Source organism: Mugil cephalus, chromosome 14 (genome assembly GCF_022458985.1).
Source record: "Mugil cephalus isolate CIBA_MC_2020 chromosome 14, CIBA_Mcephalus_1.1, whole genome shotgun sequence".
Classification (NCBI taxonomy): domain Eukaryota; kingdom Metazoa; phylum Chordata; class Actinopteri; order Mugiliformes; family Mugilidae; genus Mugil; species Mugil cephalus.
In genome coordinates, this window is record NC_061783.1 from 4883334 (window position 1) to 4944906 (window position 61573).

A 61573-nucleotide genomic window follows, 5' to 3' on the forward strand; every position below is an offset into this window, starting at 1 on the left:
AATCACATGGCTGCAGTTCAATGTATTTAGGCATGTAGAGGTGATCAAGACAACTTGCTGAAGTTCAAACTGAGCATCAGAATGGAGAAGAAAGGGGATTTAAGTGACTTTGAACGTGGTATGGTTGTTGGTGTCAGACGGGCTGGTCTAAGTGTTTCAGAAACCGCTGATCTACTGGGATTTTCATGCACAACCATCTCTAGGGTTTACAGAGAATGGTCTGAAAAAGAGAAAATATCCAGGTCATAGGAGAATGGGCAGACTGGTTGGAGATGATAGAAAGGCAACAGTAACTCAAATAATCACTCGTTACAACCAAGGAATGCAGAATACCATCTCTGAACGCACAACATGTCCAACCTTGAAAAAGATGGGCTACAGCAGCAGAAGACCACATAGGGTGCCACTCCTGTCTGCTAAGAACAGGAAACTGAGAAAACAGTTGGCACAGACTCACCAACACTGGACAATAGAAGATTGGAAAAACATTGCCTGGTCTGACGAGTCTTGAATTCAGCTGCGTCATTCGGATGGCAGGGTCACAATTTGGTGTAAACAACATGAAAGCATGGATCCATCCTGCCTTGTATCAACGGTTCAGGCTGGTGGTGGTGGTGTAATGGTGTGGGGGATATTTTCTTGGAACACTTTGGGCCCCTTAGGACAAACTAAGCATGGTTTAAATGTTACAGCCTACGTGAGTGTTGTTGTTGACCATGTCCATCCCTTTATGACCACAATGTACCCAAAGCTCATGACAATGAGTTCACTGTACTCCAATGGCCTCCACAAACACCAGATCTCAGTCCAATAGAGCACCTTTGGGATGTAATGGAATAGGAGATTGGCATCATAGATGTGCAACCGACAAATCTGCAACAACTGCGTGATGCTATCATGTCAATATGAACCAAAATGAGGAATGTTTCCAACACCTTGTTGAAAGTATGCCACAAAGAATTAAGGCAGTTCTGAAGGCAAAAGGGGGTCCAACCTTTAACTAGCAAGGTGCAGCCGGTGAGTGCATATCGTATTTATGTACTTCTGTCTCTATTTCTTGGACATTTGTTCAAATTTTGTAAATTCCCCAACTCTATCAAGGTGTTATGCAAAAAAACACACTGGGCAGGAGACCAGGCAAACCTTAAAAAAAACAAGGTTATAACATTAAATGAGTACAAAAACAAAACAAAGCAATGCGTCTAGTGTTATGACAACTGAGCGATTAAGGTTGCAATCTCAATCCCCCATCCAGCCCATATCAGTTCCCTGAGCAAACAGCAAGCAGGCTCCTGTTTTTCCTTTGTTTCTTTTCCTCTCCCCGGCGGCTCTCTACCGTGTTAAAGGAATTCGGGAGGAATGCCGAAAAAGCATCCTGTTTTCGTTCCGCAGTCTTAGTCAGCTATTCACACTCTGCGGTGCACGCGGGGCGGTCTGTGAGTTCTTAGTGACGTCAGAGTAAATAACTCGATGAACTAATGGAGACACGGGTGCAGGTGATGACTGTGTGACCCAATTTGTTTTTCAGCTTACAGTCCTTCCGATCCAGGAACTTCAGCATCAGTGTTGCTTCACTACACGAAACAAGCAGAACAACATCACAGTAACCTTATCTTTTTGATCATTACTTACTGCTATTATTTGTCATGCCTTAAACATTTGACCTATAACCCAGGATGTCCTGTAGATTATAAGCAGCCAAAAGCATCCACCACAATAAACAATTTCTGAGCTCATGTCCCTCTCGGAGTACAACCTATCTAGTGTAAACATCAGTTTAAGAAGCGACAATGGGACAGACTCCCCACTATGAAGAGATAACAACCGCACGTTGCACTACAGACAAAGAAAGCAATGCAAGAGGCTGCGGAGCATAAAGGGCAGGACGGCCGGACTGAGGAACGTAAGACTGCTAAAATCTGGTGGAGCTGTGTAAATTTTGCACGCAATAATTTTATTCTTTTTATTTAGTGTCCATACACTATAGTTACCTATGGGAAATAATCCAGGGCCTGAGTGCATAATTTCATTCAGTCTCATGCTTCTGTGTGGTTGCGAAGTAACCACATGCTTCATTGTGCCCAATGTATAGTTAAATGTAAAGCACAGCTTTAAAGCAGACACACCTGCTTTTGAGCTGTCGTCCCGCAGTATAAAGGGTTTAAGGATTGAAGTACTTCATAGAGTGTAACATGCAGGAAGCAGACATGCCCAATCCTTTAATTTTAGGCTTATATTCAAACCTATTCTGGTCGTTTTCAGAGCTAATGTGAATTCAGCCAATTATAAGGACAAGTTTGTCCAATCAAAAAGTGAAGAAAAAGGAAACGAGTGACAGTATTTCAGATTGGCTCAATATGTTTAGAGTCAGTGTACAAATAGAGTGCCATTCTTTTATTAATTCTTTCACCTGGACTTTGTACTGTTTCCTGAAAAGCAGAGTAGTGGAAAACATGGCAGCACCCTTGGGTGTTGTCAACAGGTGAACAATCAGTTCCTTGTTCATAGTTTGATTCGTTTGGTCCGAAATTCTGGTGTAGTTTCACTGCCCAATAAACAAATCAAGAGCAGAGGTGATGCATTAACTGTTCATCTTGACTGGGACATGCACGCGCAATGGTTGCCAAACAATTTGCATACATTTATATATTGCCTAGTCCAATGCACATTGCTTTCTGAACAAATTTAATAGTAGTAACCCGTGCCAAAGAAATGCTGTCAGCTCATATTCTGGTGTTCTGTGCCTGAGTTTAACTGACAGATTTCACATCAACCCAAATGAAGTGCACAAAACTGGCCTAGATCACAAATACAAATAGGAGGAGGACAGTGGGAGGTGCATGCTTCAGACTGTTCTGTAGCAATTACTGTTAGTTACTAGTTTCTAATGGAGAACGAAACGAGCCATTATAAAAAATACTGGGTGACGCCACATTTTGTTATATCACCTATATATTTTGTTATATCACCTATATAACAAAATGTGGCGTCACCCAGTATTTTTTATAATGGCTCGTTTCGTTCTCCATTAGCAACTAGTAACTAACAGTAATTGCTACTGAACAGTCTGAAGCATGCACCTCCCACTGTCCTCCTCCTATGAAGAATTTGGTTTAGCACACATTTAGCAGAAATGCATTAGATTAGATTAGATAGAGACACGTGACATTCTGAGACGTGTAGATTTGCTTTCTTTTAATTTAGCAATATATGTCCTCCACATACAGATCTGGAACCAGCCGTCATCTAGCTCGTAGCCTAGCCCAAACACTGAGACATAATCTGGCCGCCCACATCTTTACCAAACATTGGTTAAGTGTTCATGCCCGTGTTCTCTTTATCCAGACATAAAAAAACACGTTTTCATGTCATGCTGGGTCACATGCAGTACAACTTCATGGCAGGCACCGACTCTGGTAAGCTAGGCTAATCAGCCGTTAGCCATACCATCGTATTACTCAACAGGAATGTCAACGCTAATCTCAGCTAACTTTTGTTGCCGGGTTTATGAGTCATATGGATGCTTACATCATATGCATATTTGCAGTGTAACATAAAAAGAAAATGAAAGAAATAGTCAAATAAAAAATACAACAACTGTAACCTGGCTCTTTCTTTGTTGAGCTTACTATAAATTTTATGTGAATACCATAAATGCATTTTAATCATACAGTTTTGCGTCATTCATCCAGGTCTTTTATAAAGGAGGTTATGCCTATTAACTAACTATGATAAGTTGCATATGAACTGTAGTGGTATGTTGAGTATACAGTCAGTGCCTAGTTTTGCTGAAGTTAGTATTTCTCTTGTGACCCTGAACCAACATCGAACCCCCTAGTGTCATCAAAAAGTGCTTCCGTGCTTGTGTGTGAGAGTGCAAACTGTCTTATCACGACAGAATAATTATAAATAACAGTGTTTGCCAGAGCATGCGATTCGTAGTTGAAGGTCAGGAGCAAGGATATCAGACGTCACAAAAAACTTTCGGAAATGAAATACTTTTATGCATCTTTATTTTCTCATTCAGCTCACCAGTCATAGAAATATAAAAATACATCTGAATAAGTTAGAATATAAATAAATTATCCTTTTTACAATTGTTGCTATCATTCCATCAATAGTAAACTTAAAGCTGGTAAACCATCCATCATATACAGCATTGAGATATCTGAGAAGGAATGTTTCCTTAGAAAGGCCTCCATGTGTCCAGTGGTTCCTGTTGACTTCAGTTTAACAGATAAAGCGTGTGACAGGCTTTAGTGCACAGACACACACAAAAAAAATGCAGGCAACAGATTAATTGCTTTTGAAGTGCATAGCCTAAGTCAGGAGTCATAATTGCCCAATGGCTAGTTACAAAGGTTACAAAGTGAACATTTGTCATAAGGGAAAACAATTTGTTGGCAAGCTGCACATCATTGCAGTCCTGAGGCTTATCCTTAATCAAAACATTAAACAGGAGCTATGCAGTAAACATTTGAGCCAACACAATAGACCTGCTGTACTACCGTTGTTATCCTAACTGAAAATATATTGTGTGTGTGTGTGTGTGTAGGAGCTGACAATAGACCTTGCATAAAGCTAATTGTTTGTGGGATAAATTCCCAAGAGATGCCCTTCATTTCACTGCGGCAATATGTGCCAAGAGTGAACAAGCTGCCGTTTTCAAGTACTGGCTGATAATTAAAAAGCTATTTGCTACTGCACCCTAAACATTAGGGAGTTCGCCAGATTCCAGCTCTGATACAGAGGAATATAAAACCAGAGAGCAGTTTCCAGAATATGTGAATAAACATGGACAAACAGTTTCCTACTACATCGAAAGTCACTATGACTCTGAAATATGGGACCATCCAACAATCATCCATACAGAAGAGTCCATTAAAACCAAATATTGTCCACTAACTCCAACGCAAACGCAATGTCCACGTCCTTGGGTTTGTAGGATCCTTCTACGACAAGTTGATTGTTATTAAGCTCATTACAGTTGAAGACTTCATCCCCACCCATCCTAATGCTGGAAGGCTTCTTTTCTTGAGGAACTGCCAGTCTTCCAATGCTGCACTTCATCGATCAAACACTTGAACCACTGCCTCCCATGTTTCCACTTATGCATCTCCAGAGTTCATTTATGAACTCCTCTCTGAAACTGAGCTTGATCCAAAGATATCCACACATCCAGAGTCCATGGTGGTTGGACTGCTTCTGGTTTTCGTGAGGTCCTCTATCTCCTTGTTCTGCTCTTTAACTTGTTGGCTCTAGAAGGATTCTTCTTTGACGACAGAAAGTTTATGGCGATTGCTGTGTTGGACCTGACCAGAGATCTATAGGAAAAAGAAAAGAATCCAGGTCAGAGGTGTGCCTTGTGTTTAAGACAAACGCAAACAGTTCATTGCGAATTTAAAGACTGATCCTTAAATTACCTGAAAGATGTCAGCAATTTGTTTGTGCTTGCAGATTCTGTTAATGAGCCAGTGGCGTCGGTCCTGGAATCCTTTGAGCTGTGGACAGACATAATATCACCATTAAAACGAATGTTCAGTGTCTCAGGACCTTTACAAGCTGGACATTTTTTATTTAAATCCAAAGCAATTTCTTTGGGATTTCAAACTAATATTTCTAGATTCCTTATGAGTGATAATACAGGGCACGCCTTAGATACCATTTAGAGACAATGACTAATTCATACTGGCTGTTTCGTGACCACAAAAACTCTTAAGACGCCGCAAGCATTTCCTTGGTCAAAAGCAAAAATGTAAACTTGTAACCAAATATAGCAGCACTGCTAATAAACCTTTATGATTTCATCCAAGTCCTACTCAGAAATGCGGGCTTTTCTTTCCACTATGACTGCTACCCTCATAATGTGGCACGGTTATCACATACTAAATCTGGTTGCCTCCTCTACGTCAACAAAGTTAAGGCTCATCACTGACACTGGTAGGAGACACAGAAGCACCTCTGATACTATCTATCACCCAAAGGTAAGAATGTGAGGGGAAGGACTGGCTTTGCAGTAGGTCTGGGTAGACGGAGGAAGACGCCGTAGGCTGGGAAGAACCCTCACCTTTCAAAGCAGAAGCTGCTGCAGGTTTTATCAGCTGGGTTGAGACATTTGCACCGTTTGGCTGATCGGCGCCGGCGAGACAGGGGACTTCCCAAACCATAAGGAAGGAGTTTGCTGTAAATGAAAAATGAAACTCATTATTTGGTGAAAGTTACTTGGGCTAGTCATAAAATGACACCAAAAGAGAGATAGTAGTTGTGATTAGGGTTAAGGTTGCCCTCTAAATTCGAAGTATTCAGCAGCCTTACCTTGGCGTGTTGACCCAGATAATATCCAGGTGGCAGAAATAGATGCATTCTCTATCATCCCAGCTGCTACAGGAGCAGCGTTTAGTCCTGACATGGTGCGGATTCTGTGTCTGAGGTGGCTGCTCTGATAAGGGGAGTCCACAACCTGGGAAAACACAAAGGATCCAGAGATTAAAAAGTGACAACTAAGCCTCTGCGGCGTGACTATGCAGTTAGTGATTGTCAGCACAAACAAACCCACTCGGCGGGCTAACACCTAGCGGTGCGGTCAAACAAATGTGGCTTTGATTAATAGCGGAACATGTTTGTCGCATTGTAAAGGGATGGAGCTTCAGTCCAAGTCAAACAACCTTGTAATGTGGCCAGAGGTGCTTGAATCAATAACAGTGTGGTAACAATGTGGTTGCTCTCCAATAAAAAGGCGTGTTACTTATTAAAGGAAAATATTCTCTGGAAGGCTGAGCCCAACTCTTGTTTTGTATTTGCACTAAATGTGAAAACTGGCAGAAAGTCAAAGGGTGCCGAATAAACTCATGCAACCTGCAAAAATACCAACAACTTGACTCTTCTGCTGAATGAATCTGATTAAATTTAAACACTTTTGTTACCTTAACTCTAATATTCAGTCTATAACCTTCAACCCCTTATTTAAACCAGGCTAAGGCACCAAAGATCATAGTATTTATTGCATAAATAAACAAACTAAATATATTCTAAAAGCAAACTGTTGCTTCATCACCCCCCCCAAAAAAAATCTGAGAAAAGTTACTCACCCTCGTGCAGAGTAGCGCAGATGAGGAACAAAGTGAGCATGTTGCACATGGAGGAAGCCATCATCATCCTTTGTGAATTGAGTTTTGATAAGTTAAAGTCTCTGAAAGATGTCCGTGAGTCCACAGAGATCCTGTGTGTGTTCAGGCTGGAGAGCAGCAACAGGTGCTTTGTGTTCTCATCCCCGCCAGAAGCGTCTTCTTATACACTGATCACGGTGGCTCCTCCCACCTGTGTGTGCACTCATCTTTCCATGTGAAGCATTGTTGTTACACAACCTGCCCCCCTCCCTCCCTCACACACAAACACACATTCCAACCGTGACCTTAATAACACCATCAGCGCCCCAACAGGACAAGCAGGGCAAAAATGCAGGGCAGGTTTGAGTAATGCATTTTTTTTCCCCCGTCATTGTTTTGTGACGCAGGACACCAAAGCTGCTTGGATTAGAACACAATTCTCAACACCGAAAGTGTTCTGCTTGACAGTGCAGTGGATTTAAACAGCATTCAGAATATTATGGAGTGATTATCCCTGATGTGCCAACTAAACAAACAATGACCTAAAGAAGGCAAACCTTAAGCCACTGCCACCAATAACTGTAGTTATTTCTACAGTACATGAGATAAATGTGAATAATTCTGTTAATCTACACAGGCTGTATGAGGGTGGGCAGACAAACAAAGGGCAATATGAAAAGAAGGGAAATAAAACAATACATTGAATTGCAAAAGGTCAGAAATATATTTAAATAGAAAAAAGATTTTCTTTTAATTCGTTCTTGACTCCTTTGTTTTATTGTTCAGTATTTAATAAAATGAGATTACACAATGCTTCGTTGTGATTTTTAAAAGCAAGTGTGTATTCACTACCTCAAAAGCGGAAATTGTGGATAAGTGTCATGTAACCGGTTAGCAAACTTGTTGCTGCATATCATAGCTACACGCCACCGTTGAATGAAACACAAATGCAGGCTGGTATCGGTATCGATACTGAGCCAATACCGGTACACCCTAATGCGTCTGTTAAACATAAAGAAAATAGTGTATTTCAAATCATAGCTAAGAAGAGATGTTAACACAAGACATCAGAGTCATTTACATATTTATTGTAAACTGAAGGATGTTGAGATAGTGGCCTCATTTATTGAGGTGTTTCACAAGGTTTGTTGTGTTGGGACATCCCAATAGTTTAGCTACTTTCCAGTGTTCCTGTTAATGATATACATTACCTCGAACGACTGAAGTATCGAAAATATCGATATTTTGATTTAAGAATCGATTTTAGAGCATAAAGACCTGGTATTAGAAGCATCGATATTTCTGCATCGATCCGCACATCACTAATTGGAGGCGTAGTAGTAGATGCAGTTGGCAAAGGAGACCTGTGATGAAGCCCTTTGAGATGACCATGGACGGGGTAGAAAGAGGGTTGCACAGAGATGAGACAGAGACAAGAGAGGTCCTTAATGAACTTTTACCTAAGTTTCATCTGATGCAGCAGTGTACATTTTGTTAAGGACTTTTAACTAATATTTAAATCCCCAAATTTGAACATATTGATACAAACTGAACCAAGATATAAACTCGATTTAACTTCAGTCCCTCTATTCATAAAAAGTACATAATTAAAGCAATAACAGATGTTACTCCATTCTTATCTGTTACTCCATTCTTATCTGTTACCATTTATTACATACATCTGTCAACAACATTTTTACGATTATGGCAGAGCTGTATTCATATGCAGCGAAAAACATGTGAACGGATCCCTACAGCGCGTAAAAAATAATTCACATATTCAACTAACCTGATGGGTGTGAAAGTCAGACCTTGACTCTGGAGAGCGAATTCATCTAAAATTCATACGTCCTTCCAATAAATTCCTAAAGGTCAGGTACGCAGAAAACATGACGATCTTTCACAGCTATAGCACCTGACAACCATATAAGACAACACCCTCACTGGTTAACTATCACACAGTTTATTTTTCTTTCTTTGTTGACTTGTCATACCCTCAATTTACTAAAGAAACACTTCATGACTAATACAATCACTGTTAAAAAAATAAATAAATGAATGCTGATAGAAAGCAGGTCAAATAAGGCCGTGAAAGTCCCCATGTTTGCTGTTCCTTTTGTTTTTTTTGTTTTTTCCCAGAAGCGTTGGGCACGCGGATGAGGCTGGAGGCGGCAGGAGGAAGAGATGAACAGCGTCAGAGTTGTTTGCACGTTCCACGGGGCTGATATGGTGTAGATGGGGGGGATCCACGGAGAAGTCAAAGACAAAACCGCCCCCAGAGGGAAGGTGAGGTCATGGCACCACTGACCCACACAAACACTGTGGTGGTGGAAGGCACTTTGACCTTCTCCGAGAGATACGTACCAGCTTGTCACAGCAGCTTCCTGAAACCCACACGCTGCCGTGCATGTAATACAGCACCCAGTCCACTCACACACACAAAGGCTGTCTCTTACTAGTGAAATACAGATAATAGACACATGGGTTTGACCACACACCATGAACAGTGACAGTATCTCATGTAAACCCACCCTGGGTATTCCTTCTTCTTATCATGCAGGAAGGATTAACCTATTCAAATGCACTGGGGATGTACCAGTATAGGAAATATTACACTATGTACATCTGATAACGGAATGGCACTGGGAGGAATGGAAGGATTACAGTAAACCTGGAACAAGATAGGGATGTTCGGCGAGGCTGATGATGGAATTAACTCTACTGACACGTAACTGGTCAAACTGACACGTTTTAGATTTGAAGCTTCTTCTCCTTAATTAGTGTAATCAACATATAAAATAAAATGAAAACTACAGTAATGCCACTAACCATTACTGTATTTTTCGTATCACTGCAAAACAGCCTGACCAATAATGTAATAAAATGTCCCGACTGATACTGTAATGCCTGTAGGATCCAATAATGTAATTTCAAAAATGTGACAGTGTTATAGTTTGTGTTTTAAGAATTTAATGTAACATTTGATTTGAAATGAAACGTTGTGAGGAAAATGATTACATCACTGGGTGATAGGGTGAAGATTCTGAGGATTTCTTTTGTAAAATGTATTCTTGCTTTGGGTATGGTAATACGTCTTATGAACATGACAAATGTTGCCTTAGCCACATTTAAAACTAAATCTAAAGAGTGTACTATAAAATGTGTGAATATAGTGTCTTACATCAGGCATCCTGATGATGTTGGAGGAATCATCTGAAAGGTAGTGCGGGAGACCAAGTAGGGCAGCTGTTCTTTGGTTTTGGTTTGTGTCCTAAAAAAAACACACACACACACACACACACACACAAAAAAAGTTAATAGTAGGTGAATGCAATACACAAGCTAGAATCCTAATCTCAGAATTAAATAGAATATACATCTACACATCTGTATATAGTATATACAGTGAGTATGAACATGAATATGAACAGTACTATGTACAAAATGTAATGGGAGTTGTATTTGGCTTGAAGGGAGGAAGGGAACTCAAGTGAAAAACCCAGCGGCACATGAAACAACCAACGAATATTACGGCCACATTTAAACACTACACCAGTTAGTTATAGATTTAACTTATTACACATTTTAACCAAAGGGGGCCGTTTCAATTTGTAAATAATTGTAAATAGTCTCGTTCCGCTGGTGAAAATAGTCCTTTCTTGTTCACTGCAAAATGTGTATATTTGGGATGGAATGCGATGTGTGACCTAGCTATAGTGTTTAAATGATTATTCCCATGCCTCAACCTTGCCTTGGTTTAAGGAAGAAATAGATTTTTCTGTGTCACTTCTGCTTTTTTCCTCTCCTTTTTATCCCCATTTGAGGACTTACGAACCCAAGTTCAATCAACACATACAAATCAGTCAAAATTATTACAGTCAACATAATGAGTTTTACTTTCCTGCCCTTTTCCTCATCTTTTTTAATACAGATCATACAGAAACTGTTTTGGAGTTTCACACATACCATAAATGGTTTGATGTCTGACTGAAGTGGAAGTCAGACCACAAATCAGCAGGGAAAAAACTATTAGGAGTTCCTCCGTTTAGGTCAGGAAGGATGGAAAATCCCGCAAATACTGAGGAATTTCAAATCAGGGCTCCAGCAGAAACCTGGAAGATAGATGGCGTTAACTGAAACAATGACACTGCTGCAAGTATACATTCTAGATTTGTTTATGAGAGCGAAGAAGAAGAGGAAATGCCAAGAAGATGTCACAATGCAGAAAAATTGGCATTTAACCAACTATTTGTTATAGTGACGAAAAAAATGTGTCATCAAGAGGAAATATTTGTCTGCAGACTGGAGGAATGGGCTTGCTCTAAAGGTTCCCCCCTGCCCCTCATTTCCTCTTCCCTCTGTCCCTTTCCCTTGCCGCTCTGTCCAGACCATCGCAATGTAAAAGAAAATAAAAAGTACCCTTATCTGTTCCTCACTTCCGGCTGCTGCCAGGGGCGACGGAGGAATGCGAGGTGATGTGGTGGCAAACAAATAGTGGAGCCTTGATTGTGGAATCTTTCAAAATTCCCCTGAGATGAGGTGACAATGTACAGACTGTGACACAATGACACACAAGTTGCCACACTCGGAACTAACCTAACCTAACTAACTAACCTAATCTACCTAGAAAATGCTTAATTTATCCATCTACAATCATTCAGTCTTTCAATCTCCTGCCTCAAGTTGGTGCAATAGCCGAACTCAGTGACCAGAGGTGTCCTACTTGGACATACACTTGCTTGCCACTTTATTAGGTACACCTGTTCAATTGCCTATTAACACAAATAGCTCATGAGTCAATCACATGGCTGCAGTTCAAAGCATTTAAGCATGTAGAGGTGATCAAGACAACTTGCTGAAGTTCAAACCGAGCATCAGAATGGAGAAGAAAGGAGATTTAAGTGACTTTGAACATGGTATGGTTGTTGGTGTCAGAGTTGTTGCGTGAGTATTTCAGAAACCGCTGATCTGCTGGGATTTTCACACACAACCATCTCTAGGGTTTACAGAGAATGGTCTGAAAAAGAGAAAATATCCAGTGAGCGGCAGAGAATGGGCAGACTGGTTGGAGATGATAGAAAGACAACAGTAACTCAAATAACCACTGGTTACAACCAAGGAATGTAGAACTCCATCTCTGAACACAACACGTCCAACCGTGAAGAAGATGGGCTACAGCAGCAGAAGACCACACTGGGTGCCACTCCTGTCAGCTAAGAACAGGAAACTGAGACTACGGTTCAGACAGAGTCACCAAAATTGGACAATAGACAATTGGAAAAACATTGCCTGGTCTGACGAGTCTTGATTTCAGCTGCGTCATTCAGATGGCAGGGTCACAATTTGGCGTAAACAACATGAAAGCATTGATCCATCCTGCCTTGTATCAATGGTTCAGGCTGCTGGTGGTGGTGTAATGGTGTGGGGGATATTTTCTTGGAACACTTTGGGGCCCTTAGTACAAACTTAACCAGATCTCAATCCAATATTTCACCTTTGGGATGTGGTGGAACGGGAGATTATCATCATAGATGTGCAACCGTAAAATCTGCAGCAACTGTGTGATGCTATCATGTCAATATGGACCAAAATCTCTGAGGAATGTTTCCAACACCTTGTTGAAAGTATGCCACCAAGAATTATGGTAGTTCTGAAGGCAAAAGGGGGGTCCAACCTTTTACTAGCAAGGTGTACCTAATAAAGTGGCCGGTGAGTGTATGTCTTTACCTTATTTAGTTTTCATTGCTATTGTTATTATATGAATTACATCTTCAGCAACCTAGCCCAGAAAAAATTTAGGATTGAGGAAACAGGAAGTTATGCATTTTTGCACAGCCATGACCTGCCTTGACTTGATGGCCCACACAGTCTCTCTGCCATTTTACGGCATCTTTTGCTGCGATTAAACAGCCCCCGTGTGGCTGACATTGTGCAACGAAAGCCGACTGTGACGTCACCTCACGTCCTTTGTGATTGGATGAAAAATGACTACAGCCAAATGCCTGCTGGAACATACAGTATGTTCTGAATCTGCCTGAAATGACATAACTTTCCAGCTGTTGACAATAGTACAATAGTAAGAGATATTAATAGCTGGGAAGTGTTACAAAACATCATACAGAGGTGGCTTCACATTAATCTGGCTGATCACTTGGTTTACATTTCATTCATTCCAGATAATCATGTCACTGTGAAAATATTCACGTATATAAAAGCATCGTAAACGAGACCAGAAAAGCAGCCAACTATTTGCCAATGGTCCAGGACACATTGCAAAATCTTGGGTCAGAGATGGCCCTCCATCCGTCTCCTTGGTGTATCCCGGCCATAACGCGCTAGCACCAAGTCATTTGACTCACTTCTTTGGTTTCTGACAAATTATTACACCACCGGGACTGTGACGCGACATCAATCGCAAAAATGTGAACACGTCACCCTTCTTATTGGTACTTATTGATAAAGATTAAGGAAAGGAGACAGTAAGTAAATGTGGGAATGACTAATAGAGAATGACTTATGAGAAGATGGAGCAGTGACTCACACACAGACTCGACCCTGATATGGGGGAGGAAGAAGGGACTATCACCTGCATGAGTAGGTGGAAGCTTTGATGGCTGCATCACTGCCAGCATCTTAAATACACTGAACACTAACCTCACTGAGACACCACCAGTCTGGGTATTCGTCATGAGGGAGGCTGTCTGCCACGCCTCTCTGCAACTGCCGTTCCTTTTGGCTGGAGTTCTGTTGTTTTGAATGCATAGAAATATTGCTATATAAACACAAGACACAAGGTTGAATTTCTTTACAACAGATTAGCCAATAAATTTAGCCAATAAAAACAATAAAGGTGTAGGCAAAGCAAGTAGAGCTCCCCCTGGTGACTAGCTTCAGTGTAGGTCATAATCACTTCATGTCAGTGGATATGTCTTGGGCCAAGCTAAAACACTAACGCACACATCAAATATATTTTCAAAGGTGATTTCTCTCAGTTTAGGTAGTTCATATAATGCTGATGTACGTTCAAGAGTCCATTTTTATGAGAAGTATAATTTCAGCTAGTTATTTCATTCATTGACTGACAAGATAGCATCACCCCTGTCTGGGGTGAAAGTGGAGATACATTGTCCATTTTTTCTATAGTCTTCCAGCACATCACCATCAGTGTCATTATGCGCACAGTAATAATTATAATAATATTATTGAATAATAAATTCCTAAGAGGTGCTTTCCCTCGGTGTGTAATGATATTGTTCTGTTATCATCTTCTTGTGAATCTTATCACAGCCCTCTGGCCTTGGACATATGTCATAACATGTGCATAATAATTCTCTTTAAAGACCTTTTGATTAGACATTAACCCTCGTCATTATATTTGTACCACTGCATTTGGATTTGTACAAAAGATATTTCCATATCTTATCCAACTACTCAAGATTTGTTGTTCATTGCCTAACCACGCCCTATTATTCATAACTTTAAGCTTCACAGACATAAGCTATTCAAGATTTGGCTACCTATTCCAACCTTTCATCGGTTCCTCTTACTTTTGGTTAATTATCTATTTCAGCTAATGACTTTGGCAATTTATTATTCCCTTGACTAAAAAATATTTTCAGTATTTTCACCTAACTTTTATTTTTAGCCACCTATTCCATCCATTATTTGAACTAATTATTCATTACCTTTTTCATTACTTTTAGCTTTTTAATTATACATTGGCAGTGATTATTTTTCATTTATTCATTTTGGCTTCTGTGGAGAGCTATTATAATGGTGTCATTCAATCCATTACTTTGGGTAACAATATTTTACTTTTACTGACCTCTACTTTTTTTCTCTCTCTTTAAAAAAAAAAAAAAAAAAAATTATCTATGGATTTATTTTTTTGGAAACTAGTTTTTGTGCACTTTCAACCTGCAGTTAAACATTGTGTGACTTGTGACTTGTTGTCATTGCAAAGAAGGAAATTTGTATCTTTAATTAATTCAAGGTTCAATATGTTAATTGTTATACAAATCATATATATGTATATACTTAATAATGGTTCAAAGAAAGACATTTGATCTCAAGTGGGCTGGACCAGTAACATAACAGCATAATAACCTAAAAGTAACTCCAGAATTCTCTCCATTTATTTTAGTTGAAAAAGAGTAAATTAGGAGAATATTTAAATTTTAGTAATCTATCCCTTAAAAAAGAACAAAAAAATTAAATCTCTCAAGAAAAATAAGTGGGATTTGGACACATCTCTGCCTGCTGTTTAGTCCTGGTCTCAGTGTTGTGTTCTGTCCACTTGTCTGACTTCTTCTTCCGGACAAATTAGGAATAGCAGTTCATTTCTTTGAAAATTTGCAGTCTGCTATGCAATTTTTGCACAGCAAATTCATGATGCGGGCCAGATTAGATCGGGCGTTCTGGCTGACACTTGTGGTTTATGGCTACTGCCCGTCTCTGAAAATTCTTTTCATGAGTAAAAAGGCCCGATCCGGTGCTGCCCCATGTGGCCAAAAGCGGTAATGGCAAAGATGTAGACGTGCTTGTCTCATCTTGTAAGGATCCTTGGTGGCACCATAGCTGGGGGAAAAAAAGAAGAAGATAATGTGTTTAACATCCAAGAATGCGGGTCAAGTCTGTAACTGAACTCATTCTTTCACTCACTCTCCATTGGTTTACCTGAGGTCACTGACTTCCTCCATGCTGTAGCGCTGACATGGTGGGTGAGAGCGCTCAGACACAGATTCTGCTGGACCTGACAATCCTAAACCAGCTGAGATGAGGCCTTTGGGATGTTACGTCCTGCTGCGAATAAAACTCCTCAATCCTTCGTTGTTGTCATCACTGAAATCTGATTCATTGCAAAAAAGGGTTGATATGTTCAACATTCATTCATGGTCCATTGACGACCCCATGTGGCCAAATACTGTAATAGCACAAACGACAGTCAGGCCGTGTTTTATCTCATCAGGAATCACCACCACAGCAAAAATGAAGAAGAAGATGATATATCTGATGGCTTCATCAGTTTTTTCTGTCAGTGACAGTGTCAATGTGTTTAAATACAGACTGACAGACAAGGTACTGTAAATAGTACCTTTTGCACCATTTTAAGGAGAAGCTCTCCAGCCTTGTTATATACTGTATAATGACAACAAACAGCAGTTTGGATCCGAGTGTCATCCATGTATGTGGTTCCAGTAAAAGAGTTCAGGGCTCTTCTCTCTACATCTCCCACACTTCCCCACCAGGGTACAACTGTTAGCGTTGGTGGGATCCCACTTCAAAAAAGATTCTTAACGGCCTATAAGATTTTGAAACTAAATCTTTATTCAGGAACAGGGCAACAGGATAGAGAAGAGAGAACTCATAGTTCATATTCACATTTAATGGTGTAATTACCTGGGCAGTAAAAATAGTAAACCAGGAGTCTCTGGGCTCCTGAGAGTCTGGGGCCATTACACTGTGCAACCCAAAACGTGGGTCACCATTTTTTTTTTTTTTTTTTTTTTGTTACAGGTGTAAATACTAGCTCTAGAGGTTCATTCAGATCTGTTTTTGTTTAATTATTTATTTAAAAAATTTTTGGGTCAGTCTTGGAAGGTATTTAGGTAATCAGAGGGTTGCAATCTGCAGCTCCACCACTAGAGGCCACTGAATCCTACACACTGTCTATTTAACCTCCGTCATGAAAATAATATCCCCGTTTTCCAGGAAATCTTTGTATCACAGTCACATTCTGCACCTGCTGCTGACTAATCCCACTTCATAAAACTGAGATGTTTCTGGTGAGACTCATCATTGGTCAATTTCTTAAGTATGAGCACAATAAAATCCCCCCTAAAGGAAATCCCCTTTTCCTTCATTTCAGGCAACCACCGTTTCCTCGCCTTTTGAGGACAAGCCAGTTTATTTGAACGCTTTATCTTTATTGGAGCAAAAGATAATTCCCATGAGTCAAAAACCACACACGTAGCACCGTTTTAATATAAATCTGTAAAAATGAGAATGTTTAATGGTTGACATGAAAATGACAAGAGAGCGATTATCATTTAGAAAAGCAGCAACACAAAAATACATGTATCTGTTTGTGAAAAAACAACAACAACAGAAACAAAATTGTACCGTGTAGCTACCATGTATGTGAAACAGGCTTCCACTGGATATAAAATCAGTGCACTCCAAATGGTCTTGATCGGAAACTTGACTTTCCTAAAGGTCTTAGAAAAGGAGCTGATCGTAAGACGATGACAACAAAAGTCGGACAAATCATAAGAATCATAATAAGAACCATCACAGCCTTTAAGAATGACATTTCAAACCACGAGCTCGACATAAAATTGCACTTCAAAATACTGGTCGGGGTGAATAAATATTTGTGGTACCTTTCTATATCCATTTTGGTAATACAGTACATTAACACAGCAATAGTATATTAGAGCTGTCAACGGGAGGGTGGAGGTGGGGAAGGGGTTAATACGGAAACTGATTCAAACTTTGTCTATTTTCATTCCAGCTGCTTTTGCATATAGTACAGAATTTGCATAATAGCACATAAATAAATAAACACAGATGACATCGAACAAGAGGGTAAAAAAGATTTACAAAACATACTGCATATCTAACATAGTGTCTATAGATATATTTATATTATTCATATAATTACATAACAGCGTCATTCAGAAGCGGTGCTCAAGTGCTCTTGCCTTTACTCGTCGGACTCTGAACCAGAGTGTGGTGGAAGTTTTTTTTGTTTTTTTGTTTCTTTTACATACGCGCTGGTCTGCGGTGTCTTTGCCTCCTATCAGAGCTGAGTCTGGGAGGAGGGCGTGTCTCTCTGGCCTTGGGTGGTTTCAGGGTAAACAGGTGTAACAGGTGCGTCTGCGCTCTCCTCCCCGTGTCTCATCTCTTTGTCTAGACTGGACGGCTGCTGGATGCTGAAGCACCCTTGTCTCTTTCTGTGCAGCAAATAGCCTGCGGACGCTTGTCCCGGCGCCTCGGGGTCCGGCGACTCTTTGAGGGTGTCCTGTCGCTGCAGCAGGGACAGCCTCGCCTTGGGAGCGTCGGCCAGCCTCCTGGGCGTCCCCGTCCCCGTGGGGTTGGCCGGGGGGCTGCACAACAGACTGTAGAGGGGGAGGAAGGACCGGGGCTGGATCATGTGGATCCCCCCGATCGGAATCAGGAGGCTCGGGGCTCTGCTGGGCTGCTGCGAGTGCAGAGGGAGGTGGCTCAGGACGTGGTGGGTTCCGCTCTGCCGGGTGGGATGCGGGGCAAAGTGGGACAGGCCGACCTCACCCACAGGCTACAACAACAATAAGACGGAATAAAAGTTTAATGGCTCTGCTGATCAAAACTAGGTCTGCACACCGACAGAAGTCAGTCCTGAAAAGACAGAATGAGTCACATTCAAAGGACATGAGATTTTAATGAACCCAACTGTTGATGTTGTAGATTAACATCAATGAGGCAATGATTACTTTGCTTTGATGCCGCACATTCATGTGTTAATCTTCCTCTAGAAGCTTCCTTTGGGTTAGCTAGTAGCTGTTGTGTAACTGGGAGTCTACTCTAAAAGTGAGACGCAAACGCCATCATTGACGGCTAGTTCTCTGAGTTCTGCTTCGCTTGCTAGTGGCCTTGACTGTTATTTACCAGTGTAGATATGGCCTCATTCAGGCATTGCGTAACATCCGTCCCGGGGCATCCGCTCCCAAGTGGCTTAAATTACCGATGTGAACACGAAGGTGCGCGTGAGTGATCCGATCTCAAACCACATTTGGAGATGGATCTAAACACAGTCCTTTGAGAGTGTGAACCAATGTGAAGTAAACATTAAAGACCTGGGGCAGAAAAAACTGTAGCGGAAACACAGCTAGTGTTTCATACAGAGTTTGATGAATGCTATGAATTATAACGTGTTTAATTTAACATTACATACAACGTCATATACAAAAGGGGTTCATCACTTATTTAGGCAAATAAACGCGTAGGTGTGGAAAACGATCCTGAAGAGAACGTCATTTATAATTCACTCTTATATTACAGTGAAGACAAACCAATGAGTTTACACTACTATATAGCTACAAGTCAGGAGCAGGCATGATTTTTTTTAGAGTGGAGATATTCACCTATGTTGTTCTCATTGTCGACATGTGGTTCCAATCGTCTGTATTTAACAACAAGCCTGCTTCTCATTTTATCAGCGGCCGGCCAGGAACAACATGTTGCGTCTATTTGGGAGCTCTCCCGCATTATTTTAAGCTCGGGAGCTGCAGGCTCGGTTTGACTGATATAAAACAAGAGGGTTTGCCTTTCCTCTCCTTTCCAATAAGTGTGCGACTTTAAAATAACCTCATATGTACCAGCCTATCTATATTTGTTCTAGGTGTTGACTTACTGGGATCTAACCGAGCCACACAAGATTTGCCTTGTGGGCCGAAGCCTAATTTATTTTAAACTGGAGGCCAAACTAACAGTGCTGAAACAAGTCACAGGTGAGCGCAGATTGCGGTTTGGACAAATGCCACGCTTTGCCAGTGATAATAATACGCACAGCAAAATCTGAGTAAAGCTCAAGAAAAGAATGACGATTAGGTTAGCGTATAAGAAGAAGATTAAATGAAAACCTGTCAGCAAATGTTAGGACACTTGTGTTGTTGCTATTTTGGATCAAAATCTAAAGTGAATCACCTGTCTTACTGTGGATGGTTGGTCCTTTGGAGGAAGACATGGAGCGGGAATATCTGTCAGAGAGCCCAGAGGCCCACATGAGTCAGACCCTTGGGACTGGACCACTACAGGGGAGAGGCCTCTGGTTGGAGAGACTGGTCTCTGTGGGGCAGGGGAGACATGACAACTGGATGATGGAGAGAGGGATGAAGAGGAAGAAGGAGCCATGGACTGATGAGAGCTGGGCGACGGGCTTCGAGCAGGAGAATGGAAGCCTCCAGAGGACGCCGATGCCGAAGCGTCGAGGCGTCGGCGGGCGAACAGGGCCCTCCGGGCACTGGCTGAGCTCTTCTGGGCTGAGTCCTTGGGGCTGGTTGAGAGGGTTGGGCTGCGTTCAGGCTCCATCAGCTGGCTGCCTGGAGGAGCGTTCTCACCATCAGTAGGAGAGCTTTCAGCCACTGTGGACTTGTTGTCTACCCCATGTCTTTCCTTGTCTTTTGCATTGTCATCCTCATGATTTCCATTGTTCTCCCGATCAGAGCACTGAAGATCTTTTGGTTGATCTGGGCCGACTGATTGGTCTTCGCAGACTACCAGAACACAAAAGAAATCCACAATATTTGATACTGTTATTATTGCTGATTATCTCGAACCAACCAACCAGCGTTCTTTAGATAAAAACAGTGGGGACACAGGTACTGGACTAATATTGGCCCGTCATTTTTTTCTTTCAAATTTCGGCCATTTTTGCACCATGTCCAGCGCAGTTGCAGCTAAAAACAATGGGAAAATTTTCAAGGAAATGTTCATATCGTCAACTTTCCTAACTGCAGGCAAGTGTAGAACGTCAATGAGATAAAGCTATCTGCAGCAGGGTCAATCCCTTCTATGGGTGTGAACCTGTATGAGAACCTCTCACCTGTTTCCACTGGCAAACCTTTAAAATGTCTTCTCTTCATCTTCCAACTTGTGTGACCAAGAGTCGATGTTGACATTTCATAAATCCATTAAATGAACTATTTTAACGCAGTAAGTAGAAATTTAGTCAAATTTAAGTTATTGTAGGTAAAATGTGATTCTATGGCTAGGTGCTCAGGACATTAGCTATTCATTAGCTAAAGGTGATTTAACCATCTGTATTTCTCCAACGGTCTTGTAGTTTAATTTTTTAGTTTGATAGTTGTTTTTGTAACCTAAATATGTGTACACAATTCAGACAGGTGACCTCAAACTTCAACACTTTCCCCTTCAACTTTAAGGTTTCTGTAGTTACTGCTCTGCCTTTGTAGGCCAGGTATGATTACAGATATTAGGTTAAAAGGTCAATTGTAGGCGCATTTACGCTCAGTTATAATTAGCTTACAACTACCGTTAGTGTGTTGCAGCAGTAGTTACTGTGATATCTGTATAATATCACTATAATGTTTAAGTTATTAGAAAGACGATGTGGGTTCATCACTGCAGTTTGTGTGAAATACTGACTGTTTTGAAGTGTAATGTTGTTAGCTCTGTAAGTTATGCGTGATATGTCTTTAGACTAGGGCTGTCGAAATGATTGTGTAAATAGTGTGTAAACATAAATTCACTTATTTTTTAAATACACGATTGGCGCACGGATGTTCACTTATATGAAATCGCCTATTTAGGAAATATAAAAAGTGATCAAAGCAGCAGTAACGTTGTGAAACCAAACAGAATCTCAAGTGCGGTCGTAGTAAATAATTTACCACTGGATCAGGCAGCAAGATAATTTGCAATGGAAACGGCTAGATGACAATATTCTGGACAGTATCTGTCATTAGTTTGTTGAAGTTATGCTGAAAACTCTCATAGATGTACATCTTAAAAAAAATCATTTGCGTTAATCTCGTGTTATATATATGGAAATAATATGATTAATCGCAATTAAATACTTTTATCTATTGACAGCACCAATTTTAACATTGCTGTATTCTGCATTAGCGATGCTTATGTTACACTAAATATCTACTTCATTTCCACTAATTCATTTAGTTGAGTGTAGGGTAAGAAAAATAAGCTGAATTTCTTTGAATTTTACTTTTAAATTAATATAAAACGTAATCGTACCAAATTAGCTCCTCTCCTGTTGAGTGTGACTTACTGGCTTTGTGAATAGGAGCAATGACTCAACGTTGGAAAAAAAGGAGCAATGTTAGCAAAGCAGATTTAAAAAATTTGCATGCTGCACTTTAAGTAAGAGAGTGAGATGTAAAAAAATACACTGTACTTGACCAATCAGAAATGTTCAGTGTTGCAAGGCACAGCCCAAAGTGCCTATACTTTTTAAAATGACTAACTCAGGATCATAGGCTGGGTGGAGTGAAGTACCTCCAAAGGTTCCTTGTCTCTGGCTACCAAAGCTTTATACATACAACATAGCGTACCTTTATGTGTGTCCTCTGGGTAACAGCAGGTTTCTTTTTGGTGTGACTCAGATCTCAGGTGTTCAGTGAAGCCTCCTGGAAATAGTAGAGAGCAGCTCAGTGTGGACTTTCAGTTAACGTCACAAACATTACAGAATAGGAATGTTTCGGTATCTACCCTTACCTTCAGCTTTGTTACAGCAATTACAGTTACATGGTGACGATTCTGTGGAGGGCATACTGATATTCTTGCAGTGAAATCCAGAGTACTCACACTGGCACTTCCCTCCACCTCCACCTGACACAACGCCATACTTCCTATTTGACCTGCAGGTGTGAAGAGAGCAAGAGGTTTGAGTATGGTCCTCAGACTGATGCTGCTCCTCTCAGGATGATAGTAGCAATCAATATGAGAGTAACAGGAGCTGCTGGACGGGCTGCAGGCCCTTCAGCACCTGTAAGCAGAATTTTAGTGTTTGTATTTATTCTGTGTAAGTACGCTATTTGTTTGGCCTTTAGTCACAGGGAGCTCACACTGTGCAAGCTAGGCACGGGGTCCACCCTTCCATGTACACTGAGGGTCCCTCAGCGAGGAACCCACTTCAGCTTCCACAGAGCAGCTTTCATAAGCCAAAACCATACCCCAACCCCACCCCACCCCCAGTGCCTTAAAACCCCCCTTCATGGCTCGCACCGCCTCCGAGTCCAAACAAGAGGGAGCATACGATGAGCCTCAAGGTCCGGGGGTTTGCTGCAGCCAGCCAATAAAAACAGGGCAGAGAGGGAGGGAAACCCTGGCCCTAACCAGCTGCTGCTCCAAATAAGCATGAAAAAACACCCAAAATGAAAACACATTCCCGTGACAAACAATGGCTCTGGTTATAATCGGCTGTTTTTTCTACTATTTTCATTGCAGGCTGCGCGGCTGGACAAACTCTGCAGGTATCATAAATGGTAGCTTTTAAAGTCTCGAAAAACTTTAAAGTTAATGAAAGACAAACACTTTGCCTCATGCCTTTACACTATACTGTACGGTGTTGTACTACACTGTACAACACCCACCCATAATTTGAGACTGGGTGCCATTGGCTTTCCCCGGGCCGGTTTCAAAAAAATTTGCAACGTTTGACTACCTCGCTGCCTCCGTTGTGTCTTTTTGTGCCTCAGACAGACTGAACAGACGGAGAAGGGAGAAGGCGAGCGGGTGTGAGGATGACTCATTCTTTTAGGAAGGCTGCGATGAGCGTCAACATGAGTCACAACAGGGATTTTGTTCGCAGACACACTCTCAAACCAAAAAGAGACACACAGATGGCACCTCTTTGCACTCTCCTGTGTCGCATCACCACGGTGTTTATGTCTGATAGGTATCAAAGCTACTGCGTGTGTCTGGTTTAACCTCGGCGCAAACTCATTCCGAGGTTGTGTGTGTGCTTTAACTAAGACAGATAACACATCTGCCTACAAATTCACTGCATTTCACTCATACTGCATCTAAAAGTTTCAATAAAATGTGAAAGTCAATCAATGCTCCTCTTGTTATCTTTGAAACAGGGATGCAAAGCCTCCTGCCAGATGGACTCTATTATTGTATCAGGACACTTTGAGGTGGTTGAGATGCAGTGTATATGTAGTGCATATCACCACTACCTACTAAAGGGTAACAAGGTGTGGCTGTGTCTAAATCATGAGATCATTCTGTGAATTTAAGCATAAGTACTGTTGCTATGGTTACTCGCATTTTCATTTCTATCCATTATCTATTTGTGGTTTTCCTTAAGGGGTTGCAGGGGGCTTTAGCTTTTTGTTGCCGTCATTGGGCGAAATAGAGGGTACACCCTTTGACAGATCACCGGACTATCAGAAGGCTAACACAGAAAGACTTAAAATAACTGACTAAGCCTAACATGAATGTCTTTAGATTGTGTGTGTGTGCAGAGCACCCGCAGAAATCACCATGCAGGCAAACAGACAGCATTCAAACTCTGTGCAGAAAAACCCACCTGCTGTCAGAACTTTCGTGCCACCATTTCATATACGGTTTAGCACTTAAAACAAGGATGGATGCTTCTTTGAGACGTCCTACTGGTCCAGTTGTATAAATGTAACTCTTTAACCAGTCAGATGTCTTTTCATTTGCATAACAACACTGTCAACAATGTCCGTTCAATCGTGGACATCTAGTTACGGTTTAGAGATAGTAACAACCAGCCAGGAGTTCATTACTAAGAACCATCAATGGTCCCTTAATAAGCCTAATTGAGTCATTACTTCTATTGAGCCTGACAGGCTTCATTTATTTTGCCTAGAAAGTCTTCATGTTAGACATTATTTCCCTCATATTTTAACACTGAAAATAAACCTGCAACAATTAGTAGATCAACAGAATAATAATCTTGACATTATGAAGTATTTTTTTCTAAAATATGTCACTCCAGGAAGTTGTGGAAAATTCACTGTTGATTTATAGACCAACGAAACAATGAAATGAATCAATCAAAAATATAACAAGTTATACCAATGCTGTTGTCTGCCCAGGTCATTTAAACCTGATCATTTATTTAAAAAGCCATTACGCCTACCTTATTAACTGTAATGACTAATGCTTTGTATGTTCACAGGCCTAGATTTTCTTTGGTGTCAATTTGGCACAACACTGACGCACACAACAATGTAGTGCTGCTCCATGTGAATTGCCGTCATGGCTGGTGTAAATGAATCTCTGCAGGAGCAGAGGAAGCTAGGTAGTTTCCTGGCTTCAAGCCTTCACCAGACGGGCTTCGTTGGCGCAGACTGCCAACCCCTGGCCTCTCCAACACGATGGACAGACAACACTTTCCAAAACGTACCACAATATGTGAAGCAAGCTTTCAACACTGTAAATGATGATACAATGATAATCTGTCAGAAAGTCTCACCCTCTCTCAGAGATCCATATGTCAGGAGGTTGTTTGTTTGTGGAGCATGACTGGACTTCCTTCTCCTGCGTCTTCTCTTCCTCCATCTCCTCTTTTCGGTTTGAGCTGTTGTCACCTGTCGGCTGCCGTCCTTCCCCCGTTCCCTTGTGGTCTCTGTTGTACGACTGGCTGTTGTAGACCTACACTCGAAAGAGACATGGGCAAATTCACCAACTCTGCTCCAGCATGCCCAGGGAGACAAAAATTGGGAATTCTCATTGAACGATGTGTTTCACAACATTTGTCATATAACATCTTTTTTTTTTTTCTTTTGTTTTTATGGGATATGTGTTTATGTTTATGTAATCTAAAGTTTGCAAACTGCCTCTGAGGTACCTTTTGTTTCACCTTCTACATGGTGTACCGCAGTGTTGTCCCTTTACATGGGGATTAGTCTGATAATCCCAGAAGTTCAGTTGTTATGGTCAATTATAGCCAGTCTCACAGATTTATGGACAGGTGTAATCAGTGATCAGTGTTGTAATTACCTCCGTGGAGCAGGGTCTTTTGTTGTCCTCTTGCTCCATTGACTCGGCTGTCTGGACTGACATGGGAGATATAGTGTAGATGGAGGGACTGAGCCTCTGTTTACAGTGCAGCAGAGAGAGTGCCGTCTTGCTGGAGAGGCCAGGTGGGTTGGGGTCATAGCCACTAGTAGACCATGATGAATACACTGAGGGCTTCTGTTCATCCAGAGCAGAAGGGTTTGGTTTAATGTAGTTCAAATAGCACCAGCTATTACAGGTGCTGGACAGCAGACTGGGGAATGAAGGTCCAACATTTGAGATGGGGGAACAGACACCTGGTAAACACGACTGGTTCTCTGGGTTACGTTCCTGATTGAATGCATCAACCTTTTCCTTGTCAGTTCCTCCCACCTCCCTCTCCTCTTCTTCTTTTACTCTTTTCTGCTGCTGTTGTGACTCAGGGGGGAGCTCTATACTGTTTGAAGGGGAAAGCATACGCTTGTTGCCCCCTGGGCCTGATAACCTCAGGCCATCATCAGACCACAGTTGAAAATCTGGACTCATGTCTCTGTGGTTTTTATATTCAGTCATTGGGTTACCTATATTATGTGAGACAGCGTCAACTGCCTCCTGTGGCCTGGGAGAGGTGGACTGAGACAATGTTGTGTATATGGCACATGCTGGGGTGAGGGTGTCTGTTTGGAGACGAACCGCTACTGCTGGAGATATGACAGGCCTCAGTATTTCCAGACTGGAAGTAATGTTAGGGACAGACCGCTGGGTGTAGGAGTGGCTTACTCGAGGCTCTGAATAGTCTTCATTTTGTACGGGAATCTCAAGCTTCAGTCCTGTAGACATGGGGAGATAGCGGGCTCTGGCAGCCCCTGATGGTCGAGGTTTGAGACAGGGCTGTGGTGCTTGAGGAGGGGGCACTTCTGTATGGATATGTGTGGCCTCCTCTTTGACAGCTAAAGATGGGTCATGAGTAAGTGACAATTCTGTGCTTCCCATTAATTGAATATTTTGACTAAGTTTCCATTGAGAGAAGATCTCTTTGCTTTGTGATTCTACTGGATTACTTAAGACTGTTTCTCCTGATATTGGAGGAGAAGAAGACCTACTGCAGGTTACAGAACTTGAGTCTGCCTGAGAGGATTTGCTAGGGCCGACAAGTTCAGGACTATGTTCTGGAAAGCTACACTGCTTCTCCTCCTCCTCATCGGGATCTCTGATAGCAGTGTGTCTCATTAGAAGACATTTTCTTCTTTCCCTCCAACCAACTGCTGAGCGCTCAGGAGACAGACAACTGTAGTCAAAAGACTTACTGCGGGTCTCAGACATTAGGACACTTGGTTGTGGGTCATGAGGAGCCTGCTCAGATGCTGAGCGCCTCATCTCCCTGTGATGATGGACCCCAGGGACTGTCAACATGTGAGGAGCTCTTGATCTCCTCAGGGGTGTTGATGTTGCTATGTCCATGTCTGGTCTGTTAGGCTCTTCAAAGGATGTGGAACGACTGGATGCATATGATGCATTACTGTCCTGACTAGGGCTGCGGGGCAAGGATATAGAGTCAAAACTGGATTCCCCTGAAGATTGGGCAGCCTCAGCTAGACGTAAGCGTTTCTTCTTTGGCGGAAGCTTTTCGATAGGGAGCTGCGCTAGAGACGGGCTTCTCTCTGGCCACTGAAATTCATCAGGTTTCTCTGAATGCTTTGCTGTGGAGGGTGGCTCTACTGAGGTCTCTGTACTCATGTTGGAATCCTCTGTTACCAGTATTTCTGGAACCTGCACACTGTGCTGCCGGACCAGCTTCCGAACTGTTAGTTTTGTTGACTGTTGTGGGATTTGTTTTGGAGGCACCCGCTGATATTCTTCATGAGGTGGAGAGGTCTTTGTTGCCTCAGTGCCTTGATTCTCATTGCATAGAGATTCTTGTTTTTCAAATGAACTAGTATGCTGAATTACAGAACAAGTTTGAAGTGCAGGCCTTCTGGGGCTCTCATAAGCTACACTGTTCTCATCTTTACACTGTCCTGACAAGACAGTAGGAGAGGGTAATGAAGGAGAAGAAGGGTCATCAAATTCAAAACTCTCCTCTTTCCTTCTCTTGCGCATCGTTGAAGCTCCTGCTCTGACTGCATGGTTAATTAGCTGTGAGCACTCCATTTGACTAATTACAGCTTCATTTCTGGGATGATGTGCGAGGCACAGGCTTTGCTTATGTTTCTTATAACCTTCCCAATCTTTGCATCCAGTGCCACAGGCCTCACACTCATATGGTTGTGGTTGACTTTGCTTATGGTCAGGCACATTGGTTATGCTGTCAGAGTAAAATGAATGAGAACCCTCATGTTCCTCTTTTGTAAGTTCAGCACCAATTGGGATTTCAAAAGCCCGCTGCCGTCTTAGCATCCCGTAACGACGGGACGCTTGTGTTTCAGAAGGCTGCCGTTCATCAAAGGACTGACTAAGGCGGAATTTGTTGAGGCCACCACTGGAGGCATCGAATGAACTTGCTGCAGATGGCATTGAGTGGCTTCTCACCAGAGGGGCGGTGGATGTTTGGCCAGCTGGCTGCTCCACATTTAGGGATGGATGATGAAATTTTTCACATGGAACTCCCATGGTGATAGAGCCACTGTTTTTATACCCCAGATCTCCGGCTTTCGGGCTATGAATAAGTGGCTCTTTTGCACTTGAACTCTTCTGAGACTCAGAACTATTCTTTCTGGAGAGTGAAAATCTCCTTGGCTTTACGCTGTCAATTTTACTGGTGTCCACCACTGCCTCATTGATAGTGATGAGTTTGGTGATATGGTCAATGACATGTTTCTTGGGCACGGTGAAAGAGATGCTTTTGTCCTCCTGACCAGAGGGATGCTGGTTATGATGACGAGACATCCTCTGAAGATGTCCAAAACGCCCATATTTACCAAGGATGATTTCTGCATAGCTTTTGGCACTTGTGTTTGGTGGGCAGTCCTGTGATTGCTCAGTACTTTCAGAGCGAGAGAAGTACCCGGATTCTGTACTGCCTCTACTACTTAATGTTAGAGATGTGGTCTTTTCATCAGATGAGTCTTGAGGAGCATGTTTTCCTCTGCTGAGACGCAGGGCCAGCCTCTTTTTCACTGCATGAGAGTCATTGCTGCCTTCAGTGGCATCTCCGGTCCTTTCTGTTTCGTGACTTTTCAGTGAGGATACACTGCCTTGTCTTTCTGAAAGGGAGGAAGGTGATGGTAGTTGTCTTGTTTCATCCTCTGACTCAGTGACTTGTTCTTCTACAGATTTTGGCTCCCCCAGTGCAAGACCTGCCTTCACCCTGTGGGTATGTGATTTGCGGTGTTTGTACAGGTTACTCTTGGTCTTAAAAGAGAAGCCACATGGAGCACAGGGATAGGGTCTTTCACCTGTGTGGGAGCGAATATGTTTCTGTAGGACACTAGGCTTTGCGCATGCACGGCCACAGTATGTACAAACATATTTGCCTGGTCTCTGAGGCTTACGCTCACGTTTCTGTTTTGGGGTACCCTCCTGGGTTTCAGGTTTAGATTGAGTATGGCCGCCTGCTGTGGAAGGTGAGGCACCTTGTGACAAACTAGAAACCGTAGGAGCTTTTGTTGCTGCAGTTGCCTCATGTTTGTGTTCTGGTGCTGTATCTGAGTCAGTGCTCTGCCGCTGGTGTCTGAGACGTTTGCGCTCAGGGTTCTGCCTTCTTGATGGTTTGGGTTGCTGTGTGCCATGGGACTTTGGAGAATCAGTTTGTAGTTGCTGACGTGGCTTGGAGGGAGACTTGGGGTTAGGGCCCCGCTGAGGAGACTCTGGTTGGCAATGTTCGTTACCTCCGGACTGCTCCCCAGTCGTTAGGCGATTATGCAAGGCCTCCATAAAATGGAAGGACAGCCTTGGGTAGACACGTAGGATGAGTCTGCCTTAGCAAGGCTACATTAACTGTGTAATGGGTCTGATGTGAGAGAATTCTATCAAATAATCCACCTTACTCGACTGTCAGGCTTCATAATTTTTACTTCCTTAAACTTTATTTCTTGAAACCAGAATGTCATCAAATGTAGAATGGTTCCATCGCATAATGCAGCCGTGACAAATCAAGTGCTGTGGAGGAAGTCCACGGCCATGCTGACTTATAGTATCCCATAATGAACCACTCAGGCAGTCTTGCTGCCACACAAACCGATGCTCAGCTGGCTCAGTTGAATGTATGATTCATCCGTCTTCCCAACTTGAAGATCTGTGAAAATAAATAATTCATTATATAGGGGATTTCATACATTTCAACTTCTAGGAACTGTCCCTATGACCCCCACTTCATTACGCCAAATATGGATGTGGATGTTACATGTCACTCTATGTGTCATAGGATTAGTGTTTCACTTTCCTCTGACTAAATTAGAATGGCTTATGTAATATATTTTGGTACAAAAATAAAAATAAGACTACTAACATCCAGTCAGTAAAAGTGATGATTCTGTAAAGATTCCCCAAGAGAAGTAATGTGGGCAAACTGACTGCAGCAACGCAATAACAGCATAACTTGAAATTGTTGCAGTCTTTAGCGATTTATGATCAGCCTATTTCAAATCTGTGAACCAAAACATTTGCCTGTCGGACAGGGCATTACATCTCATTATGCCTTTTTAAAACCAGTTAAATCTCATCCTAATGTCTTGTGTTTCTTAATCATGTTGTTGTCTTAAAACATGTTTTCCTATTATGTTTAAATAACTGATGACCACCACTACAGTGCTACAATGCAGCAAATGGGAATGTCTATATCTCCTTTGTTAGTTTTGAATTTCACCCGATTACTGTGTAAAAGGGACGAGCTAAATGACGGTGAGGAGTGGCTGTTAGCTGTGAATGCATGCACAGGGTGACTCAGTGGAGAAACTGAAGAAAATTCCCAATCTTATTTTGTGCCAGCATACTGAAACAGTAAACAAGACATCCCACGCACTGACCAGCTGGTTTCTACACCCACATTCTAGAGGAAGACGGCAAAGCTGCTAGATTTGATCCAAATTACTGATAACAGGTTGGTAACCATCTTTGGTTTAACTTGTGGGAACAGTACATGCCAGTGTTGCATGAACATGAAAGTACCGCTTCTTACCAAAACAAATATAAAATATTAAGTATAGATCTCTGCAGTTTGCAGAACACCACTGAGATCATCGGTCTAACTCTTGCCATGAAGCCGACGTGCTAAATGTAGGTCAGTCAGGTAGTGTAACTGGACTAATAGCTTCTAGCAGAGTCAAAGATTCACTGGTCTTTCTCAAAATAACTCCTCAGACTGTAGAATGCTCAGAGCACCCGTATACACTGCGAGAGGTTAACCACTGATCTAGTAAATAACAGCACCCATGACAAGTAACATTTTTAAAATCATACATTGCATCTACTGATTTATGCTGTTTCTGAGTTTAGTGACTGTTCTTTTACGTCTCACACAGTCCAAGTGAACCTAGCAACCAACCTTTTCGATTCAACCTTTTTTTCCTCTCGTCCTTGGCTCTCAGCCTTACATGTCTCTCTGCATGCACTGTGAGGTTGTACTAGAAAAAATCACACATCTCAGTGTGACATACCCAGTGTCGACATCGATACGACTGCTTAGCGGCTCAAATGACTATACGGCTAGAACTGAAGATCGGTGTCCTTCTACATAAACAATCCATCAAAAATCATTACGTCTCTTCTTACAGGGAAATCCACAAATTTTATTGCTGCAATTGCTGATTCCGATGATGATTTCCTTTTCCCATACTATACAAGTCATGTCTTTGTTCCACTGATGCTCCTTGTGTTCCAGTAGGCCATGGCATTGAGTTAGGATGCACAAAACTAATTTCATGGGACAGACACACTTTAATACAACCATCATTAATGCTGCCAACTACACCTGTGCTTCCTGCTAATGCGCGTGTAGAACCAATAGCGAGAAAAAGGTGATTGGTTCTAATAAGTGATAAATATACCCATAGTATATTGTAATTAGTGCTCACTTGAAAAATCTATTACAACATAATATGAAACATTATTTTAATATGTTTGTCAAAGGTTTTCTGTGCTGAGGATAGACAGAGTTATAATCTGCAGGTATAAACCGCAAAAAAAAAAATGATACACTTATTAATACATTTGTGAATTTTACACATGCACACGCAGAAAGAGAATATTGTATAAATGGCTTTTTAAAAATCTTGTAAATTTCCTCTTCTCACACTAATGGGCACCCAGCGGTGGTTCCTATGGTAACGGCCCTAAACCATGTGGTAGCAGATGGAAGGAGAGCTGGAGGGCTAAATTTATCTTCCAGCATCCTCACAGACTACAGAGAGAGAGAGAGAGAGCGAGCGAGGTGCCTCCCTCCCAGAAGCTACTGTTTTTTGGAGAGAGAACACGTTACAAGAAAAATAATAATGAAAAAAAATCAATACTTTGGTAGTCTTGAATTTGTACTACACTGATAATCGTGTTTTTTGGGCGATTACAAAGAAAAAGGCATACACGGGGACTAAAAAAACAATTTCAAACCCATCTACAGTGCCTTTCTTTAAAAAAAAATTTTTTGAATTAAGGTGCACCTAAAAAAGCTCCAGTTAGACTGAAATGGTGTAATACGATTTAAGAGCCTCAAGTATGCAATAACATTCGGTGTCTGATTGGCTGGAGCAAAATGTAGAAATTTCATTGACAATTTTATGATGAAACACATTGAAAATTTGGACTTGGCAGTCTCATCCGTCTTAAGCAACACCCAGAACCCTTGCCTGTTGTCGTGTTTCCCCTATGATGTCAGCCGTGCATTAGCAATGCAGTCAAGAAAGCGCAGCTTCATCGACAGCCTGATAACAGCCCTCTCCAGGGACGGAGGAGAGCCCTCTGGGAGTCAGTGCATACACAGCTTTCCCTCGGTGGTGTGTGTGTGTGTGTGTGTGTGTGTGCACCTCGGGAGTGCTCCCACAGGTCCACGGTACGACACGCCGCACATAAGAGGTTGGATGCACAACACAGTGAGCTCATTCACTCACAGTCTGAGCTTCAATACATACACAGCACACGAACCACTCACTATATGCCCCCTCTCTTTCATTCACACACAGACACACATAGATACACGCACACTCTCATGCTGCGGATGCTGCTCTGTCGGCATATGTGTAAAATGCCACAAAAAAAAAAAAAAAAAAATTCAGCTCAGTCTCGGGGTACAATTGCACAAATGACTCTTGTGATTTTCCACCACTCACTTGCTCACAGATGTAGCAGCCGTGTGCAATGACAAAGACATGAATGAAGAAAACCCCCTCAGTCCCAACATCACGTCACACATCTCACACATCAAAATCTCTGCAGATGACAAAGAGGATATCAATGGCTTTCTTTTTTTCTTTTTTTTTTTACCTGGTTGTAGGTGGCGGCGTCCTCCGGTTGTGAATGACTGGCAACGAGGAGAGTAGAGAGAGGTGATGGGAAGGAGAGAGAGGGAGAGAAAGGATGAATGAGAGTGACGGTGAAGGGAGAGGGAGGTAATCGAGCCTCCGCTCTACGTGCACTGGGCTGGCAAACAGGTACCTGAGTATATTATGCGTATGAATGAGGAGGAGGGGACACTCTCTCCCTGTCCATCTCCACCTCTTTCATAACCCACACCGCCACTTCTCTCACTTTCTGTCTTTCAGGTCAAACTCAAGCAGCAATTCCTTATTTGGAAGTCGACGTAAGCTTGTGTTTCTCTTGGCAGCGGACTTGGGCTGCACAGCTGGCAAAGCAGTAAGAGGTAGAGGGGCAGGGTGAGTGGTCGATGTTTTAATTTGACCGGGAGAGGTGGTGGAGGGGTTTACTTCATATTTTTAAAACACAGTTTCCCCATTCACAGCTTTTTTTCCAGCATAGGTGGAGCAATATTGCTGCTGAACCTTGGAAAAATTGAAAACCCATAAGGACCCAGGTGGGGAAAAAAAATAGGCACGGGGATTTAAAAAAAAAAAAAAAAAAACAGTTCTGGAGAATGTCCGCAGCGCAATTGCTCAAGCTCCTTCCAGGGGTCTGGCTGAAACGAGTCCGGGCAACTCTGACTTCACTCTCCGCCATGGGTCATCCCCTACCCCCTGAGTTTTTTTTTGTTTTGTTTTGTTGTTTTTTTCAGACTGAAAGGTTGCAGACATGTGGAGCATTGAGGGAATACCGGCCGGTGGGATGAAGGCAGGTGGTGAGCCACTCAACTGGCCAGGCATGAAAAGGGGAAGCTGAGAGGGGAATGGAAGAGAGCCCAGGTTGTCCATCCTGCACCAGGCAACAGAGAGTCCTTGTGAGTCCAGGGCTCCAGAATCGAAAAGGACGAGAGCCACCTCTTTTTACTATTTCTGGATTTAGGCTACAAATAAACACTGTTTAGAAGCACGAGAAGCACGTCAATCGGCAGCTTTTAAAAGTCGTGCACCTGCTTTATGCCTGTTTGTATTTCGCATAAAGAGGAAGTTATGCAAAAACTGTGAAAATGCTGAAAATATTACCAAAAAAGTTGATACTGTGGGGATAAACTGACTTGAATGACATCATCCTCATTCATCCTCTCTCTCTCTCTCTCTTGCAGCATTTATCTTGATGTGACATCATTTCATTAAAACCCAGACTCACTTTAGATGGAAACCAGTTTACTGGCCAAAAATGGCAAAATTACTGCGTGCATTCAAATTCTGACTGTTTTCCGGCAATGTGTAACTGTTTAATCGACAACAAATTAAATCAGTGAATTTAGTACTTACTCCACCCCTTATGCACTTTTTTGCATGATGTGAAGTGGGCAAATGTTTTGCAGTGAGACAAGAGTTTTAAGTAAACACAGAAACCATTACAGACACTGTTATTTATGACAAATGTTAACTGAGGTCTAAATCATCTGACAATAAATTCGATTGTCTCAATATATTTTTGCTGGTTGTCGTATTGTTTGCATATGACATGAACTCTTGCTCTACGTGTCAGCATATCTGGATGTTACGGAGCTACCAGTGTTGGACTCTTTGTCGGGGGACGGCTCCGTCTGTGCAGCTGGGGCAGGAGACAGTCCCAAACATCATCCCTCCACACACATTTCCTCAACAGGATTTTTCATTTTCATTAGAAAGAGAACAGGGTGGAAGCCACAAGATAAGGTTTTGCAACACTGTCCTGTTTTCTCTAAAAAGACCTCTGTGGTTTTGGACCTCAAGCTATACAATACATTAACATTTACCAGTGGCTGAATAGAAAAAAATATGGGCTATTTTTGAAGATGCAGATGCTGTGGGTAACACCTGGCTAAATTCAGTTCAGCCACCATTTATATTTGCAGGATAATGTTCTGCGGTTGAAGCTGACATATACCTGTGGTGAAGAATAAAGAATCTTCTCAAATGGTTTTGTATGTATTGTCGTTTCGTGACTTACTCAAGAATAATCACCAGCAGGGGCTACAGCCTAATTCCTCTATGATTTCACATCAACATTGCTGGCTTTTGTGTGAAACCAGTTCTGCATTGTAAAAAATCACTATTCATGAAAGGCCAAACCTAAAACAGGGCAAGTGATTTCCCTTTCTCAATGTGGCTTCACAATGAAGAGTTATGCTTTCATTTCAAACCTTCCATCTCATCTCTATAGGTGAGCTGCATTGGTACGGACAGGCAACATTTGGCCCAACGGGACTCCAGTAAAAGCCTGGGGGCAAATCAAGATGTTAACGCCTCCAGCTGGACGACGAGACACTAAATATAGGTAAGTTTATCTGCTATATGCTCGAAAAAGCATCAAGGCTATTACTTGGTGGTGTGCACTTTTAATGTGGCAGTCCCTGGTGTGTTACTGAGGAAATTACTCAGATCATATATTTATCATATTTAACGCATAGTGATGGTCAGAGGAGATTTTGTAGGGAAATGCTGATATTTAATGCTGTTTATTTCCGCATTTATCAAAATCTTTGATCTCCTCTCTCTACTTTAAACTGACTTATAGTATATATAATTAACTGGACGAAGATGATAGCGTTAAGATACAGTATCTGGTTTTACGAAGAAGGTTGGTAGAGGCAGGCGCACACAGTGTAGTGGCCCTACCCTGTTTAGTTTGGGGTGGAGTGTTAGCAGCAGCATCCAAGCTTAGGCCAGTGCTGGCTCCATCCTGCAGAGCCACAGAGACAGCTTCTGGGCACCGTGCCACCTGTCAGAGGAGAGACAACACAGGCAGTGTCCTCCTCAGCATCCCAGCAGTCCAAGGCTTCACATATGGCCCTTAAACACCACTGAGGCAGTGGAATCTGTCACTGTCGCTGCCGGCTTCAGTTCAGGGTGGTCAGCCAGTAGCACTTACTTAACCCTCAAATGCATCATCACTGAGTGAAGACGGTAAATTCAGAGTACAGAAAGCAAGGACTTTTGGTATTTTTTTTTTTTTTTCAGTTGCAGCCTACCTGGCAATAAACACATAATGTGTCTGGATCTTTTTGCACAAATTTTGTGTGAACACACTGTACGTATGTGTGTAAACAGAGCCAATGAATCCTAACATATAACACACATAACCAGAACCACAAGGTCCCCTCCAGACGCTCAGCCAGCCACAGACAGACCAGAGGCTCCCCCTCCACCCTACAACTGCCAACCAGAACGGAACAGATGCCTCTCTCAACCTCAACCTGCCTTACGGCCACAGAAAACCGCGTGACCAACACTGACACGATTTAAAGAGTCCATGGAGATAAATAGCCATCTGAGCTCCAGAAAGAGCTCTGCTTGCTAGACTTCCACACAGTAGACCATGTTGACAGATGTTTTGCAGAGACCAGCTGTGGCGGGCGGTGCAAGTCTAGACTTTACTAGCAAATGTTCCAATAACATACTAATTCCATGTGTGTACAAATGCACCTTTATGACCTAAACATGTACAATTCCTACAGTGTACCACAGCAGTTTGACCCTAACAGAGTACGGTTACACACCAAGTACCAAAATAGATTTTTTCTAAATGTATCAACTTATATATTTTAAAGTACTCAATTTTATTCACTGTGCTAATATGGATCTGTTATTTTTGTCATAGCTGGGGCTTCAGTTGTGCTCTTTATGAAAGGTCAGCTGTAAAACAGGGTCAAGATAAGCTGGAGGGGAAACAGAATGGCTGGGAAACAGCCATGTCATTCATGCTTTTGCCAAAAGTAAAGAGACCGTCACTCACTGGTGAATTCTCAATTGGAGAGGAGAGAGAAAAGGGATTTTTTTGTACCACATTCAACCACAGAGCCAGGCTACCTGTTGATGACAGTCACTGCCTTAAACACTTGTCCCAGGTCCCATTTGTCTGTATTGTATTGGCAAGACTTAAATACGCCTGCAAATCATTCGTACCATTCTCGTACTCTCAGATCGAGACAGCTTTGAACTTCAAGCGCTGCAATGCAATCGGTTCTGGGAGAATCAATCAGAATCCAGGTATCACATCAGTACTTAAACCACCTCAGTTTGAATTCTGAGCATACACAGCTTAAAGTAGCATCGTATTGTGAACTGAAAACTATTCAGATGCATTTGTTTTATTTGGCAAACACTGCAATAGATCCTTGTTCTCAAATGTGTTTATGTTTAACTTTTCAGGACAAACATTGAGCGGTAAACGCTTTAGTATCTGTTGCAGTTATTTCACCGTCTTTGATATTGCGACTGACGTGACTAATATGATAGTTCTGTCAACAATATGTCGTTCATGTCATTTATAATAATACTTTTTGGACAGCATCTTGTTTTATAATCAAATCAAATAAATACTGACAAATTCTTTCTCATACTTATCAAAGTGTAGGAGCAGCTGATGGGCACTGACAGATGTGCAGCACGGACCACCAGAGTGTTAACTGTTCCCTTAACAGTTTTGGTCAATGGTGCCCTTCGCTGATCTGTACGGGTGGTCCACCACCAAAGCTTAATTCTGAGCCAGGAAAAATCCAGCTTACAGGCTGCTGGAAGCTGTGCCAGACACTGGATGATGTTGCTGCAGTTCCTTGGTCAGCAAAGCAGGCTGATAAAAGTCAATACTTAGATTATAAAAACAGCTGATAACTAGTTATACAATGCACTGAATTCAACACAATTATCAAAATAAATACTGTAGATTTTTTGAGATTGTTTTGCTATGTTTTGCTATGATTCTATAGCTAAATATTGACAGGAACTCAGTGACAATATGTTCCTTTACAGGAAAGTAGAAAACGTATGTATTTAGAGCAGCAGCAATCCAAATCAGGAACCAGTAGACAGGCACAAAGAATGCTAGGCATTGTGCGAGCAAAGAGAAAACAGGCTGAAAATATTGAGAGGAAATGTTAATTATAGGAAAAATGACCATCCACTTGCTATATTTGTCCCCACATCTAAGTTAGGCTGTTTCTGCCGGTCATTGTGGTTTCAGGGTGTGAGTGTGGGTTTCGGTTCGCCTGCTGACTGAAACTGTGACGCTGTTTGCATACGCTCACTCTCCATCACGATGACAAAGGCATACCGCTAAAGGATACACCTGCAGTCAAATGAGTAGCCTGGCAGGAAGCAATTCATGCACCCTGGTGACCGGAGGAATTATGCAATCGTATCTGTTCCACTGGTGTTCAGCAGCTCCGGCCTTTCTACCACCACAGATTCTCTGGCATTGGACAGAAGAGTAACAGTGGCGTAGTCATGTAGTTGAAGCTGAGTATGGGTACGATACTTTTCAAAGTAGTAGCACCTAAAGCGCCCATTCCTACATCCTCTTCTGTTGTGTTTTGACAAACTACAGGGTTGTTTAAATTCCCAAGTCTCATATTGTCTCAAAACACACAGCGCAAGAATTAAAAACTGTAAAGCTGAAAATTAATATAAAGACCAACAACTATTCCTGAAAACATATATTAAGTACTTAGCTGAGTGTTTTTAATAGCAAGTACCTAAATACATTTAATTTCACATTACGATATAAGAAATTGCTTTGAGAGTGGTTTGGCTTCAGACAACAAAAAAGCAGATGAGACTGAAATACCACTAATATCTGTGCAGACGGAGTACATATGTATCAGCGCATGAAAAGTTCGAGGCAGAGAATCTGAAGCAGGAAGCTAATGGAAACCAGTGAATAGCTGATAACAACCACATGCAAAGTCCTCACAGGGGCCTGAATGTGTGCAGCAGGCAGTAACCCTGCATGATGTGATACTTATAACTAAGATCAATCAATACTAACACAGTTGAGTCTGATGCAACTGGCGAAGCCGTGTGCTGGGTTAAGCAGGATGCAGACTACAAAAGTGCTTTTATTCTAAGAAAAAAAAAAAAGTTGCTGACCTCTCGTGCATCCGCCTCATTGAGACACCGTTCAATTCAGAAACCAGGTTTCGTCGAAAAGCGTAGCTCGAATCGAACCCATCCAAATACGATACGCTTTTTCTTTTTTTTCTTTGAGCTGGGCTGTGAATGCAAACCGATCTGATTGGATCTCAAGGTGATGTAATGCAAGGGAGGGAGCAGCCATATGCTCTCTTATTTCACCAACAGTGAATCAACAGACAGGCATGAGGCTTCCTGCCAAACAGCCTGCCTGTTCAGGAATCCATATCACCCACAAACAGCAACAGGGAGAAGCTGCTGTTTCTGTAGGAAGCAGTAATATTTTGACGTACATTTATGATGCAAAGCAATAGTTCGGACGTGGTTGACTATAATATGGAGGTCAACCTGCAGCTGACTCAGCAATAATGTGAAAACAGGCTATCTACCAGTGCTGCAGTCAGTTTCTATCACAGTAGGATTACAGACAAAAAAAAAAACATACTGAGAAACAAATCCAGACAAACTGAAACAACTGTTGTTATGTAATACACCATAACCCTGCAGTCCACTCTCTACATCTACATAAATAAAAACACAACCTTTGTTGTTGATGCCCATCCCAACACGAGAAATCAAAAGAGCTGGATACAGTGCAGAGCAATCACAAATGGCTGCATGTGTTCACACTAGTTTAAAGCTGCTAAAATCAATATTTCTTCATAAACAGTGGAACTAATTACTGTCACTCCTAGTGAATTACCACTGCCATCTGTTACTTCTCTCAGCTCCATGCACCATTTCAGTGTCTTCTAGCGCACTCGTACGCTGCTGTGGTTTGTAACTTCACTGTTTTCGTTCCATCACTTCTGATATCTGGGTTACATGCTTGGCCTCAAACAACAAGTTAACGAATAGCTGGTGAACACAGTGGAGTGTCTAACTAATGAACAAGCAGATATTTCACCCAGGAGATGACGACCAACAAAGAGCTAAAACAAAGTGGAGTTTGGAAGTGTGGGTTTCTTTGGTATGTGATGTTCAGTTCACAATGAACTACTGGCTGATGTCTATTTAAGTCTAGATACTCACATTCTAGAGCTCGGGTTTGACCCCAGATGATTTGGCAGCGCGCCAATTACAGCATACCAGCAGGGTAAGGCTACGAAAGCTGGTAGACACTGCGTGATTTTTATTGTTTTCTACACTAAACTAGGGCAGTCAGAAAAAAACACACGAAACACATACCTTTTGGTTTCATTAAAGTAACAGTATCTACAGTATTGTTTTTTTGAAATCGTCCAATACAAAAGGACCACTTACTGCATACAGATGGTTTTTCATGCTCATTGTGCCTCCACTGTACACCAGTTTTAAAATATTTGGCATTGTGCCTGTGTCTCATCATAATTCATGAACTTCGTTGACATGTTGTCTTTGCTTTACGAGCTCAGATAAACGGAAGCCTCCCGGTGTGAGAGGCATGCAACCAGGCAGAGGTGGTATGTATGCGATCAAAACGTATAAGAACATGCTGACAAAAATGAGTTTTGCTTTTATTGATAACTGCAGCTATAATTAGCTGTTTAGTCAATTTTTCAAGCAACAGCAAACTAAAATCCAATACTTAATTAGACAAAAGGCAATGAGGGAAAAAAAAAAACCTTGGGCCTCTGAGAAACTGATGGACATTTTTCAAAAAGGCACAGTGATGTGAACTGTAAACAAATGTTGAGCTGCAACCTTATCTTGCTTTAATCTGAAATTCTGAAACTTACGAAATCACCAAAAGGTATGACTGAAAAGCGAGAAGGCCTGATGTGGACCATTTTCACAACTAGCTTTCACAGATATTTAGACTTGTCAAGAAGAAATAACCATAGCGCTGTTCTATTAAGTATCCAAGTCAGATGGCATCACAATTCAAAGGTCCTTTGACCATTATTTCTGTTATTACAGTGTTTCCTAAAGAAAAAACACCTGACCTGAAGAAGGCCTACTGAATACCTAACTCTATAAGACCAATAATATTACTAACAACATATCTTAGGGCAAAGCTACTCACAGATTCCTCTTAATTCTGACTTGATTATAGTGGATTTGTAATAATGGCAGCAAATAAAATTGTTGTAATACTGCATGAATTAAAAAGAGAAGCAGGGCTAACACTGGACATGAATGTGGGGATATTTTCTGACTTATCTTTGTGTGTACGTCCACTAGGTGATTTGTGAATGAGAACTGCAGCTGACAGGCCTTCTGCCTGACCGCCTGCTCTCTCTGCAGGGGTCACAGAAACCAAAGGCCCTTCCACCTAGCAGCGCAACCCAAGCTGGGCCCATACGCTCGCCTCCAGGGTCACTGACGGCATCCCACCCCCTCCAGCAGAGGGCTGCAGCTCGGCCAAGGGCCTAACAACTCGCAGCGAGAGCACACATGCTCTGGTTCCCATGCACCTCTACACACACGCACTGCATGTAAACATAACACTTAACGCCCGAGCATACGGTGTTCAAAGCACACGTGCAGGCTTTTCTGCCAACACGTTTTCCTGTGCACAAGCGCAGGACAAGCAAAATGCGTAGGCAAGGATGTAAACACACACGCGCGCACACACACACACAAGCGAGTGTATCCTTTCATTAACAAGGATGAGAGTCAATTTCCGCTCCCGTCGACTTAGGCCGGCTGCTGGTGGGGAGGAAATCTGTTTGCTTATTGCAGTTTTGACATTTAAGCTTGTGTCTGTGACTCGGGAAAGTCCTTCTGATTGATGGCCGGGGCCTGCCTAGGGTCCCCTACTGTACGACTAGCTGGAATTTAGTCACCCGCATCTATGCATGGAGCTATGTGTGTGCGCTACACACACCTACGTACATGTATGCTGGTCGCATGGCACATCTTAAATCATACGCATGAGGTTTGGCGCAACAAATCTATGATTTATTACTGCCGTAGTTGCTGCTTAGAGTTTTAAAATATAGATTTTTCAGGTACCAGGCAAGGACATGGGAGTTTGATGATATATTGCACTGAGAAAAGATTTGTTCCAATGCGGGTTCAGCGCTGCGTACTGTAACCAGTGTAGGGAAAGTGGAAAGTGGAGTGCTCATTTTCCACTGCCTACACTACTACATCAATTAAGACTATTAATGAATTAATTGAGGAAATTAAAAAGAATAATAGAGTCTGTTTGGTGTCTAAGTTGGAAAGCTGGAAACAAGGGAATGTGAAACGATGCAGATTTACTCAGAATTTTCCAGACCAAAGTGCTCCACTTGTTGGAGATGAGCTCTGGTCAGATTCATGCTCTTGTTATTCCTGAAGAGACATGTTAAATGAAAACAATTCAACTAGGTTTGTACAAGTCAGTTTAGTTTGAATGACTGTATCTAGAGGCTGAAATAACAATGAACAATTGACCAATGACTCAATGATAGTTCAAATAGAGGTGACACTTTCTGATTCATATTGTTGGACTTGTCTTCACACATGAAAGAGACAGAAGTAGACTTGTGGAATATGTTCAACCTTTAGCTATATTGGCAAAGCTCAAGAAAGTGGCAATCATTGAGCTCCCCAGTCCTAATGTCTACATGTTTAGTGCTAGAATACAACAAAAGCTTTTTCTTCAGTCACACACTCCAGACTGGCAAAGCTGTGTAGGATGATTCCACATTTTCTCACAGGTAAACACATTTCTACTCCTTCACCTGGATGTTACCATGTTTTTCAGTAAAGTTCTCCTGCCATCATGTCTTTGCTTCGTGCTTGGATGAGTGATGCGGACGACGTCAGTGTGTTCCAGAGATAGTGCCCTCACATTTCACCTGCTACCAAGGACACTGTAATGACTGACACTTGAGGGATGAGGCGCCCGCTGGTGACTCCATACGAACGAACCGCATGAATATCAATGGTGTCCTCTTCGACTTCGCTGCCCTTGGCTGGACAGGGGGACCTTTGGCAGGGCCGCGGCAAAAACCAAGCGTGCCATTCCATAATGTAACAGCATGCCAAGGGACTTCAGGACACATTTGAAGACTTGACTTGCCAGCCACATAAATGTTTATTGTACCACCACTACACTAGCCGGGTGAGGTTAATGCCTAGAAACTACACACACTATTCTCTCTCCAGTGAAATCCACATGGACTCCACTTCAACATCAAGCTTGACAGGAGAAACTCAACGGATAAACAGACGATACAGACAAACTAACAGGAACAACAGCATAATGGTGATGACGATGCTGTTGTTTATACTTAAGACACTGGCAGACACATTAGGAGCTTGGTAAGTAGTTGTGGATAGAAGTGCTGCCTCCCTTACAGCAGTCAGACATCTACACTTTACTACACGTCATCACTTATTACAGCAAAACAGTCATGACTCAACCTACATTCTAATGGATGTTTTATATACTGTGTTGGGTGCTGCTTGTGGCTAACACAAATTCAATGAACAATACTGAATATGTGTACATGATGTTCTACAAATTGCTCAATTGTCTGGTCTATACAATGCCAGGCAAAAAGGGCCATCGTCATTTTCAAGGAATTGTGCTCAAAGTCACTTTTCATTTGACAATGCACTGATGGAACAGCAACTATTCACATCAGGGAACCTAATATCAGACGACTGTGAGCGACACTATGCACCACGACCAACCTCTGGCTGAACCAATTTGCTGACATTTTTGTTCATTTTGTGTTGTTAAACAAGAAATCCAAACCAGTGTTGTTGTATGTGGTTAGAATTTCTGTTCTTGTGTCTGGGACTAGGCTAAATCTTCTGAAAGCACAATTTCCTGCACGCTAAGGAGGATTGATATGTAAACAAATCCTGGCTCAATAGTTACATGTGTGTATTCGCCAGTGTAGCTGCATTCATTCAGACGAAATGTAAATGTTACTAGGTCCAACCTGGAAATGTTTCCGCCATGACTTCAACAACACAGTGATAACTTTGATTATTTAGACATGAGACCAACACAATAAATCACAGATCAGGTCAGGTGCACATTTGAAAGGCACTAAAGTATGTATTCACCAAATAACAGACAGATTTATGAAACAGAACACCTATTTTGTTTCAGAAATGTTATGTTGTGCTTTTAAAAGGCACATAGTGTAAGGTCGGTGTTTTCAAACCTGTCATCTTTCAACAAATGACAGGAGCTGCCTCCTGTTCATCTTCAGGTTGAGTGATTGATGCAGGTACACAGCATCAGACCTGACGGCTAGAACTCATAGTGGAGGACTGTTATGTTCCCTGTTCATCATTCCTGAGGTGAAGGACAACTCTGGGGGAGAGGAAAATACCAATGACTGTTCCGGTGGGACTGTCAAGGAAAGAAATCCCCAGTTGAGGACGCAAAAAAACAAAAAGACAAGAGAATGCCACAAATGTGACCCTTTCACTTCAGAGTGAGACAGAAGGTCGATGTGACACAGAGAGAGCCTCAGGTTCCAGTTCACGGAGAACAATTTACCCCGGCCTCACTCAGGAGTATCTGTTTGAATCACTTTCTATTACTTCCAAGCAAAATGTTCCACATCATAAAGGAAGTTATTAGAATACATGGCACTGACATGTGGTACTGTGTCCACAGACACCAGCTGTCTACCATGGGACCCCACAAAATCACTTTCACAATACATTTTTATATCGATGCACCTCATGAAGGTGTAAAAATGTTTTAGCGATATTTGAGAGCTTTTTCAAAATGCAGGCATTTCCATTACCAGCTTTTTATTTATATTTTTCATTTCAAGGGGCAAAGGAAACGCAGCAACTGTGACTTGTAATGACATTTTTGGGGTGGTGCTTGTCAGGTTACGGCAAAGGGTCTGGAACTACTCCGTATGACGTAGCTACAGCACAGAACCAACGTGCAACTACAAATGAAGCTTTAACTTCCAGCTGCAGATGTACAAATTCGTAACTCTAACAAATATATGCGTCATCCAGGACACAGTTAAAACGGTCTCTTGCCTATGTCTACCATGACTGTTTTTGTTCAAATCTCCCTCTCGAATGGAAAGAAACAAACCCACAATAGTACTGCAAACCTCTGACTGAAACAAATGTGTGTTCAACAACACAACATTTACAATAATGAATGATTTATCAAGAAAAAAAAGTGAAATGCCCGCAGCTTTGGACCTGGATGTTCACCTTGAAAATTCTTCTTTGTTCACATATTATCAATAGAATGACTGATCATAAAAAAATGGAGTACTAATCAGGATGAGTACACCCTCCCTATCATGCTGCTGGCATGAAAATTGAAGATTTATCACACTGATCAAATAGCCTCTGGCATACATAGCTCCACTTTGTGGCCAGAAATGTTGCGTGTCTATGGAGAATGAACTCATTCTAAATATAAAACCAGTTCACATGGAGGCAATGAGGGAAAAAAAAAACGTTGTATGCAGTATTTTTGTTTTGTTTTGTTTGCAGCAAAGCCTTGTTGGTAGCCACTGCTGTCCTGAGATGCCCTCTAATCCAGAGGGAGTCGTTTTAAAGAGGAGTGTTTTAGGGCTGCAGGTCTGTCTGCTTTGGTTTACCCCCTTTTTTCCCGCACATCCTCGTATCTGCAGCGATTATTTCAAAACGGCAAAAGCGCTGGGTGACACCCAAACATATGACACGGGAAACTCACCCTCTTGCCCGCTACAGTGTGGTGACTACACTGACATCCAAATCATAGCACCAATTTAAGCTCTGTTTTGATTATGTAATGTTATCAGCGACGTGATCCCGCGGCTACTGCCTTAAAAAAACAAATAAATAAATAAATAAAAAATAAAAATAAATCCGCCCCGAATGGGACCGTTTCTCACGCATGATGTCATGTTGGATTCCTTACAAGCAGGTTGTGCAGAAATGTCCGAGCAGCGGGGAGGCTTTATGGAGGCAGTGTGGGGAGAGGACGGCTCTCTGTTGAATGAGGCCGTTAGACAAACAGCACACGTTAGGAGCAAATATGCTTCCAAACCATACACATACATATACACCGGAGCAGGGATACAACAGTATTTATAAAAAAAAAAAATGTGTATTGCATTCCGTTCAATAAACGTGAACCTTTGGTCGTGGTTCTGCTGTCGCTATTGTCCCATAATAGAAGAGATCCGTGGGCATGAGGCTAAATAAAAGTAAGAATTACTGCGTGTATGCGTTAAATGTTTAGTAAAACAATTCTGGAAAAAAAAAAAAAAAAAAAAAAAAAAAAAAAAAAAAAAAAAAGTCTTCGTCTTAAATCGTGCTCTTACCGGGCATGCGCACTTGTCGATAATAAATATTGAAGCGCCAGATTTTTTTGAATGAAAGCTGGTATGCCACCAACGAGGAGCTGGTGGGAGCCCAGAGTAAAACGAAGCGCCACCGAGCGAAATGGCCAATAACCGCACACCATGACACACACCTGTTTTCTTTTGAAATAGAGTAACTCGGTCAAATGTTCCAGCTCCTATGATATCAGCGACAAAATATGTGCAACCGTGTGTTTTGAAGTCGCGCTAGCAGCGGGAAAATAGAACGCTCGGGACAAGCACGAGCGTTTTGTTTTTTTTGTTTTTTCCAAAAATGCCTGGACCGAGTTGAGCTACTACGGTCAACGTCAAGCTAACCGGAATGACAGCAGCTCCACAGAAAGTGTCTCCAAAATAAAACCGTGCAGCAAAAAAAAACAACGGATGCGTCGTTTTATTTGCCCTACATTCGTAACTACAGCATCCCGACACCGCCTCGGCTCTTCCACGTGCGGACGTGCACATCCAACCGCACGCGGCGAGCTGGAAAGGTTTATTTTGAACCTAAAATCCAAACATTTCCTGTTTCTTTATGCCCAATTCTGGCTGACTTGCCGCAGCTCGCCGCCGCCTCCTCCCTCTCACACACAGACAATGAATGAAGCCAGTTTAGGGGGTATATGGTCAAGCCCAAGAACCAGTTCAGGTGGCAGAACGCCCTTCTAACATGCGAGTCAAAAAACATGACACACACACAAGTAAAAAATAAGCAAAAAGACAAAAACACACGACAGCGCTCACTCTCAGCTCTGGTCACTGCCTTCACCTTACGTTAGCTACATTTCATCTTATCGTTCTGAATAAACAGAGACATGAAAAAAGAAAACATGCTGGAGAATAATATCCGCCCTGTAACACAGTGCGTAATGTTACGGCTGACCTGAGTCACACAACACATGTTAATATTTCCAACAACGCCTCGTTGACAGCATGCATAAGCTTACATTACCTGCAGGATGCTCAACTTCACTTCTCTGCGGTGCGGCCACGGATTCACAAGCTGCGTCAAGGCACAAAAGGTTCACCGAGAAGAGACAGGAAACTGTGAGACACGGAGTTCAAATTAAAGCGTAAAAGTAGAACGTGCCTTTGGTCATGGGGCGTTGACAAACACGGATGCGGAGATCTAATACGGAACAAAGTAGCCCACTATTGTATTTTAGCAAGCTCGAACACGTTAACAGAAGGCGTTAACGTGTTTTTAAAGCCGACTTTGCGGTCATAGGTTTCACCTTAGACCGGAAACAACCCGTTTCAGTCTCGCTAGCTTGATGCTGGCATATTCAGCATCTCGTACAGCCCAACAGATATCTGTCATTATGCTAATTTCTCATTTCACTTACAGCTGCTGTTTTCTGGCTCTTCAATCTCTAGCCGGCGCGGGTCTGTTGCTTTAGCTATCTGCTCACTTCAGACTGTTACAGAGAGGTGGTTACCGGATACTGGGCTCCTGTCCAGATGCTGTAGTGGGAGCGGGACGAGATGAATCCTCTTGAAAGTTGATGCTGCAATTTGCCATCGCGCTAGCATCACCGCCGTCAATGTCCGGTAGAGAGACAACACAGCATTTCCGGACAAAACTAAAGCCAAGGAGGGTAGCTTAAGTAGCCTCAAGCTATTAAAAAATAAAAAATAAATTATATACTCAGTGGTTAATACGCGCCAAAGTAGCTTAACGAAATTATCATACATATATCTTACGGAGTGAGAATAAAGAAAGCGTGTATTTTAGTAAATAGTAATCAAATATCATTCACATTCCTGCGCATTATTTTGAAGGTATGTTCGCCCTCCCGTGTGTAGGTGTGTCGATAACGTTAGCTTAACTATTGGCAACATCCCGCCACAGCTGGACCGTGAGACAAATGCTGCTGGCTCAGTCCCCACGCGCACTACCGTGAGACCCCGCCCCTTTACAGTAAGGTTAGAAAATGAGAAAACAAAATTGGAGTGACACATGTATGTCTTCGTGATAATTTAAGTCTTTGACGACTACTTAACTATTAACGTTATACATTTAACAGACAAAAACAGTTTTCTCGATAGTCACTTGATACATCAAATTTGGGCTTAGTCACTGTGGAAATGTGTCCAACATGAAATACAAAAACACAAATAAGAAGAAGAATCACATAAACAAATAATTCCAGGAGAATGATCTCACTCCTAATGCGGCCTCATTTTCACCAGCTACAGTTGAACGCATCAATTATTCAATAGCCTAATTATTTCATTGTATAATTTATCTCATTGATTTAAGTATTGCTAAATGTATGTTTCACTTCTCACGTTTTATTACATCTCGTTCCGGGAATGTACCCTGACATTATTTTGTACTCACGCATTTAGGGCCGTGACAACAAGTGTGAGGTGAGCCACGCACAGCTGTTTAATGAAGACCACTGGGGGTGTCTATTTAAAACCTTCACAGCCACGGGGCCGCGCTCGTGTGTGTTTTTGCACCTGGGTTGCCAGGTGCTTCGAACCCTCCGAGGAGTAACGGTGAGGTAGCTGTTGACGGCGGTGGTGTTGATGATGATGGGCCTGCTTGAGAAACGCTGAGAATGCCACACCTCAGCAGGCGGAGGAGAGTGGAGAGAGTCCCCAATGAAAACGCGGCCTTATAACTGACTTATGCAACTGATCAGAGCCTTGTTCTGCCTTATGTAACGGCATTAGGCTGGCCTGCTGCTCACAGCTGGGCAAGGGACCTCCAAAGTCACCATCACCCATGACAGTGTGAGTAAAAACACATCTGTACAAAGGTATCTTTGCTGTGTGTATGGTGTATATTGGGTGTGGAAGTGCAGCTGTGGCATCAAGACTCAGGCCCAATAATGCTATAACCAGTGTTGCCAGATCAGACAGTTTCAAGGGCTGTTTTGAATATTGAGTTGAACATGTAACCAAGTTCCGTCTGGTTCCTCGCTGTGAGGAACCAATTGGACTATTATAGTTTTATTATTATAACCAGACTTTGATTGGAAAATAGCTGAATCTTCACTGATGTCATCTTTTTCCCACGGAACCCCACCCACTCCCAACCAACCACTTCATCCCAAAGGAAAACACAGAAACCTCTTGTGTGACATAATGAAAGTTGTCATAACTTTAAGAGGATAGTGTTTCATGGAGGACCACGTTATTCATAGCAATACGGTGTTTGAAATGTTAATAATAATTCAGGGTCTTTAAGGTTTTAATCTACAGTTCTCGATCTACTGGAATTCTACTATAGTGTTGTTCCAAACATTTGAATCACACCCCACAACCCTGAGCCTACACATCAAACCGAAGAGGTGATGATGGCTGTTTGTGCTTTTGGAAAGACAAATCAGCCAACCGAGGGTGGGATTAACTGTGACCACACACACAGATCAGCCACAACATTAAGACCACTGACGGGAGACGTAAATAAAACTGACCATCTTGTGACAATCTGACAATATTCTGTTGGGAAACCTTCAGATCTGGCATTTATGTGGATGTTACTTAGACATGTAGCACCCACCTAGACCAGACCAGGCACCCCCACCCCATAGGGGAACAACTCAAAAAAACATGAAGAACAGCACAAGGTGTTGAATTGACCTCCAAATTCACTAGATCCCAAACTGATCAAGTATCTGTGGGATGATCCACAGAGGCCCCTCCCCTCATCACATAGGACCCAAAGGTCCCCATTAACAACATTCTGTTACCAGACACCACAGGACACCCTCAGAAGGCCCATTCTTTGATGAGTCACAACTGTTTTGGAGGCCTGGACAATATTAGGAAGGCTGTCAGAATGTTATACCCGATCGGTGTGTGTGAATGGGGTCGGGATTCATTTGTGGAATGAGGCTACATTCACGTCTCACCTCCAAAACTCCAAGCAAGATGCCTTTTGGCTAATGTAGGAACTACGTTTTCATTAAGGGGGGAAACATAAAGGATTGACACTGTCTTTCAACAGTGACATATCACAGCTAAATAGCGCACTCTCTTGAGAATCGAGGCATCATCTTAGTTGGAGCTGTAGGTTTTGAAAGTCTAAGATTTACCAAGCAGCAACGCATGAGCCACTTGTTTATCTGTGATACTTGGTGGACTGAATGCAGGTTTTAAAAATGTGCAAAGCACAAATAAAGACAATGAAAAGTAAGCAGAAGTCACTGCTCTGATCCAATGTTCAAGGAAATATATTATTACTGTATGGGAAGTAGAGGCAGTTACGTCGCAGGTATCACATCTGGGATTTGCCGCCAGATGTCCAAGAATGACTTCACAGGTCTGCTGTTTGTCGCTCATCCCCAAAACAAGCCCTGAACGAATATTGTGAAGCACAATGAAGTGTTGTGTTCCACTGCCCTGCTCATGCTGATCTTGTGATAAGACAGAAGCACATTCCCTCTACATTATTTGCCAAGCGTGTGTGTGCGCGCGCGTGTGTGTGGCACCAGGGAATCCTGCATCGAAGGAACACAATAAATCACATTTGAGCAGGATCATGTGATGAAGGGAGGGAGGGCAGAGGAGCATTTGGGACTCCACGCCGGCCGACCACAGTTGATGACATTCTTCTAAAGTTAAGAGGGGAAATTCAGAAGACGGTGTGAATGAAGAGAAGTGATCATAGCTCAGGTTTACAGATCCTGCTTCAGACATGGCCAAATCAATTGACCACAGTGAAATCCAGCCAGCCCGCTGCACAGAATTAGCTTCGTTTTAGGGCCAACAGCCCCACCTACAGGAGAGAACTACTGCCTACATGCCGACTGGAGACACAAAGTCAGATCGCTTTATTTTATTTCTAATCTTTAGTTAACCTTTATTTAGGAGGAAGCAACTGTGATAAAACATAAGTGTCCCTCTAAATTACCTGTGTGCAAAATATAAGAAGGCACTGGTGATATAAAATTGCGCACTAAAACAACACAATGCAATAAAAATGTAGAAAAGTAGAATTCTGAAACTTAGACATCACTGTAAAATTAAACTGACAAATCAATCATTTGGTCTCATCCTTTAAAGGCTTGTAGTGCTGTCACCCATACTCTTTGGAATAGTGGAGGAAAACAGACTAAATGACCTGAGCTCACAAGATTAAAACTTTTAACTGAATCATCTTTCTGGCAATTTCCCCATCAACCATAACAATCAACATGTAAGCTCAAGATCAGTAATAAAGCACATTAATATATCAGTGTTACTTTAAGCTTATGATAGTTCTCTTGATGCAAACAGTGAGAAGCTGTCGGCCGTGGGGTGGGAAGCTTCACCGGCTTTAGCTGAAGTCTCTGTCAGGCAGCACTATCGGAGCCACCAGGGTCCAGAGATAGATGGCCAAGCCCAGCCAGCTGGAGCTGATCTTCACCCAGACGGCAGGCATGCTGGTCTGCATGGCCTCGTAGCTGGTGTCTGGCCTGGTGAGTCACAGGGAGAGTCAGAGTTGGGGGGAAAGTTGGCTCGCCTGAAGGAGTCAGCCGAAGACGGTTAGAACAGATACTTACTTGTACCAGTTAGTGAGAGTCATCATGATGTAGAGAGAGGCCAGCAACAGGCTGAAGTGGAAGAAGGAGTAGCTGTAGGTCACGGCCTCCTCTTCATTGTCCACGGCTCTTCGGACTCCGTCCTCTCCGACGCTGGCCTCGAAATCGGCGTTCAGACCCTGGCCCTCTTCAGTCTGCATCAGCCTGTTCACTTGGGAGTTGTTAGAGGAGCGGATGCTGTGGTTGGTGAGAACGTGAGAACCCATGTTAATATACAGCACCAAATGACACAGCATGACAAATTACTTCAGTACACATTTGTACATCATAAACTACCATTACTTTCTACATTTGCATGGAGACAATTCTTATTTTTTATTTGTTTGATCTCTCTTCTCTATCAGGTATCAGAGTTTGTGGTGCATTATGTGGTAGTGTTTGAATTAGTGTTTTTGAACCATTGTGCAACAATCCAATGACTAGATTCAAATTAATCACAGACAAAAACAGACAAGCTTGAAGCTCAAGTATAAAAGTGAAATACAGGCTTCTGTATATTTCAGAGCTGTTGTTCTTAAAGGACCTGACCAGCATTAAGAAGGTTCCAACAGGAAGCATCCAACTGGAACTTTAACATCATCTAGTGTGTATATATAGATGTTTCTCTGAAAGATAACTACACAGGCTTCCATAGCTAAATTTGTATTATTTTATGTTGAGATCATTGTTCAGTTAACATAGGATAGATAACATTTAACCCATTTCATTAACTGCCTGTTCAGAAATTCTCCATCACAGCACTAGGAGCAGCAGCGGGTCAGCTAACGACATGCTTCTTCTAGTGGAGAAAAACCACCAACAGTAATATGTACCTGGCATAAAGTGTGCAGAACAAGAAAACGATCAATCCCACGATGCTCTGTGCATCCCACCACTGGGTGGGTGCATGGGCCATGGGGGGGGGAGCAGGTCCTGGTGGTGGAGTTGCTGGTGCACCGGGGGAAACCAAACTCAACAGACTGGGGTTACACTGCTTGTCTGAAATCAGAAAACGCAGACAACCGTGTTAACAGCTGACAGTATAACAGTAAGTGATGATTAATTATGTCATTTAGGCCATAAGAGGTTGTATATCTAATATAAAATTTAGATCTAAAAGTAATAAAAGTTCTATAAGATAACGACTGAGTCCTGTAGAGTTTCCTTTGTTTTGCATCTTCACCCTGATTTCCCAACAACTAGCTCTGAACACAATCCACTCCAGATTCATTGGACTTACTTGGGTTGTTGGTCATAGCAGACCAGGTGACGTACATGGTGTACAGGGAGATGAGGGAGGCCTGGAGCAGGCCTGAGCTGGGCTGAGCGTCCTGTAGAAGGAACCATGAGTGAGAAAATAAAGCAGCAGTAAAAGCAAACTCTTTCCACAGCTTTAGTCCTTCAGTCATGAAGTCATGAAGCCATGTGTAAAGTCACGTTCTGTCGGACAGTCGGTTGCTGGTGGGCGTTCCAGGCTCCGGTTGCCTCGATAACCCCCTTTCTAAATTTCCCACCTCAAATGTTTCCAAGTGAAACAAGCAGAACTTAAATATATTGCTTATGCATGAACAGAGTTAGCTCTTGTTGGTATAATCACTCTCAATTTGGTTGTTTTTATGTGCATCGTTCACCTCAAAGCTGAGATAAGTTCACCTTAGGATCCACTGTTCATCATCACTGCAACTTCATGCTTTGAAAGTTACAAAAGTTCTAAACAAATATTCAGTTAAGCCACGCTGTCAGAAATACTAGTTACCAACTAAACTAGTTAACATTACCAGTATTAAGTGTGTGTGGCCCCAACCTGAAAATAAGCTGAGCAGTAGAGGCAGTGACCTATGACTCAGTGACTGGTACTGAAACAGTTAGAACACCAGGATTATTTCTACACGATTGATTTCCTGGTTATTTCTCCTCAGCTAATCATTTCTCCAGAGAAAATCCTCTTCACAACCAGCACTGTACTATGGTTATGTGGTTCAGTGGAGAAGTGTTTTTTTTTTTGTTTTTTTTTTACGAATATTACGAAAACAAAGTGAAAACAAAGTGTAATTTGCTGACAAATGTTTTTGAAACCATTTTTAGTTTTGGAGAAGGGCAGAGAAAAGGAAATGAAACCAGTGATGTTAAGTACAGCATATGCATACTGTCACAGATGAGGTTTGCCCGTTATGGGAAACTACTAGAAAAACATAGTTTTGGTATTAGTAAACCGTTTCGGAAAAGTAGAACGGAAGAATTGCTATTTAAATATTTAATTCATCCGCACTTATCAGCTACAGACGAGAAGTTAACATTTCCGACATCTTTATATGAGTAGAAAGCAAGAAGAGATAAAGGTCTGACAGGATATTTGTTAATGGAGCTTAATGGATCAGACGATTTTATCTATCTGGGAACGAGATCCAAAACGGAAGAGACTATCGGAACCCAAATGGCTACATAACAACTAGGAAAAAATGAAGACATATCCACTTTAACCAGGAAACCCTCAGTGCGGAAGTAAAGGCTGTTACCAGAAAACAAGAAATCTGTTCTCACAGCCCTCGTTTTGGAGTTCTTGCAGCTCATTTAACTCATCAACCGGGTAGAACTTTTTAAATGTGTGGTGTCCAGCAACCTTTCAGTGATTGGTCAGAAATTGGAAGTGGGTGTGGTCAGTGCGGAAAGACTGAGCTCCCAGATGCTAATATTCGCAGTGTGATGCTGTGTGACACACGTATGCTGCAGCCCTACGAGGACTTCCTTGTGGAGTATAAGTTACTTGGCCAAAATAAACTTGTCTGTGTTGCAGTAAACCATTTTATAGTGAGGAGGACAGTAATATGTCCTGGTAAAATCAAAACTGGAAAAAAAGAAGAAAGCAAATCCACACCTGAGAGCAGAGCGTCCTGAGCAACAGAGATATTGATAAAAGTAACACAAACTCGACAAATGACATTTCAGAGAACATTCAAAACGCAGAATGTGTACATTTGTGCACTGAAGTCTACACATTACCTGGACTTTTGGCAGAATGGACACAATGGACACAATGATGCAGAATATGAAGTTGAGGCTGATGAAGGCCTTGTGCTCCGCACAGTCATCGGGTTTGGTGTAATACACATAGAAAAGCACCACAGCGGTGAAAGCCAGCACGTAGTTGAGGACCGTGAAGGTCATCAGAGCTGTGACAAAACCACAGAAATAAAATCATTAAGTCACTGCTGGATGGTTGGGTCAGTTTATATGCTTTTACATGAGTGGTGTTAGTTTAATTTTGTTCCACGTCTTCTGTATAATTGATCACTACTACTTCAGCATATGGTACATTTATTTTGAGGTTATGATTAAACACACTGTTGACTGATTTAGTTTTAACTGGCACAAAAAGAAATATACATATAATCCATATAAAGTGAACTCTAAATAACTAGATGATGTTGTTTTAAAATGAGCGCATTGCCTCCACCTGCAAACCAGCACTTGGAGTTCCCCTCTTCTGCTTTCTGCACCCAGGACAGGTTCCAGGAATGGGCGAAGTCCACCAGCAAGATGAGCTGGATGATGATGAAGATGAAGGAGCCCACCACGCCAAAGTAATACCACACTAAGGACAGACAGGAGAGATAGTTAGAAAGGATAAACCAATGGCTGTTGCATAGTCATGTGGCAATTAATTATTCAAACAATGAATGGACCCACAGAATTAAAAATTTGTCTTTTTTGTCTATAAGCCCTTCTGAAAAGGAAGAAATAACGTATACGCTGGCCATTTACTCTGTTTGTACACTTAAAATTTGTAAACTGAAAAATAATCACCAATGTTTAGACTCTTAGACTCTTCTGGCCAAGACACCAAATAAACATAAAATGACCGTGCCTCATACCTGTATTAAAGGTGCCATCCGGAATGAAGAAAGCTCCCACAGTTATGCCAACCAACACCAGGAACTTGAAGAACCAGAAACTGAGAAGACAAAAGTAAAGGGATTCAATGTACACACAAAACAAACACATAGAGGTGCAGTGTCCACGACCGGCCACCAGAGTGCACAATGCTTTCACGTCTAGAGCTGTGGCCTGAAGCTGTGCTACAAACCCATTTTGGATGGCGGCTCGGGGGTCCTTGCTGTTGCGCACGCGGATCATGATGAGGAAGAAGAGGAAGAAGAAGCAGGCCATGGCGAAGCACATTCGGTACACGGACTTGTAGCCCACGATGATGTCACAGTTTACTGTGTTGTGTATGCCGGGTATGGACGAGCCACCCACACAGAAACCTGGAATCTGACAAGAAACAAGAAAGAATACAAAACACATGTTGGTGGAAAACAGGCTGGGACAAATGGATTGCTTTTGGGATTTGACAGTATTTAAAAAAAAAATGTATTCCTACTTCACTTCAGAGAAAAATAACATAATTCAAACATCTACTGTAACACATCTCTGTTGCTGGGTTACAACATTATGAGGCCAATCCGATTCATTTTTCTTTTTTTTTCCCTTGAGTCGGAAAGAACATGTGGGTTGAGAGAATTTAATGACACTCGGTCCTTGTGAGAATATTAAGAGCGGCTGATGCAACAAGTCCCCGTGGCTCGTTACGTTCCATCCAGTCATATTTAATGTACCTTTTTAAGATGGTCCTCCATGCCGGGGAGGATCATGATGACGGACACCAGCGTCCCCAGCAGTAACAGGAAGGAGAAGGCCAGCCGGCTGATGGTGGAGTTGTATGTGGAAGGGCAGCATGATGACAGGAGGCAGGAGGCCGAGCCACACAAACAGGATGCCTGGAAGAGGGATGAGGGGGAGAATTATAAGGACATTCACACGGTTTCATATTTTATGAAACTCGGGGACAGGGCACTGCGGTGTGATAAGATCCGGATAATGCAGGCACGTGTAGCAAAGCATGTGGTCGGGGAAAAGGCAACACAAACAACGGCGTCTCCTCTCAAGGCCACCGTATTTCTCCCTCTCCTGAAAGCACAGACTAATGATGATTTCCAGCAGCAGTAATCAGGCTTGTGATTAGAGCCGCCATAATACTAAATCTCTCTCCCTTTCTCTTTGTTGCTCGTCCAGCACTGCAAACAGGATCGGGGAGAGAGGATCCCTGCATGATTCAGATGCAGGCTGCTGAGAGGTGTGTGAGGCACTGAGGCGACTGTAGCTGAGATCAGCCATCCTTCACTAAACAGAAGTGCGCAAGAAAGTACACAAGCCTTTTGTTGCAGCTGCAACAAGAACAATGTAGGTTGTGTGGTTTGGCCAGGCCTGCACCATATTGCCACGGCAGGAAACAGGTTACACAAATAAGGGTAACCCAAAAAACCGACAAGATAACAACGACCCAAATACCAAAAACGACAAACATTCTTGCGTTCAGAGATTGGACAAAATATAATGTTTGATTATGGCTGTTTCGGCACTGAAACTAACGTAGATCAATGGGATAAAATTAGTCCACTGCAACATTGATTCGCAACAGGCAGGATGAATGGAACGTGTCGCAATGAAAGGAAATCTGTAGAAGTCCGTTTAAACCTCATCTACAGGCTTGAGGCTAATTTACAGCTGAATCGCTCTTTCCTCTATATTTAACCAGTGACATTATTGGTCATCTGTTTACACACCATTTCCAGTTCATTAGGGAGTGAAATTAATTCCTTGTACTGTTCTTCATGGTTTTTTTTTTAGTTGTTCTTGCCACAAGATGGTCAATGTTATTCACTTCTCCTGTCAGTAGTTTTAATGTTATGGCATATCTGTGTATATTAGAATGCGTTTGTACCTAATGAACCTAATGAACTAGCAAGTGAATGCGTTTGGTGTTTACCTCTAGAGCTACTGACTGGAAGCTGACCTCCAACACCTAAAATCACTTTGTTATTATTATTATTTACAAAGAGATAAGCTCAATTTCAATAACTTTAAATAATCCTGCCAACAGATTTAAAGAGGGCTGAAAGCTGAGCACTTTCTTTTAACGTTCTTGCTTCGCTTTTGCTTTAAATTCAAACGAATCAGTCCATATTTATTCTCACAGATTTTAGAATATAGACAACATGTAAAAGGGGGGCATACACAAAAAAAGACACCATGCCCCAGAGGGGACGTAAAACCCGGAAATTCGTTAAAAAAGCTGCAAACGGAAGCAAGAAGTAACTGGGCCAGTGACGTTTTGTTAATACTGTTGGTCAAATGGATTATGTGAACCAAGCAACACGTTAATGTGTAAATAAAGTCAAGCGACAACAAAGTCTAATAATTTCCCTGCGGAGGTCAATAAGGTGATCTTGAATCTTGTTATAGGTTACTGTAAGTTAAACAAAGTCAAGGGAGGGCGTAAAAGGGCCGATGTTCTCACACCAAACTTTATTCAACACTTTATATATTTACCGCCACTGTGAACCTCGTAAAATCACATGATCTGTACAATGACTCTGAACAAAGCTGCCTCGGCCGGTGTAACTTTAACTAGTTACAACTCGAAACCTGAAGCACAAGTTTGTCTAACAAATGCTACGTCAGTGTGACGTCTCGGGTTACTTTGTTGATAAGTGGTAGGTAGGCCTATTCCGAACTGAACCACTGAAGGTAAATGGTAAACGAAGGTATTACTTTAGCTTCATTAATGGTAAGTCTAATGTCACATTGCACGGGTAACAGCAAAGACCCCGTGACTTTTTGGTTCTTGGTTGTGTATGACTGTGTATGACGTAATGCTGTCTTGGCTAGCCAAACACAACGTTTGCTAAATAAGTTAGGGAAACATTAAAAAACGAGTCTCTGTATTTAATACAGCAACATTACGACTGATAAGCGTATACTCACACAGCTGGCGAGGGAACCCACTGCTAAACACGCACCCATGTTAAGCTTAATTCACGATTCGTATGAAAGTCGTGGTAACTTCAAAAGTTCAGGAAGAAACTGACACGAAAATGCGAAGTTAGTAAGAAAGACTCAGACGCCTATCCGCGTAGCTCCTTCACAATAAAAGCTTTGTGAGTGTATACACTAATTGTCGCAATGACTGTAAGCAATGTACGTAGACGCTTACTCTTATTTTGATAACGAATTACCCCACTTCCGAGATTGTTTTATTAAATTCAGGAAAAAAACAATAAACACCTGTAGTTCCTTCTGAACTGGGAGTGGCCGTTGGCGATCAGAAAACTATTTTGGTTTCGATGATCCAACACCCATTCCGATTAGGTCAAATAGTTGTTGCCGCAAAATGCAAATATTCCCCCTCACTGTTTTGATGGTTACTGCTTGAAACATCTAAAGAGAACACATCTACGTTTTACGTAAATTCCAAACGTGTATATTGTTTATATATAAGTTTGCTATATCTCCCTTTAAAACCATATATTCCAATTAACGAACTATTCCTCTTACTAATGTAATTTATCGAATGAATTAGACCAACGTAACTGATTTTTTTTTTTAAACAAAACAATTTTACTATATGAAAGACTATTTTATTCAGTTCTCAAATTCACTGTTTGCTGTGGCATCTTGCTACTGTATCCAATGTTCACTGCATCACTAATTATTAATTGTATATGTAGTACATGTGTTTCTTTCCTTCGGTATCCAGTGAAAACACTAAAGAAGGCTCATTTAATGATAGATAGATAGATAGATAGATAGATAGATAGATAGATAGATAGATAGATAGATAGATAGATAGATAGATAGATCTCTCCTTCTGTATAGTACGTCGGGTCCAGACAAAACCAGATTTCAACAATAAATGGGTCAATAAATTGGTTCAAATTAACCCAACCAGGTGTTGAGCTATAATTGAACCCCTTTTAACCCCAATGACTTGATCCAAAGTAAAACAACCCAGCAATGTGTTTATATTACCTCAAATAACCCAGAAATATGACCCAGCATGAACAACCCAGAAATGTGGTTACAGAAACAACCCAACAAATTTAAGAGGACAGACAGAGAGACAGACAGATGGACAGATAGATAGATGAAAGGGGTTCATTTATAGCTGAGCACCTAGGTGGGTTAATTTGACCCAACTCCTAGTTCATTCATTTCATTCAGGCACAAGCTTTTCCTGGCATGATAAATTGAATATTTTTCTTAAATTTTTTAGCTTCTAACTTAATATAATTCACAATCATGGTTCATATGTGGGTTTAATGTTTTTTTTTATTCGTTGACATTTATTAAGAAAGTTAGGATAGCAACTGTTACTCGCTAAGTTAAGCTAACATTGTGTAGCTAACTATAACAATAGCCCTTTGATTTTCACAATTTAATGTGTGGCATTTTGGGGTGTAGTATTTACATTACACATAATCACATACTTATCTTTAAACTTTAGCGTAGACAGTACCGTTCACGTTAGCTAGCACTAACTATCATATTACATTTGTCATATAATTTCAATACAGACATTAGAAAAGCAATGACATGTAAAAACGCTGGAGTGAAGGAGGAGGAAGAGAAGGTGGAGGAGGAGGGGAAGAAAAATGAAGAAAAGAAGAAGGAGCAGAAGAGGATGGAGGAGGCATAAGTAGGGGGAGATTTGAAAATCACCTAAGCAAAAGAAGAATCCGGAGCTGTTGTCGTTATTTTTATGTCTTATGATGCAATTGTGTTACTGGTCTGGCCTCTTGAGATCTAATTGGGCTGAATGTGGCCCTCTAACTAAAATGAATTAGACCATCCTGGTCAAGAGATTTGATTTGGAAATGTTGTATTGATCTAAACTTGAATATATTTGTTTTTTGTTCATATTTATTTATTCTATATTTTTATTTAGTATATTTACATGTTTTAATTTTCTTTGGTTCTGAATGTGATTTTACACTATGTTTGTTTCCAAATTGTCATTAAAAGAGCCTGAAAGTTAGCAGTGGCCTTTATTTTATTTTGATTTTATGAATCACAATAAATTACACATCATTTATTATAACAAATAACGTATTGATTTTGGTTTTTAAATCAATTTTTTTTAAAAAGTAGTAATGTAATGAGATAACCCAGTGTATGGGTTATTTATAATCCTGAATAGGGTTACTTTTACTCATTGGGTTGGGTGAAATGAGTAACCCAGGATTCTGGGTGAAATAGGTTAGCCCAAGTACTTGGGTCAAATAACCCAGCATGTTTTCTGTCCATACGTTGATTAGCCCTTTGATTGTGGTCTTTCATGTGTTATGTTTTAACACAGCAGTTTTTAGAGTGTAGGTATCTCATGGAAAAAGTCGAAGATCTAGTATCTTTCTAGTGTAAGAGCAAAATAACGGTCATTTAGTTTCTCCGCTGTAAGAAAACAGGTGTCCCACTAAAGGTCAGACAGTGAAATTCCAAGCAGCATGGTGCAAGCCTTCATCTGCGGGTGTCCGACCTTCAGGAAGACAGTGGAGGTGATCACCTGTGAATAAACAGCTTCAACGCAAAGACAAAGTCCAAAATGCGTATCTGGTACAATTTCCAAACCTTTCCAGAGTTTTTGCTTTCTATAAAATAACAGTGAGTTTCTGTGTTTTCTTTGATATTTGTATACTACTAATAATATAGAAATAATAGAAATATAGAATAAGAGAAACCATGTGTTTTAAGTAGAGAGCAGTACAGCAGGGCTACTGCATGCTCCCTATTAATGTCCTGGCTCATAGGTGGCACTCAGTTCTGGGGGACACATTTTATGAGCGGTTGGTGAATGTAATAGTATTATGCAAATGGTGTAATTTGACTTTACTGAATAAGATAAACAAAACACTTTCCTCTCTCTGGACCACCGTTTGTCTGTTATCGTTAAGGTGGTAGTATCT

General features: G+C 41.8%; 3 protein-coding genes across 10 annotated transcripts; all 3 read right to left on the reverse strand.

The window, feature by feature from the left end:
* Window positions 1-3996: 3996 nt before the first annotated feature.
* edn2 (endothelin 2) lies at window positions 3997-7250 on the reverse strand. Its single transcript, XM_047604205.1, has 5 exons — window positions 7089-7250; window positions 6316-6460; window positions 6068-6181; window positions 5424-5501; window positions 3997-5324 (listed from the first exon to the last, which is right to left on the reverse strand). Exons 1-5 carry the CDS (start codon window positions 7153-7155, stop codon window positions 5225-5227), a joined length of 504 nt encoding a protein of 167 aa, XP_047460161.1. The 5' UTR covers window positions 7156-7250; the 3' UTR covers window positions 3997-5224.
* A 9834-nt stretch (window positions 7251-17084) lies between these two features.
* Window positions 17085-47873, reverse strand: hivep3a (HIVEP zinc finger 3a). Of its 8 annotated transcripts, XM_047605570.1 has the most exons (9): window positions 47604-47873; window positions 47210-47302; window positions 33012-33048; window positions 25602-29832; window positions 25075-25253; window positions 22341-22483; window positions 22178-22252; window positions 19794-20362; window positions 17085-18405 (listed from the first exon to the last, which is right to left on the reverse strand). In XM_047605570.1, exons 4-9 carry the CDS (start codon window positions 29469-29471, stop codon window positions 17908-17910), a joined length of 5334 nt encoding a protein of 1777 aa, XP_047461526.1. In that variant the 5' UTR covers window positions 29472-29832; window positions 33012-33048; window positions 47210-47302; window positions 47604-47873; the 3' UTR covers window positions 17085-17907. The 8 variants fall into 8 exon arrangements, with proteins under 8 accessions (XP_047461526.1, XP_047461528.1, XP_047461529.1 ...); XM_047605572.1 differs by lacking the exon at window positions 33012-33048 and having other exon boundaries at window positions 47210-47260; window positions 47697-47873; XM_047605573.1 differs by lacking the exon at window positions 33012-33048 and having other exon boundaries at window positions 47210-47260.
* Window positions 47874-51047: 3174 nt separating this feature from the next.
* On the reverse strand, window positions 51048-58766 carry serinc2 (serine incorporator 2). The gene is made up of 10 exons (XM_047605737.1): window positions 58599-58766; window positions 56390-56551; window positions 55858-56045; window positions 55646-55725; window positions 55228-55365; window positions 54774-54943; window positions 53014-53104; window positions 52607-52772; window positions 51756-51971; window positions 51048-51668 (listed from the first exon to the last, which is right to left on the reverse strand). The coding sequence occupies exons 1-10, from the start codon at window positions 58635-58637 to the stop codon at window positions 51530-51532; spliced, it is 1389 nt and encodes a 462-aa protein (XP_047461693.1). The 5' UTR covers window positions 58638-58766; the 3' UTR covers window positions 51048-51529.
* Between the last annotated feature and the right edge of the window lie 2807 nt (window positions 58767-61573).

What these genes read in the sequence shown, in the direction of transcription:
- edn2 (XM_047604205.1), bottom strand. Translation starts at nt 7,155, where the DNA reads ATGATGATGGCTTCCTCCATGTGCAACATGCTCACTTTGTTCCTCATC. An exon ending in CTGCGCTACTCTGCACGAGG is followed by an intron (nt 6,461 to 7,088) that starts GTGAGTAACTTT and finishes GTGTTTTCCCAG; the next exon opens with GTTGTGGACTCCCCTTATCA. An exon ending in ATCTGGGTCAACACGCCAAG is followed by an intron (nt 6,182 to 6,315) that starts GTAAGGCTGCTG and finishes TTTCATTTACAG; the next exon opens with CAAACTCCTTCCTTATGGTT.
- hivep3a (XM_047605572.1), bottom strand. Translation starts at nt 29,471, where the DNA reads ATGGAGGCCTTGCATAATCGCCTAACGACTGGGGAGCAGTCCGGAGGT. An exon ending in AAAGACCCTGCTCCACGGAG is followed by an intron (nt 25,254 to 25,601) that starts GTAATTACAACA and finishes TTTCGAGTGTAG; the next exon opens with GTCTACAACAGCCAGTCGTA. An exon ending in AACCATCCACAGTAAGACAG is followed by an intron (nt 18,406 to 19,793) that starts GTGATTCACTTT and finishes TTGTTGTTGTAG; the next exon opens with CCTGTGGGTGAGGTCGGCCT.
- serinc2 (XM_047605737.1), bottom strand. Translation starts at nt 58,637, where the DNA reads ATGGGTGCGTGTTTAGCAGTGGGTTCCCTCGCCAGCTGT. An exon ending in GGATGGCACCTTTAATACAG is followed by an intron (nt 55,366 to 55,645) that starts GTATGAGGCACG and finishes GTCTGTCCTTAG; the next exon opens with TGTGGTATTACTTTGGCGTG. An exon ending in CCATTCTGCCAAAAGTCCAG is followed by an intron (nt 53,105 to 54,773) that starts GTAATGTGTAGA and finishes TTCCTTCTACAG; the next exon opens with GACGCTCAGCCCAGCTCAGG.